Here is a 71,671-nt window from a genome sequence, read left to right as displayed (position 1 = left end):
AATTCATGGACTTGTTGTGCTAGAAATTTACATTATAATAGAATAAATATCTAATTTGATCCATAGAAGTGATGGATAGGTTTTTACATTTTTTTTAATATTTGAATTCTTAAATTTTAATTTTGTTATACAAGTTAATTTTTTTGTTATACTCAATTACTAATTATGTTAGTTTTTTGAATAATCAACAGTTAAGTATCAAGTTGACACTTATTATCTCTCCAGTTGGTTGCTCTCTCTTCTAATCATTTAATATGGACCATAATATAATATTTTGGATATTGTCATGTTTAAATATTATGACCATGGTTGCTTTGGTTAAAATGAAAAGTTGTTTGATTTCATAGAGTTTCATGTAATTGTATTTTTCTGTTTCGACTATCCTTAGTTTTCTCGCTTTTTCTAACAATAAGTTTAAGATCGTAAATCCTAAATTATATAATTTGGATTTAACAAAATAAGTGATTGTTTTAAAAGATTTCAAGCAAGGAAGTATCAATCAAATATAGGTGTTTCTATTATGTTTAATAAATTGAAAAACTCTTTTTATAAAAATGGGGGAAGAACTTAGTCGTTATGATCTTATCTGTCGTAATGAAATATGAGAATGGGAGTAGGTAGAACAAAATAAATTATTTAAATATCATTTTAGTTATTTTTAAATTAAATTAAAAATTCAATCTTACTTTGTCACATGTCCAAATATACTTAACTTGTCATTATTGCATGCCAACTAGGAGAGAATAATGAATTTGGATCCTCTCCTGCAATATTCTCTCTCCAGTCTCTCTCCTGCAACATTAATAGCCATAAGATATATTTAATAGTTCAAATTTAATCTTATAATTAATATAACTTCTTAAATGATTAAATTTGAGCCGTTAGATATATCTAATGACTATTAATGTTGCAGGAGAGAGACTGAAGAGAGAATATTGCAGGAGAGGATCCAAATTCGAGAAGAATACATGTCAATTAGGGGAGAAAATACATGTCAATATGACAATTAACTATTAGATAGTCATGAGACTAACAAAGTTAATAATTGAGTATAACAAAATGACTAATTAATATAACTGAATTAAAATTTAAGAATTTAAATATCATAAAAAATCATTTAGAAATCTATCAGTCATTTTTACGATCTTTCAAAGACTAAATTGGATGTTTATTCAAATAATTATGTAAAATTTTGAGGTTGTGTAATAGGTATTTAGCGTGTGAGGATTTCTTAAAAATTTATATCAATCGATAATTAATGACTTTTAGTTTCATCATTTATTCTTGATTGATTGTAGATTGATTTAGAAGGATGTTTGGAGGAGCCATGGTTCGGGCAAATCATTTTATTGCCACAATTGAGAGAATGGTGGTTGGTAGCAATCCAACGAACTTGTTTGTGTGGCACAAAATATCTTGTTGAAACATGAAGAGACGAAGAAATATACATTTTGGTCAACTTGTTTGGACTTGTGATCATTTAATGTGACCACGTGAGATCATATCTTTTAAGAGATATACATTGTGTGGGTACGCAAATAATTTATGTGATGATGATAATAATTTAAAAAATACTATACATACTTAAACTAACTTGGGACTTCTACTTTCATTTTCTAAACTCAATCTTATTTTAAATTTTCTCAATATGCAAAGTTTAAAATTTGAGAAATCAAGATTGCTTAACATATATTGATTTGGTCATGGAAGAATGAATTCCATTCTGATTCTTTTATCTAATTCGATTTTATTTTCCATAACTATATAATTTTTTCTATGATAAATATTTCTCTTGGAGTGGCTACTTGGAGTTAAATTAAAACTCAACTTTGCAATTGAAAAATTAAAAGTAAATTACGTTAGTCATAAAGATTGATGAGACTATGTAATTAAAATATCCTTTAAATTTTTTTGCTAAATACTTGTTTAATTTATGGTCACTTAAGGAAATAGGGTCCTTGAATTAAAAGTATGAAACAGTGACTTGTTATTGTTTTTTTTTATAAAAAAAAAAAAGAGAATGTGGTACAATTACAATAACAAAAGGAACAATGAAGTTGAGAGAAATTGAAATTCATTATAAGAAATAACTATAATGAATGTAGAGTTCATGATCAGTCATCACGATCATATCAGCAAGCACATGCATAATCTCTATGATCTTGAAAGCCTTTCAACAAAACATTTCTCTTCCTTAGTCTAATGCTTCTTCTCTTGTCCCTTCCTTAGCGTAGCACTTCTTCTCGTTTCTCTTTCTTCCGAATTAATTAACACGTGTCTCTTTGGCACAACAAACTTTTTCATTTTTTCTCACGTCATTTGGCCGCTCACTTTCCTTTTCTCTCATGTCATTTTGGCTCCATGTTACAAAGTAATGACATAGAATTGAATTAAACTTGTTCCGATAAAGGGATGACAACCAGAAAATCTTTAGTAATACGAACTCTAAAAGGACCTAATCATCATCCTAACCAAAAACATTTGATTAGTGCAAGTTGGCCTATTCTAAAACCATGTCCCCTCTATATATGTTGGTGTCATATTAAAGGTGTGAATCCATTACTTATGATCATGATTCTATGAAACAGGTGTTGTATTTATCCTATATAATGAATCCATAAATCGTATTTATGATCATAATCAAATATATGTGAGAATCACGAGATTGGTTGGCCAACTAGAATGACCCAATTCAGTCGACAACCTATTAGTGACTATAAGCTCAACCTGGTCGATGGGAAGAAGAGTTGTGCGATACATAACCCTTAATTAGGCTCAAGCACCAAAGTGCAAAGAGTCTCAAGTAAACTTATTCATTCAGTTGGATAGTCGAATGGTACACAGTCTTCCAGGCTTAAGCACCTGAGAGTCTACTCAATCAGTTAGAGTGACAAAAGATACACAACCTTTTAGGCTCAAACACCAAAGTGCGAAGAGCCTTAGATTTACCAGCTTGATCGATTAGAGAGTTGTACAATATACAACCCTTTAAGCTTGAGCACCGAACTATAAAGAACCTCAAGTTGATCTGCTAAATTAATTGGTTGAAGAGATAAATGATATAAAACCTAATTATTTACATTCAATCTTCGATTCAAAGATAACAAACATAGATCGAGAAGAAAATCATATAACATAAAAAGATAAATGAAATCATTTTAAGCATTAAACCCTAATGCTTGCTGGCCAATACTTTTTAACGTGATAATCTTGAATCCTTTGTACTGTATATAATAATTTTGTGATACTTAAATTGAATCCTAGGTATATATAATGACTGAATTCTTGGTCGATAAGTTGCCTATTACTGAAAAAAAAATGAAATTTATTCATTCCTTAAAAACTATAACCCAAATAACCCTAAACCCTAGCTGCTTTAAATGTCTTTTTAAAACCTATACCCAAAAAATAGTATTTTTAAAACATGAAAAGTAAACCGACCAAAATGAATTCCGTACAAAATTTTGAATTAATTCTACCGCCGGCAACCGCATTTTTATAATTTCATCACTCATGGATTCTATGATCCAAACCTTTTTTGGTGAATCGATTCTTTGATCCAATCTGAAACAAACAAAAAGGAATATTTGACCAAAAAGGAAGTGGTACGCTACTAAATATTTGACATTTTCATAATTAATTCTGCTATAATATACTAAATATTGAACAAAAATAATTATCTTATAGACAAAATAATTCAATAAAGGCTCACATTTATATTTACATTAAAAAAGTAATTTTACTTCTCCATTCAAACAAATTGATTTTTCTAAATTTACTTTTAAAATATCATTTTTCAAAACACATTGAGAAGTCAATTGTTTTTTAACTGTGTGCAGGTTGAGATTTTATGTGCAGGCTATGCTGAAGTTTTCGTCCTTAAGAATTTTTACACAACTATAAAACTTAACATTCTTACATAATTATATTTAATATAATTAAAATATATTTAGAACAATATAATTTTTTGCTAAGCAAAACTGAATTAAATAAGAGAAATACAAGGGGTACTCCGTACTCCAACCCATATACACATAACCAAAGTAAGTAGTGGAACTCTGACATCAAGAGGTGTTTAATGAAAATAACACAATAACTACATACCTCCTAAAATCAATTTGCAAACATCATACAATAAAAAACCTAACACCAATAGGTGGAACAACCAAACTAGCAATCCAAAAAAAGACTATCAACTACAAAGCGAAACCAATCACCATTGTCAAAAGCATTGCCGCAACTAAGTCAGAATCACACATCCAGATAGCAATAATCACCAACAAAATCACTTAATAAAAATTAAGACATACGAAAGGTGACTCAGCCTAAGAAGAAAATGAGTATGAAAAATAATTATCTCTCGCTTTTAACCATTTTCAAGTGCGCAGTTTTACCATTTCAAGCACATCTAAAATAGGTAGCACCTTGTCAAAAAAAATAAGAGCATTTCTTATTAGCTAAATACTCCAGATTATTTCAGATCACAGCCCATCTATATCTCATTTTGGAAGGACAGAGAGACAGCCCAAGAAATTAATCAAAATGAGCAATGAAGCTATGACAACACAGAAGTGAAATCACACCATTCCAAAAAAATCGTACACAGGAACTATCCGAATCAATAAGAACATGTCGCTTAAGAAATAATAAGATTAAAATTAAAATCTCTATCATTCAATCAGAATAAAAAATTAACTTTGTCTAAAATAATAATATTTACTTTTTAAGCAAACCGTAATAATGTTTACTATTTATGCGTAACAATCCATACCGCAAGCAAACACGAGATAAATAATAAATTAAAACATTGTTTCAACTCATGATTTTTAATGTAGAACATAATTTAAAAAGCCTAATTAAAACACATCAATTTTACAAACCATGTCTAATTAATACTTATAAAAGACATCCAGATGATTAAGAAATAGAAAACGAAAAACATCTGAGTTTTGATTTCATCACCCTTACAAATTCGTATCAATGAAGATAGTGTTATTACTTCATTACCTATTCTAGCATTGTCCTTAAGAATGCATTCTTACATTTGTTTTTCAACATCTTGTAAAAAAATATTTTTAATTTACTAAAACATTTTTCATTTAATTTTAATTTCCAATACTTTCTATCTTCACACCTTATTTATCTTTTCACCAACTATTTCTTTATTCACATGTTCTTTATTTATCTACTCTTCACAACTTATTTTTCTCTTCACCAACTATTTCTCTATTCACATGTTCTTTATTTATCTTCTCTTTCTCTTCAAGACTCTTCACACATCTCTAATATTTTTTTCCTTCTTCATTTTTTCTCTACATTTATATTATTCTCTAACACATTTTATCTTCACTAACACTACTATCTATCCATGTCCTTCCATATGCTTATTACTTTGAAGTTTAATTATCCTCTTTAATTTATATAGACTCATTAACTTTACCTTTTAATTCTTAACATTAAAATTATCTCATTTAACTCTTATATATATCATTTTTGTTCTCTTTTAGGCCTTGTCTTCCATTTTTATAAGGATTAAATCAAAATGGTTATGCAATTATAAAGACTAAAAAATACTTGTGAAACCATGGAGGTTAAAAGGAAAATTATGTGCAACTACTAAGACTAAAAGAAAAAAAAACATGTATAATGATTAAGCTGAAACTTTTTTGATTATTTAAACTAAAAAGTAAATTTTATGAAACTATAGACTAATAAAATATAATTAAATCTTGTTTTGAAACTTTGTTTCTCTTTATTTGTTGTTAAAAACATTTCTTTTATATAAAAGAATATTTAAACTTCATTAGGTAAAAACAAATCTTCAATAATATAGTAAAGTAAAAATATAATAGTTGTCAAGAAATTAATTTTAAATATTAAATTAAGTAAAAGAAAAGTCTATATTTGATATCTCATTTTAGTCATTGAAATTATGTAAATTTTATATGATGATCACAGTTACATTTGTATTTGTAGAAGAACTCTTCTATCTATTAAAATTGAATTTGAGATTTTTACGAAACTTTGGTCCGCTCCATCTTACACAATTAATCAATGTTTTGAAATTTCTAAAAAGATGTCTAAATTATTACATAACAATAAATTTAGTTTCTATAAAATAAAGGAGTATACTTTAGAAAATAACAATCAATTAATAATCATGATAAAATCAAATACATATATAATAAAATCTAAATTTAATTATAATATTTGTCATTAATTTTTAATTTATGACTATTATTACACTTTATTTTTAAAAATAATATTTTTCACTTTAGAGGAGTTCGACCCTAAATGTCACCCTAATAAAGTATCATACAATCAAATGACAATTCATTTGCAAGATACAATAGTAATATTTACTTTTCAATAGTTTTCAAAAAATGCAAGATTTTTGCATGCATAAAACATATCTTATCTTGAAATTGAAGGAAAATCATATAACAATAAGTGAGTGTGGAACCATAGTGAAACAATTCTACATTTGACAGAAATTCCTGTATTTCAACTTTTCAAGTTATTTCTGGCCTCATTCCTAGCAGCAATAACACTCATTAGTGGCCTCATTCCTAGCAGCAATAACACTCATTAGGCATGCACGAGTAATTCACCTCGGTCACAATAAAAATTTTAAATTTTTAACCCAAAGTTCATTCCAATGCAAACATTAGAAAAATAGGTCAAATCCAATTGTGGTTACATTCCTTATTATGGCATACAACTTTTATAAATTTATAGTCTCAAATTCAAGATTGTCAAAATTAAGATCATGCCTGATAACAAAATAAGCAGGAAAAAAGGGGCAAATTACGTGATTGTAGCCAAAGTTCTTAAAGAGTTTAACTGTACACTCCTTAAATACTAAACTTCTTAAAAATAACATAATAATTAAAATATTTCAACCTCATAAATTTTTATGAATTGGCATGATAACCATTATGGTAGCATAGATAGTAAAATTCTAACTAAAATATACAATACTATTCACATAGAAATAGGATGAAAATTGTGTAGTGTGAAAATGTGATAATGAAAATTGTGTAGTGTGAAAATGTGATAATGATAAAAATTGGTGTTTAATATAAAAGTTAAAATTTGATGGGTCCCATTATTTTATTTCCATGCTAATATGTGGAGAAATAGACTTGAGATCCGTACGGTGCTTATTTTCTTAAACTAGTTCTACCATAATCGATTATGGTCATCCTGATAAAAGAACTTAAATTTCCAACTCCCTTTCTATTTATTTCTCTCTATCTTATTTATGTTGTCCCTATTTCTTTCCCCACTAACAAATGGAGAAGTTAGATTTCCACTTCAGATTTAGTTGAAGTATCTATCAACTCCCAATCCTCCGTGATTGAGATTGTAAATCTCAATGAGAACTGTAAGATAACATGATACTAAAAGTAAAATCTCAATTTTGACAATGTTACCCCCAGTTTTAAATAATAAAATGCACCGCAAATAAAATAATAAAATTAAAAGTTTGGTTGAAAAAAAGAAAAAAGGTCACCTCATTATACATCACACCTTGTATGCTCAGAGAAAACTGAAAAAAAAAAAAAAAAACAACAACAACAACAACTCAAAATGTTCCTTTTGATTAGCATCCCAATGATTTGGGTATATTAAACAAACAAAAAAAATCATAGTTACAGTAACACAACTTCTAGCATGTATGACACATTTCACAAGAAATATAATGATATCAGTATAAAAACATCAAAAGAATTTGTTAGCAACATCAGCACCATCTTGACCCAATTTAATATTAATCAATAGTGTAAATAATTTTAAACCATTAAGCATCAAAGTGAACATCACAATAGTTTTGGACAAAGAAATATGAATTAGCCTTACATCAGAACATCTTAGTAATACCAATAGCAAATTACTAGGAATAAAATCAAGGAACTTCCACAATGATATCAACAGGTAATATGAATGAAACATATGCTTGAAAGCAGAAAATATTATCGAACAAAATATCTAAGAAATTATTGTCTTCATATACAGCAAAGAAATGTTTAAAAAATTATAATGGCAAACTATTACAGTCCAGCACAAACAAACAAGTTAGTGACTCAACAATTTTATATTAGTCATTGAACCTAGAAATTGTACTCACTTTTGATAAAAAAGGAATGAAATATACCAGCACCTACTAATGTTCTCAGTGAAGTGCACCAATTGTCAAACAGTTACTAAAATATAAGAAATAGAAACAACAGCTGTTGAAGAAAAACATAAGAAACTTTTCATACAAAAATGTGGGAGTTATTATTTATCCATTAGAGATCCCTCTCTCCAAAAATATGAATGTAATGGACTTGAGATTATCATTTCAGTGTAAACAGAAAGACAGAAAATTATACTTTTGCACTTATTATTATTTAACATATTTAGAATTACTTTTTTTTTTTTTTAGTCACTGTGTTTTTACTCTTTTTTTCCTTTCTAACATATTCAACATCCAACATGAACAACAGAGACTCTAATGCAAACAAAGTTACATACCAGCAATCACCAAAAATAAATGGATAACAAAAACCCATCTAGACAACAGCCATCCCATTTAGGAGCTGAAACAGCTATACAAATCATTGAAAAAATTTAAAACAGTTACTTATCTTTGGAAATTACAAGTAGTGAAGGTTCACTTTTTACACCTTTCTGCAAGCAAAATATCCAATAGTATTCTCAACAATTGGAAACATGCTCAAGCATTCCACCTTCTTCCTCTCCCTTCCAAAATAATTTGACAGCATCAAGTAATGAAATTGCAGATTGGACAGAGTAGAACTATATAAATTCGGAAGGCGAATTGGCATCCGGTTTAACATCACCCAAGCCAGCAGCATGATGCAAAACCTGAGGAGGCAATGTTCCTAAGGCGGCACCCAATCCATCGGTTCCGGAGCCAAAGAACTGGCAAAGCAGCCTAGCCATGATGCCCAGAACCTGCATTTGATTCTGGCAAGCCTCAACATGCATCTGCATCATCTGCTTCTCGTGCTCAACCTGCATACCCACCATCCTCTGCCTCCACTCCATCTCCTCCTCCTCCATCTTCTCCTCCACCCGCTTCCGCCACCGCCGCTCCGCCTCCAGCTCCCGCTCCAGCCTCACCCTCTTCTCCAGCTCCCTCCGCGCCCACCGCAGCTGCCTCTCCTCCCACTCCACCACCCGATCCTCCGACCACTCCCGCCGCCTCTCCCTCCTGAACTCCGCCTCCCGCCGCTTCCGCTCCCGCTCCGCCTCCCCCTTCTCCCGCCGGAACTCCCTCTCCCGCCGCCTCTCCTCGCGCTTCACGACCGCCTCCCTCAGCTCCACAACGGAGCCCACTCTCCTCACCTTCGACACCTCCTCCTCCTCCTCCTCGTCGCCATCACCATCGTCGTTATCGTTGTCATTATCATTGTCCTCATCGTCTTCCTCCTCTTCTTCGTCATCGGAATCAATCTCAAACCCTAATTTGGCGGGTTTGGGGGACTCGAGCAATTGGACGTCGCCGAAGACTTCTTTATACTTGAGGAAATTCTCCCAGTGGTTGGGACCGTCCTTCCAGTTGAAGTGGTGAGGGGAGAGGCGGATCTTCTGCTTGACGCCGAGGTACTGGTGGCGCATGTTCTGCACCTTGATGGAGACGTCGCGCCATGACCACTTGAAGGGGAAGGAGGCAGGGTCGCGGAGGTGGTGCACCGCGTTGACGTGCTCCGCCACCGGCTTGAACTTCTTCTCCCGTGTCTTGAGCTTGGCCAGCGTCCCCGAACGGAGGAGCTCCGAGTATTTGGAGAGTAGGGTTTGCTCTTCCACTTCCGACCACTTCTTACGCTTCATTTGGGGGTTGAAATTGAAATCAACGGCAACAACACTTGGTTTCGACCCTCGCCACTCGCCACTCGCCACACTCTTCCTACTTCCTACTTCCTACTTCCTACTTCCCACTTCCCACTTCCCACTTCCTACCCACCCGGAAACAAGTCTTTATTAGAAGAATGCTTTTTAGAATTAAAGATGAAGAGATATTTATTTTTGTTTCTTATCGATAAAGAGTTATTTATTTAAAATAATGAAATAAAATTAAATCATAATAATTTATTAATGTCTCTCATACCTCTCTTTAGTGATTTATAGGATCGCATAAAATGTTTGAGTTTTTTACAATCAATGTATTTTTTATTTTATTTTCTTTTAAAAAAAACTTTTTGAATGTTTTTAGATTATTAAGGTAATTATCAAATCATGCTTCGTAATTAAATTTTCACATGAAAATTATAGTTCTCAATACTTGTGTAAACCTTTTTCTTTTAAATTTCTTTAATAAAATAAACAATTTAATTTCTACTTTTTATAATGTATTTGTTTATTTAATTACTTTTCAAGTTAAATATCTAAATAGTAAAAAAAATTTAATTTGTCTTGAAAGAGTGTATTAATCATAACTTTGTTCACAATTTTGAAAAAAAAATATTTTAAAAAAAATTAAATAAATTTAGTTCTTAAAACCAATTTAAAATTAATTTAATTCTATAATTAGTTCTAAACTAATTATGAATCCATTTATAAAAGTAATTTGATTTTGAACCGATTTATTAACATGATTCAAATGATTCATAATTTGATTCAACTTGATAAAATGGTGTTGTGCAGTTTAATATAACTTTTTTAATAAATTAAATCACACACACCCGTAACATCAAATCCCATACATCAGTGCCTTAAGCAAAATGGAGAGAATATGCCAACTTCAAAGACATATTCGTGAGCTAGAACATTCACACACATTGGAGCTTTAGTGAATTATTGTTATGATAAAAGATTATTGACTAAAAACCTATTTTTGTCCTTTATAATAATTGTTTGTTTCAATTTAGTCTTATTTTTATTTTTGGTTTTAATTTGATCCTAAATTAATTAATTGGTTTCAATTTGGTCCCAAATAAATTAATTGGTTTCAATTTGAGACTTCCGTCTAAATTATTTAAACGGAGTTAACTATTGGCCACGTGGATGTCACGTAGATGCATAGGTGGATGCCACGTGGATGCCAATTTTTTTTTAAAACATCTAGAACCAGAACGGGTCATTCTGAAACCAGGGCCGTTCTGGTTTCAGACTGCTAAACATAAACAATCAATGATTATAGTTCACAATTGTGAATCATGGAAGGAAAAAGACCCAAGGTACAAAGCATTTCAAACATTACCCCCACTAACCATATGCAGGGACAGATCTAAGTTAATTATAGTGGGAGCACTTGCCCCCACTAAAAATTTTTTCATTCTTTTTTTTTATATATATAAAATATTAATAATTTTATAAAATATATATTATTAATTATATTTTATTTATGTTGTTATATCTAATATAATAAATATAATATTTTTTATATATTTTATTTTATTATTTAATTATTTTTTATTTTGTGGCAAAATTATCTTCATTTTTAATGAAGAAAAAATTTATTTACTTCAAGAGTAAGTCTTGATAGATTTATTTTATTTAATAATTAATGTTCTATATCAAAATTTTAAGAATTTAATTGTTAAATTAAAAAGTTTTTCATGTATAGATCAAATTTATAAAAAAATTTAAAAAAATTAAAAATCATATGATATTTCGTTAAATTAATTCAAATTAATATATAAAATATTTTTGTTTTAAATGAATGTAAAAATTTAGAAGACACTAAAAGAAAATAAATTAATAATTTTATTATGTTTATCCTATTAATTTTTATCATTTTATTTCTCTAATTTTAAATAAGTTGCAAAAAATTATAAAGTAACACTTAAATATTTCTTCAAACAGAAAGAGAAAAAAAAAGTTATTACTTTATTTATAAGACAATTGTATTTTATAAAAATAAGTAATTTTAAAATTTTTACCATAAAAAAATATTTTTCAAAATTATTATATTTTTTAATAAAATTAATAAAGAATATTTTATTCTCAATTTTGGAACGGCCCGTTTCAGATGCAAAATTAACACACCAAAAGTGCATCCATAACGGCCCGTTCTAGTTTCAGAACGGGCCGTTCTGGTTTCAGGTGTTTTCGCAAAGTTTGGCGTCCACGTGGTATCTACGTATGCATCTACGTGGCATCTACGTGACCAACAGTTAACTCCGTTTAAATAATTTGGACGGAAGTCCCAAATTAAAACCAATTAATTTATTTGGGACTAAATTGAAACCAAAAATAAAAATGGGACTAAATTAAAACAATCAATTATTATAAGGGACCAAAATAGGTTTTTAGCCAAGATTATTTTATGTTGGTACATGGTGATAATAAAAGAAAAAACAAACGACCAAAGCAACACTAAAAATGTAAGAACTTGACACTCATTACATTAGCTAGAAGACGTGCCTTAAGATCTTCTAGGACATGATGTATTTCTTGGAGCTTCACCCGAGTTGTTACCAAGCTTAGAGAAAAAGTTTGTACATTGATTTTTTTTTTCCTACAGGCAATGACATAGATGCACCTTCCAATTACGAGTGAACAAATCTTATATAGAAGTTATAGTGGTACTATACCTTTAATAGAAATTCACATCTTGATATGATAAATGAGATATTGAGTTTTTTTTTTTTTTTTTTTGATATAAACTAGAAATACTTTTAAGAGTTTCTTTATTAAAAATAATTTTTTTTTTTTGGATATTATATGCAAAGAGTCTAACAGACAAATGACATCCTTATAACCTTTCTCTCAAGTCAAGCAGAGACCATGATAAGAATTAAATTTGACTCCAATCAAATGTTAACTTCATAAAAATATAGATGTTTGTTTTTTGTCAAATTAAATTGATTTCGTCTCCGAAAACTAAATGGTTTAAATCAACTTTTACATTAAGATGAAAATTGTTTACAACGTTTTACCTTAATCATACCTGCTTTTAAGGTGAAAAATCACATTCAAACATGAATAACCTTACCCTATATGTGTTCGGAATGACATTTTAAACATGCATTAGAGCATAAATAACATCAAAACTGACAATAGACGCATAAACTATAATCATTTACCTCTCTAGAACATGGATTAAATTGAACATAGATTAAATTTGACATGACAAAATTCATGACCAAAACAGTTTTATAAAATCAATTTCATTAAAAAAAATTAAAAAGCCTGAAACACAGAATTGGTCGGTTAAGCTGGTTATTGCTAATTTCATTAATTTGATTCTCTTTTCTTAAGAAATGTGTACCTTGCATGAAAATTTAACCATGGCGTATTTGCAATGCCAGTTCACTACCAATTTCTGGCGATTTGAGTCCCAAATTACCAGCCGATTGTCTTCACAAAATCCAAATCCACGAAAATTACCGTAAAACATGAAAATCCATAACTTTTCGTAGTGACAGTACTTCTAACTTGAAATTTAGATAAATACATCAAAATGGTCATGGATAAATTTAATAGAGATGTCACCTATTATAATGCAATTTATCTTTTTTTTTTCAGTTTTCGGGGAATTAAAAAAGGCAGGCCTGATAGGTTGCCCAAAAAATACGGGCTGATCCACAAGCCCGTAGCACGGATGCGGGCCGGAAGGTTTCAGGCCGAAAACTACACAGACTGTTGTTTCATAGCGGACCGTGCATTGCAAAAGCCGAAAAGAGGGAAATCATGAAGACAACAGAATTAAAGTAATTTATATATCTATCAAATATTAATCAAAAGTAACGTAGGTAACCACAACTAGGGGAAAAATAATACATTATAAATCTTCGGCTCAATACGTGCTTCGACAACAACTCAATCATATCATATCATATCTCAATATCGCACTGTATTTACAGAAGAAAATGATAAGCAAACCAGGAAATCATGAAGTCCGCTAACTGAAGTTAATGTGCGTGTCATGAAACAAGACCCTCCCGAGCGATACTGGTCACACGAAGAACAGCTTGAGCACTTAAAGGAGAAAGTTTTGACTGACAAAAGCTTTCCCAAGTACTCGTCTCTGGTTGCTCATTGACAGGATGCTCGTTGACAGAGTGCTCATTCACAGAATGCTCGTTGACAGGGTGCTCGTTGACAGGGTGCTCATTGACAGTAGCTGGCATGAGATCATGAAATTTCTCGTACACATTTTGAAGCTCAAGAAGTAGAGCTCGGGCTGCTTCCCTGGACTCAGGGAGCCGGTCACTCAACTGTGATGCAGCTACTTGGATCAATTTGTCAATACCATATGTCTTTATGCCTTCTGCACCCTATATAAATAAGGTTCAAGGATACAAAACAGCTAATGTTAATGCTCCACATCCAAGTTGCAAAAATAAACTGGCCATATTCATGATCCTTTCTTCTTGTTGAAGCCATGGATCTATTACCATAATTAATAAAATAAAAAAAAAGTAGCAATAATATACAAGTTGAGCTCTTTATGCAATATGCATAACTATCGAAGCAAAAAACCTAAAATAATTTTTAACAACATTATAGATAGATACATGAATACATGTTTTTACATCCATTCCTCAAATCATAGACATAGGAAGCATTGTTGAATAAATGTAGGACCAAAACAGAACCAATTCAATCAGATGTCCAAAATCAAGGGAGAGATTTTGGAATTTCGAAGTCAACAGTGAGGAAGGTTCTTTCCCTGCATCATTTATCTGCTTCCTAGAGATTTTTTTTCGTTTCTTTTCATTTTTCTGAAGAGAAAATGACTTTATAGCAAAAGTAATCAATGTCTTAAATGTCATCAATATTGGAAAAAATCATAAATGTACCCATACCAGTTGTGGAACACTTCTAGAAAAACACATTGATGCCTTTGCACGGATACGAGGATTCTTGTTCTTAAGGTACGGTTGCAATTTTGGCAATAACGAAATAGGGGAAATCCACGTAGTCATTGATATCAAGGCTCTTTCAGCTGCCTCACATACAAAACGTTTGTCCTGTGAAGCCTTGAGAAGAAGCTGTACTAGCTGCATTCACCATATATGTTTCACATAGAACATGTTAATTTACAAACAATATTATTAAGTGTATCATGAGATTCCATATTGCTTAAGTGAGGAAATTTATTTATAACTTGGTACAAATAACGCATGTTGACTTACCAGAGGGTCCAGTGAATCTATTATAAGATCATTATATGCACTGAAAATGTCAGCAGATGTCATAATGGCAGTTTTGCAAACAGCACTTCTTGGACTTTTCAGGGACTTTGCAATAGATGTGATCACATCTTCCCTGTTTACCAAATAATGTAGGATAATTTAATAAATCCAAATAAAAAAGCATAACATACTAATCAATGATTCAATGATATTTTTTATTTAAAAAACATTTCAATCAGAAAACAAGAAGTTTGATACTTACAACATATCAAGCATTGCTTCCTTATGAAATATAGATAACCGGCGTACATTATTTAGGGCTTCACAAACCAGGACCCAATCCTTTGAGTCAAGTCCATCTAAGAGGGTCTGTAACAAAAACAAATAATTATTTTCACATAATACAAGTGTAACAAAAAAAAATGAAAGTATGAAACACACAGTATTAAGCATTTAAGCTAGATCAATTTCAATGGTTGTCAACTCCAAACCCCAATCATCCCTCTACCCAAAAAGTGGATAAAATAATACCTTGAGACAAGTATCAATATCTTCTAGATCACTCAAGTTCTCAGATTCAATGTATTCTACTTCTGCATTTCCAATCTCCACACCAGAATTAGCAGTCACAGCCTGATTTCCATTAACAACTGGAGTAACCAAGGAGGAACAATTCTTTTTCTGATGCCGTTCTTCAATATTTTCATCAGCATTGTCAACAGAAGGCTTGGTTAAACACGCCTTACTGGAATCCTCATTCTTCTTTTCAGTTCCAGGGATCGTATTGAGATCCCTAAGAGCTTTCTCTGACATCCCTGTCAGCTATAGTCTGAGATCAAAAGGAGTACATTCAATCAAACTCAACAATAATAACTGTTTGAAACACCATTTAATTTCTGAAAATGAGTTCAATGTAAATAATGTATTTAATAACCAAAAACAAACTCTTAAGATCTGAACTTAACAACAAAGACATAGTCAGGTGCACTGCCATAACAACCCCTGGCCCTTAAAAAATCACACTCTATTACTCCATGGAACAGAAATGATTCTCTCTCTGTGTCACCCCTAATTTTCCATCCCTCCCCAAGCTCTGGCATTTGAACACTGTTTCTCTCCTTTCTTGTTCTCAATTCATTTATCCAAAAAAGAAAGAAAGAATTTCCGAAAAATCCGTTCTTGCAACACAACCAATTCCATTCTCAGGACTGAATTTCCGCTTCAAACGCGACACCAAGATACACTGCAAATCACCACACACAACTCTCTAGACACAAAATAAGAAAGCACCATTCCAAAAGTATACGCATGATTCATAGCAGTCAAGGCAGATAAACACCGCAAACTAAGGAGATCAAAACGGAACCAAAATCAGAATACAGCGCAGATAAAAGGTATAAACCAACAGATTCAATGCAAAATTGAAGCCGCGCAGCCAAATCCCCCAAAAAAAAATCCAAGAAACAACGAAACATAAAGCTAAACAGCAAGATCTCGTTACATGGTGCACTACACTCCCCGAATCTCCGCGAGCAAGCACTCGCATTACAATCCTGAACCCTAAGGTGACAGCATTCGATTCGAACAGAACGAAACAGTAATCGCAATTGCGCGTACGGATCACTTGAATTGCAGTGGCGAGCAGTGAGAGAGAGAGAGAGAGAGAGAGAGAGAGGTTACCAGATGAAGAGAGAGAATGTGTGTGATCGGAGGAAAAATGCAGAGAATGCGATGCGACGAGTAGCTGAGTGTAGAGAGCGAGTTAGGAAGACTGGGTCAACTCAGTGTGAAGAACACGGAGAAGAAGAAAGAGAGAGATAATTTGTGTTTTTAGTAACCGACGAAGGAAGGGAAGAGACAATAGTCGCACACCCAAACGACGCCGTATAAGGGGAACTGGACCGGGGCCGGCAAAATAGGGGCCTCCAATAATAAATATACATTTGCATGTGACTGTGATAGCCACCGGAATCAGGTGAACCAAATTAATTCCACTTTTCTTTTTCTTTTTACTCATATTACCAATCACTCCCTTCTCTTTCGTAATTACATTATTGCTTTTTAACATTTTTTAATTTTTATTTTGATGCTAATTACTGATTTAATTACTACTAATATTCCTCTTTCGAATTTTGAATTTTGAATTTTGAATTTTGTTTTAATTATCGTTGTTTTTAAAGTTAGGTCGCCTGTTTCTCCAGCTTTCAATGACGCTCCAACACGAGAAAGGTGTAAGTTTTGAGTTTTGAATTGATGCTTTATCGTTTTAGAAAAGGATTAATTAATTGTGTTAAAATTTGTTAGGATTCGCCTTGCTGGTAGCCCTTGATTCGCAGCTTAATGGATATTCAAGTATTCATATTATGATTGATGAATATTCAAAACGCCTCATTAATTAGCTTTTCTAGAATATACAACTTCCCCATTTTTTGATATTCGACCTACATGCTTAATTGGTTGAGTCAAATAGTAACAAGAGCTAAAATAGTATATAGAAAATTTTTTGTTTTAATTTTGTTTTGTTGTGGTTCTAATTTTTATTAATAAAACATTTTATAGTTATTTTGGTTTTCTACTTGTGGTTTTTTATTATTTATGTTTTTTCTTATACTTTTATATTTTCTTCTCACATTTCTATTTTCTATAAATCAGTTTTCAAAAGTTGTTTAAGTAATTTTTTTTAAACCAATTAAAAAGGCAAAAACACAATCAAACCAACATACCTTATAATAAGCCTTTTCTTTTCTTTTAATCATTACATTTCGGCTTTAATTCCTATAGCCATTTAATTAACACGTTGCTTGCAAGGTAGTATGAAGTTTATTGGCCGTTGTCCGTATAATTAAAAAAAAAAATGAAATCCGATTGAAAAATTTAAATTAAACAAATTGACTTATAAATTTTTCAATTAAGTTCTTTATTCCTACTCTGCTTAGATTTGCCTTCAAACAGTCAAAGTATAGGATTAGTTTAAATTCATATTGTTATGCATGTGGGGAACAGTAGATCTCGATCATGGCTGCCCTTATTCTTGGTTGAAGTAATGAAATTAGTTAAAATTTGTTTGGATAAATTTTTCACAATATAAAAAAGTTAAATTAGTACTTTTATAAAATAAAACAAATTTATATTAATTCTAAGTTATGAAAGTTTCTTTTATTTTTTCATTTTTATAAATATTTGTAACATTTTAAAAATATATAATATTAAACTAAAATATTTTTTATAATGATATTATTAATATAAAGTATATAATGGGTTACTTTTAGTAAAATATTTTATAATTACATTATTTTTATTTATATAATTTTAATAAAAATCTTATTTGATACAATGATTTATTAAAAAAAGTACATGTCATTGATTATACTTGAAAAAAACAGCAGGACAAGCATGAGAAGGGTCGAGAACTTGCAAAATCAAGCTCGCAGGTGAATTATTTTTTTCTTTTTATCATGTGTCAGTGTGTTGTCAATCTTGTCCATTTCTTCGTCCCTCAGTGTTGTGGAAGTATTTGGTTATAACTCATACGATGTATGGAAACAAACTGGAAAACCTTTCTGTCAGTTCACATCTTTGGATTCATTCTTAAATCTAAACGTCTTCCTAGCAATGATTTTTAGATTTTAAAATTTTGACATTCATTTTGAAGAATCAACCCATGTTTCCAATAATGGATAATTAATAGCAAATTCATAATATGTGCAGACACTTATGCAAAGGAAAGGACACTTAATGACTACAAAAACGCCAGATATGATCTAATGATCCCCAACCAGTTACCAGTGTAGAGATTAGATTAATTTAAAGCCATGATATTCGTAGCACACTATCAAAGTTAAGAGCTCAAATATATAAGAAAGTGTAGATGCCAGTTTAAAATTATATTTAAAAAATATTTTTTTAATATAAAAATATTTTTTTAATATAAAAAAATAAAAATTTATGAGTATAATTTTTTTTCAATCCAACTTCTAAATTTGTAATATGGTTTTAACTGTAGGGGATGGGTTGGTGTCAGAATATATTATTGATCAAATATAGAAAATGGGGTTTATGATGTTGAAATAGTAATATAGCACCACAGGTTAAAAGCCATATTGAAAGTTAACTTTTTATCACCATTATAGTGTTCGGGTAGAAAATAAAGTGAATCGTTTTATGTTGAAATTTGATATGGAGTGTAAAATTTTTATTTTTTGTCCCTAGATAGACATTAACGGCATGTTTGTTTGGGGTGATTTTAATGAGAAAGAAGTAAAAATTCTAGAAGAAAGAAAATTAATTTTTTAGTTGTTTAGAAAAAAAATAAATAAATAAGTGAGACTAACGTTAAAAGTACATCTCTATGCAGTTGGGGAGATTTAGGGGAGAAAAGAACATCTTTTTTAAAACCCCTTAAATATTTGAATGATATATTTATCTTTCTATTGTGGACTATATAATATATTAATGAGGAATAATATATATTTTTAATACATTTATTTTTTCTTATCTTTTATTTATTTCATTTAAATAACTTTTTTTTTATGTATTCTCTCTTCTTTAAATTTTTCATCATCCAAACAAACCATAAATAAAGAGAAGTGTTAGTGATACTCTTTCTAACACTTATTTTTACCTATTAACACTCTATTGGTTATTAATTAAAATTTATTAAAATTATAAAAAATTATAGGTCTTGTATGTCATTTAATAAATTTTTCTCTTAATTTAATAGTAGAATTAAATAAAATTTATAATTTTAAACTAATAATAAAAAAATTAATAGCAAGAAAGTATTAAAATTATATTAATATTTCTATTAAATAAATAATGAAGTTTTTAGTTTAGAAAAAAAAAATTGATGAGTGGGACTAACATTCAAAATAAATCTATTTGTAATTGAAAAGATTTGGGGGAGAAAAGGATTTTTTACAACTCCTTAAATATTTAAATAATATATTTATCTATCTACTTTGAGCTACATAATATATTATTCAATGAGAAAAAAGAAAAAAAATAAAAAAAATATTAGTTCTTTTATATATTTATATATATATATATATATATATATATATATATATATAAAAGATGAATCAAACTAACATTCAAATACGATCTCAAACAGTAAACCAATAAAACTCTTGCTTTAGACTTCTTCAAAAAAAGTTATTTCACATTAATATTTATATAATTTTTTAAGATCTATAATTTAAAATTTACTTTTTATATTTTTAAAAATTTACTCAAAAAAACTTATCTTTAAAAGATATAAAAAAATAAACATTTTTTCAAGGTCCATATCTAAAATATTTTTTATTTTTATTAAAAAATATTATTATTAATTTTTAAAAAGTTCCACTTTAAATTTTACTTTAGGCTTAATAATATGTTGGATTGACTTTGCATTCAAAATAAATTTTCATCTATTAGGTCAAAATACGGTCTTAGACCTTTTTAAGTTTTAATGATAATAAACATAAACATTTTAAATTTTTTTTTTCAAATTATCCAATAAGATGAATGCATTAAGACAGTAAATTATCTCGACACTAAAAGTTTAACAAACAAAATACTTCATTTGTAAGATATTTATTTTGAATTCATATAATTTAAAATGTCTGATAACTAAATGAATATCTAGATATATGATTCCTTAACAAATTGAAGTAAAATAACTTTCCTGGTACTCACAATGACAAGACAAAAGAAATTCATGTTTTGTGTTAGAAAAATACATGTGAATCCCTTGAATCACGTAAATCTTTTTAAAAAGTTGTTTTTAGTTCCTTAAAGGTGATAAGTAGTTTTCTAATCATATAAGAAGTAAAAATTTGGTAAAATGCATTTAATACAAGCAATTCATGCACCAATGGACAATTCTTTCCACGAGAAACGAAAATTAAAGACAAATGAAAAAGACTATGAGAGATGCTCAAGAATTTGCAACGAACATCTTCACTAAAACACTTATATAAGGAAGTTTGAAGAGTCAGAAAGAAGTAGAGAATCACATGTTGTAAAATTACATTCATTATTTTTGTGTATAAGTCTTGTACTTAATATAGTTGTATCACATCTTGAAAGTAGAACAAACAACACACTTACCTTAGTTTTAACTTTGTGTTATCGCTTTGAGCTTGGAGAGGTTTGAAAAAAAAAATACTTGGGTGTTTGAAGTTTGGAAAGACTTTATGTTAAAAAATATTGGGTAGTTGTTTGAAAAAGCAAGTAAAAAAATATTTAGATTGGATTAGTAATGATTTTTGAAAGAATACATGTATCTTTGTAAAAAAATAGTGAAACTTGATCAAGTTTAATTAAAAATTATACATAGTCTTAATAGTTGAGACGAATTAGTATAAAAATACTTTGTGTTATTCTGACTTGCTCTTTTGTTTGCACTCCTATAATTTCTCTACTACTTTATTGTTTTAAAAAAGTGAATTTTTTATTGATACTATTTAACTCCCCTTCCAGTGTCTTTTTTTTCTTTTTCCACACTATGCAATTGAGAAGATTTGTAGGACAAAATAAGACATCTTTTTATAATTTTTTACATATTTAATAATATATTTATCTTTGTATTTTGGACTATATGATATATTATTGAAGATTATACTTGCTAGAAAAAAATACTTATTCAAAGTTTTCAATCCAAAGTCCTCAATCCTTTGTCCTCAAGATTGAAAATGGTGACTATACGTACAAAAAAAATTCAAATGACAAAGTGCGCAAGTATTCAAAGTAATATCAAATTTGAAGATGAAATGCATGCATGTATATATATAAAAAAAAATGTTATCATTAGTTGATAAGACATTTAAATGTATTTAAGATATTTTATTATCATGTAACTGTCAAGTGTTACAATTATACTACTTGTATGGGAACATACTTGGTAGACCCAATACTACTAAACCTTGAGAAATATTATTGTTCAATTGGTCAAGCTATCGAAATCCTTGCCATGTAATCACACTAGCCTTATTTTGGTATAGAGCCGATGACTAATAGGTTTTTGATATTGGAGTTTGGGGCCTACCTAGTATAAGAATAAATATGTTTTTTTTAACATATCTACTTTTTTTCTCTTTTACTTTTTTCATCTAAATAACTTAAAAAACAATTTATTGTCTATCCATTAATTACATTTTCTTTAAATATTTCATCATCCAAACAAATCATAAATAAAGAAGAGTGTTGGTGACATTCTCTCAATATTTACTCGTGCTTACTAACACTTATTTGTTATTAATTAAAATTTACAAATTTGTAGGTTTGCCATTTAACAAGTCTTTCTCTTAATTTAGTAGTAGAACTTATCAAAATTTATGATTTTTAATTAATAATATAAAAATCAATAAAAAAAAGGGTGTTAAAATGAACATAAATTTTTCATAAAACAAATAATATTTTATACCAAAATCATTAATATTAAATATATATGTTCTTCAATCAAAATTTGAGATTTGACTGATAACTTGAGCATAAAATTGCAACTAAAAATACTAAATACTTTTATAAAAATTATATGTCAAAAATTAATTACATCTCCTTATTAATATATATATATATATATATATATATATATATATATATATATATATATATATATATATATATAAGATCTTATAAAAATTAATTAAGAATAATGTATATATCATCCGCTCTAAAATAACTTATAAACAATTTATTTAAACTTATATTATATTATAAGTACATATAAAAGACATTTGAAAAATTTACAATAATATTTTATCATTCATCTATAAGATGCTTTTAATTGGCATGTACGATTGCTTGACAGTGTAACTTAAAAGTGTTGAATTGTTATTTTATTTTATTTTTTAATTATAATTTTTTTTGTTAATTTTATAATTTTTATTTAGGAATATACTTTAATCAATTATTTATTATAAAAAAAATTCAAGTTATATATATTAAAAAATTAATTAATTATATTAAATTTTATTAATTTTTAATCATTTTTTAAAATTAATTCTTTTATAAATATTAAAAGAAGTAGTGTCAAAGCTCTAGAAGATTGTTCTCATTTCGCAATTGTTCTTTACTTCAGTTGCGACAGGCTCAAGTTTGGATTTCTACCTCACTCGTGTTCTACTATCACTACAAAGTACAAACCCCGCCATACTGAGATTGATAGTGTAACCTTTTTCCATTTTCCTCTATTCCATGGATCCTCAAACAGCATTAGAACTCGTCAAGCACGGTCTCACTCTTCTCTTCCTCGATGTTCCTCAGTACACCCTCATCGCCATCGATACTCAGGTCAAAATTTCCCCCCTTTAACCTTTGTCCTTTTATTATTCTCCTGAATTACCAATTTACCATGATGTTGCCTATGCTTTTTTTTTTTTTTTTTTTTTTTGAAATGTTGTTATCACGGTGTCTGAAAATAAAATTTGAAGCTTGTGGGATAAAAAAAATCCAATCATGAATTCAACTTTGTTTCACACTGACAATCCAACATTATTTTTCTTCTGCGTTTGGTTTTGTAGATGTTCTCTGTGGGGCCTGTTTTCAAGGGTATTAAGATGATTCCTCCTGGCACTCATTTTGTGTATTACAGTTCATCAAGCAGGTTTGGTTATGTTTCCTAGCTATCCCTTTTTCTTGCGTAGTTCTTCTTATTCCTGCAAATCCTATCTTCCCTATGGATATATGTGGGTGCCTACTATTAGATTATGAGGCAAGCAGGAAGATAAGAGTGGTTGTGTGCCTGGGTGTGATGAACGAATGCTTTTCCTACAGGTTGTTGTCCTTTCTGTGTTTATTGGTACCGGTGACTTTTCAATCTTGTATGCTGTGGCAACCGTGAATTTTGTATTTTTTGGGAAATAACCTTGGAACATGGTATTGGCAATGATGTATCTCTTGCTTATGGTCTCTATTGTTATGCTTTTTTGCCATAGAATGTTAAGCATAATACATCACTGTTTCTGTCAGTTTCTAGGATTAGTGATGTTTCTTTCTTGTTGTGTAATTTTTCAAATTGTTTGGTGACTTGATTTGATTCTTCTTAAAATTTTTTTTTTTCTGGATTCATGCAGAGATGGAAAGGAGTTCTCACCAATTGTTGGATTCTTTATTGATGCTGGCCCTTCGGAGGTCAGCAAATTATAAAATTCAGTGCCCCAAATGATTCATTAAATTTATATTAATTTTTGTTCACCAAGCTTTGTTTAAATCTATTTTGTAGTTTAGAAATCACAACAGGTACTATATCTTAACGTTATAGTTAATGTTTTCACTTATTTTTTGAAAATGGAATCACAATTGAGATGGGGTGTAACCTTTATGCTTTGCTTTTAATTTTTGGTTGTTGGAATCTTTGGTGATATTGATAGGTTGCTATGGTTTCTTGATAGATTCTCAAGTGAATCAATTCATGCAATTTTGTTTCAGTACTGGCCTAATGAAAAATGTCCATGATATGTGAAACCTTAAAGATTTAAGAAAATAGTTAGTTTTGTCTGTTTTGAATATCAATATTGACTGGTTTTTATGATGTAACTCAGATCGAATGATAGCAATATAACCCAATTGGCTTGGCCCATGAGACTGACCCAAAGAACCAATTACTTGCATGAATATGTGTGACCACAGAGAGTGAGAAATTGCGGGTTCAGATATGCAAGTTTTTTAGGACTGCCATATTTTCATTATTGTTACTTTTATTTATGTTTTTTGTAGGAAGATTCCTTTTCTGTTTCCTGAATTTGCAGATTGCCAATGATTGGCATGTAAAATAGATGTTGTTGAATGAAATAAGGCAGCAGAAGTTATCCACAAATTCTATCACTTTCTCTATATTTCTGGAGGTTCCCTTGACTTGACCTCGAATCCAAGGAAAGGCCCTAACTCTATCATAGAAGGCAAAGTAACTAAAACATTTCCTGTTAATTGAGCCAAAAGTTGTCCTGTGACTCTATTTTCTTGCCAAAAAATGGTGAAATTAAAATTTTTACTTGTTTTTGCCTTGTACGTGTGCACAAATTTTCTTACTCTTATCACAATCCTGTCTTTCAATTTTGGGGTGAGTACACTTTAACCATCATAATTATAACTGGAAATCTAAAATGGAATGATTACTTTTTTTCTCTTCTTTTTTTTCTTTTTCTGATTAACAATTAATTTATTAGAGGTGGAGAGAAAGTTACAACCGAGAGAGCTGGGAGGGTAAAGTCCTTAATAACTAAAGAAATCAAGACCATGAGGAAAAGTGAAAAAAATAAAATGAAAATTAAGAACAAGATACATGCACACAACATACTAATTTCTTTGTAAATCTAACAAAGACATTTCTTTAAAATAAATATTAGCACAATATTGCAGAGAATCTAGGAAACCCACTTGATCTGTTGGTCAATGTTCATTTGTTTTGATCCTTTTTGTGGTGAATCTGTATACCAAAAAATATAAGAAAAATGCAACACAGTGATTATGTGGTTCACTGGTTTGGTCTCATGGCCATGCAGGTAATTGTTCGTAAATGGGATCAACAAGAGGAAAGGTTAGTCAAAGTACCCGAGGAAGAGGTATGTGTTCTCTTAAATTTTTAATACAGATGAAATACAAGTAACATGTCTATAATGCAGCAAAGTTTCATGTTTGATATGGTTTACATCGTTTTAGTCTAATTAGGTCACTGTGAGAAAGTATTTGAGAAACTATAATTTTAGTGGATTTACTTTCACAGGTTTTGGGCATTTTGAAGAAAATGTGGGGAAGCTCCTAATATTCCATGAAATCAATGCTAATTAGTGTTTGGGTTCATATATCTGCCGCAACTTACCAACAAAACAATTTTTCTGCTTTTCCTTTAGGAAGAAAGATACAGTCAAGCTGTTAAAAATTTGGAATTTGACAGACAACTTGGGCCTTATAATCTTAGCCATTATGAAGATTGGAAACGATTATCTAATTTTATCACAAAGAGCGTCATTGAAAGGCTTGGTATGCTATTATTTTGACAAAAGTGTTCTTTGTATTGAATAATTCTTTGATAATTTGATTTGTATTAAATTGTTAATTAATGAGCAGAGCCCATTGGAGGTGAAATCACTGTTGAATGTGAAAATGAGATAGTTCAAAACACTACTAAAATGCCAATGGAGGAAGCACTAAACAAGCAACTTAAGGTTGGTAATTCTGCAACATCTGTTGGCAAGTCTAAGAGGAAAGGGTGCTATTATACCTCAATTCCACGTGTTGTAAAATGCAAGGGGATTAGTGGGCAGGAACTTACTGCTTTGAATCTTGACAAGGTAGGTATACATATACTATTGAATATTTGGTTCTTGAAAAGTAATTGTGAGAAATGCTTCTGTAGTAAAAGAATTCCTGTCATTGTTTGCTGATTTGTGCACTTTTTTGTGGGCCTTCCCAGACACAATTATTAGAAACTCTACTAGCAAAAGAGTATGGAGGTTCTGAAGACGTGCTTCTTGGAGAACTGCAGTTTGCATTTATTGCCTTTTTGGTATTGTGGACAAAACATAATTTCTTTACAAGTTTTGTTGATTTTGTTCAATCCAATATGACATTTTGCAATGGTGCAGATGGGGCAATCGCTAGAAGCATTTCTCCAATGGAAGTCATTAGTTAGCCTATTGTTTGGGTGCACTGAAGCAGTAAGCATTCCCTTTTATCCAGACTAAATCATGCATGCATGCATGGACTTTAGAGTTTCTGGTTTCTTTTTATATGCTTGTCTGTGTTGTGACTCATGAACCAACTATCCCAAAAGCATAAAGCAGTTATGTGATTTTCTATTACATCACTAACATGCCCCTTCACTCAAGAGCCCTTTGGGCTTGATGGTGGATCACATTCCTGCCCACCTAGTGCTGTGAAATTCATCTTTTTATTAGAAGAAGCAGATTGGCAATGATTGAACTTTAGACCACTTGATCATAGAGACTTTGATGCCATGTTGTGAACCATCCCAAAATGTTTTAGTTGTTGGATGGAAGACATATGAATGGTTTTATTTTACATCTCAAGCAGTCTGCTTCACCCCACAAAAATAAACATATTGATTTGCTGCTTGTTGCCAATTGTTGCTTTATATTCAATGAGTACTTGTGTTTTGTTATATGCTTGGTTGATCTTTCAACTTGGTGGTTCAGTTTGTTAAGTTCTTCCTTCTAATTTTGATTCTGTTGGCTTTACCATTTTGCCTTTGCATCATTTCCTGGAGTGTTCCTCATCTTTTGAGTTCTGTGCTTCAGGCCAGAAAGTAGATATAGACATGATAAGAAGAGTCATAATTTTCTATTTTTTTTAATCGAGATTTCTGCATTGTTTAGTATGTTTGCATGACTTTTTATGCTCTTTTGTGCAGCCTTTCCGAACACGAACTCAACTATTCACAAAGGTAAACTTTATTAATGTATTTTTTTTTTGTTTCCTTTAGGTACGAAACATTGGCATTAATACCTGTAATGCTATTAACTTCATCCCTGATTATAGTAGCTCACACTTCCTAATGTAGTCTAGGAGCGGCAAGCAACTAATTCTTGATTAAGAAAATGAGTTATGATCTTAACATATATTATATTATTCCTCAAACACAAACTCCTTTCAATGATGGAAAATCAGAACTTTAACATTCACACTTTTGTGGATTGCAATGTGGAAGACAGGGAAAATAAAATAAGTTCTGTTTAACAATGTGCAGTCCTGGAAATAAGAGACTTATTCAGCACTCAGCAGACAGCTTTTGTGTTGGTATTTGAATGAATAGACAGCACATATTGGAAGAAAAAAATCTACAAAATAATTCAAGAGGGCAGCAAACAATCTGAAATATTATTGTGCAAAAGTTTAGTGTGGTAGTTACTTGCGATGATTTTATGTTTTCTAGTTTTTCTTCCTTGACTATTTGTATTATACAAGTATTTATTTAATATATTGTACATATCCTCAATATATATTATACATTAATTTGATTGGCTTTTTTATTTGAGATTTTATTTTGTTTAATTGTCTAAAATTCTTGTGTCTGCCCTCTTGTTTCTTTCTCATCTTTCCTCACTAAAGTTTAATATTTTTATGGATTCTTGTAGTTCATAAAAGTCATCTATAATCAACTAAAATACGGACTACAAAAAGATCGCATGAATGAATCAGGATCAGCATTGTTGGATGATTCTTGGCTTTCTGCTGATAGCTTTTTGCACCATCTTTGCAAGGTATTTCACTGATTTTAACTTGATATTCGTGTGCACAAATTTGATGTGGGAGACTATGACCTACCTTTCTTAATTTTAAGAAGCTAGATTGGCATCTATTTTGGTCTGTTATGGATTTTAAGATCTTGAAATTCCAAAACTTGTCATTTTAGCACCAAAAGAAATTCACGGGTCAATCTTCAATGTGGAGGTCAGTAGTTCATTTCTTCATATATGTGGCTGTCCTTAATTGATAATGTTAGCATATTAGATTGTGCATTGTTTTTCTCTTGATATTTTCTTCCACTTTCTTTATTATCCTTGTTTATCTTTTTGTGTTTTCTAACTAGTTATTGCGTCCATAGGCCCAAAACGGTTAAATAAGCAACTCATTTCGGGAGGCAAATCAGAAAAAGCTGACAATTTTCATAAGAATAATGTAGGGCTTTAAGAACACATTTTCCTCTCCTAACTGAACATCAAATTCCCTTGACATAAGCATACGTGCCCTACTGGCATCTGTATTCCTATTTCCAGAATAACACAATTATTGCATGCCTATAACAAACAGACATGTTTTGTAAGTCTACCGTGGGATGTCAAAATTGGTAAAATATAAAGGTGTTTTTGTGGGACTATAGCTTCCTAAATTTTTTTTCAAGGGAGGCTTGGTCAAATTAAATGGGGCTAGAAGAAAAATCCCCATTCTTGTTCGATGATTCAGTTATCCTCCTTACAAGACAGGTTGCATTTTGAGGCCATTGATTCTTGTGAACTATTTGCCCAAACTCCAGAGTATTGTCTGTTTCAGTTAATACTAATTGAATATTGTTTTCATTGTAGAAATAAATTATATGCTTTGCAGAGCAACTTATTCCTTTCAGTTGTTTTGGATTGCAGGACTTCTTTTCATCATTGCTAGATGGATCGGTGGTTGATGGAGATCTTTTAAAATGGGTATGGGCATGGAATCTCTGTCTTCATATAATGTGATATTATTATTGATATCTACCCTCCCTAACCTCAACTTGCCTCATAAAGACAAAACAAGGCATGGATTTAAAATAGTTAAAAAAAAAATTGAAAGTGAAAGGTATAAAAAGTATTAGAATAAAGTAACTTCAACCTGGGTTTGGTGTGCTTGAAATGCATTATGCAATATTTCGCAGGGATAGATTTTGTGAACTGTAAAAAAGAAATACCTGGATTTGTTGGTCCTCCAAATTAGTTATGAATTTTTGGGCTGAAAACTTGTTGATGTGATATGTATAATTGACTTTATAAGCAATCTTACGTCATTATGTAGGGAGTTTTAATTCTAATCTTGCACCTTAAACACACATGCATGCACTATCATGTGATTATTATGCAATAGAGTTTAGACTTTAGTGTTATGCCAAGTCTAAATGCAGTGTGTATGAAATTAGTTGCTAACTTGCTGGTTGCTGCTAGCTACAATGTATTTGATTATTAACGAAGAGGAATTTGTAATCTTCCTTTCTTTGCAGACAAGGAAATTTAAGGAGCTGTTGGAGAGCAACCTAGGGTGGGAGTTTCAGCAGAGCAGTGCTGTTGATGGGATATATTTTGAGGAGAATGATGAGGTCAGTATATGAATTTATCCGAGACTCTGAGTTGCTTTGCTCTATGCTTATGTGTTCATGGACCTTATTGGATCACTTTGCAGTTTGCTCCTGTAGTTGAGATATTGGATGATGAAACTACAATGGTTTAGAAATGTGGATTATATCATCATCACTTGGCTATAACAGTTGTTTCTGGGGAACTAAATCATGACTATCACCCACTTTGCATGGCCTTTGGCCAACTTACTCTAAATGGCATATCTTGGCTCATGTTGTACAGTAAATCATTCGTAAAGTTCACCTCGGCAAAGCAAACTATAGGAAGATCATTTTACAGTATCTCAAATTTCAGTTGTTTTGAAGCCAGATATTGGATCTACAGTAGAAATTCAGTAACCTTTTCTTTTTGTGGGATAGACTTTCGATAACTTTGATGTAGATTGATATTTATTTTCTACATATCTTCTCAAATTATGGAACATTTCTAGCTGCTCAAATTTTGATGTAGATTGACATGTTTGAGGAGCTTCTGAGAGTTGAGTCAATAAGATAAACAGAAGCCGAGAGGGCCGAGCATGATGTACTCAATTTAAAAAGCGGAAATTCAGCTATAAATTTATATTAAAATATTAAATTGTATAAATAAATTTATAATTTTGTTTGGAGAAATGAATTCTTTAAATAGTTTTTAGTACTTCGAGTAATCAATGCCTGCTTAGCTTCTATAAGGGATATCTTGGTTCACAATTTTTTTAATAAAATATTTTATTTAAATATTAAAAATTAATTAAATTAAAAAATATTTGTATAAAGACTCGTCAGAGAAGTAGTAAATGAGAACTTCCTAAACTAAATGTGAGCCAAAAGAGCTAGCTAATGTTTCCCATTCTTGTAATCATTACTATCGTTACGTTAGTGCCGGCCCTTTTAGGGTGTGTTTGTATAAATGTTTATCTAAATGTGAGTTTACGTTTGTCTAAAAAAATATCTCACACTTGCTTTTTCATTTTGTGTTTCGGAAATCAGGATTGCCTGTTTGAAGTTTCTCAAACGAAAATTCAAACATACACTTAATATCTAATTAATTTACTTTGTAATTTTTTAAACATAAAACTGATAATTCAACTCCATTAAATTGTTTAAGTATTTATTTTGTCGAGATTAACCAAAATTAATGCTGTCCATAATTTATCTACATGGTGGCTCAACCATATGTGACTAACAACTTAAAAAGTCGTGATAATGAGATGATTCAAGGCTATCTATTGTAGATTTAGGCCATCCCAAATTAGTTGCACTAGTTTAACACAAAGATTTAAATAGATTCACCCAAAGTCAATGTCTGGCATTGAAATGTCGGCACTGAAAATGAATTAATTCTAGGGATACCCTTTATCAGTGAAAATGAAAGTTTGGTCCTTCCTCCTTACTGCCCAAGGAAGTGGAATTAATTTGTCATGGTTTATCATCATTGGCCCCCAGCAAGGTCCTCTCATTTCATGCCAAATAAGGTTTCTTAATTCTCACACTCAACATCAAGTACATCAACTTTTCTCAATATAAATGAATGATGGTAGTACTCCGTGACGGCTTGAAATGTCAACTCTATCATTACTTTGGTTCTTTTAAAAACAAAAAGAAAAAAAAAAAGATGTATTTTTGTTTAAATAAAAGAGAAAAATGAAAAGTAATTTTAACTAATATATTTCCCTCAAAAAAGGAAAGAAAACTAAAAAAATTTCCCTCATGCGTTTGTTTGTTTATATTTATATTTTTTTTTGAACTCATCACACGCATTAATTTTAATTAAGCACAACGTCGTCCGACAAAATCTATATATGGCTGTATTCCCTAAATAATGAGGAATCTTTTCTTTCGAAGTCCCTCTATTAATAATTATTTTATGGACAGTCTTCCTCTTAACGTTACCTTCCTTCAGTTGTACTAATATATAATAATATTAATCTGCCCAATATTAAATTGTGGTCACATTTAGCGACTTTCGTCGATATTATTAGAAAATGAAGTAAATCGTTTTAATCGTTTACATAAATGTGGTGTTAGTCTAACAGTTTATTATAGATCATTTACAAGTATAAATATTCATATTTCATTTATAAAACTTGTACGGGTAGGGGCGTTCAGCCACCCTCTTATCGGCTGCCGAATGGCCGAATCAGGTGGCCGATTGCCAATCGGTCACCTGGATCGGCTTATCTTTATTAATTATCTTTAATAAATGATTAAGGGTTAATTAGCTGATTAAGAAGTATTACCTAATACGGTAAGTATGTTACAGGGCCCATAAGGTCCAGGGCCCACGATTGTCAGTATAAATAGCTCAGGTCAAAAGGTAACGTCACTGTTCATTAATTACTCTAGATTTCCGTGCTTGTGCTGACTTGAGCATCAGAGTGCCTTTTGCAGGTACAAACCCATCTACTCACGTTGGATCGGAATACTCGTTCAGAACACTCGTTCGGCCTTCAGAATACAAGAAGATCATTGGTGTATCCTTATACAGGTACATTTGGCGCCCACCGTGGGGCCGAACGAAGCTAATTGGAAGTTTAACTAAGAAGAACAATGCCGGTAACTCGGAGAACAAACACTCAGGATCGTCCCAATGAAGAGCATGTTGAAGTCGTTGATGAAACCGATCTTTCTGAAACAGTGCGATTGTTGAAGCAAGAAATGGAGTTGATGAAGCAGCAAAGAGAGAGAGATGCAAGGGAGCTTTTGGCCTTGAGAGCTAAGAATGAGGTGTTGAAAAGTCAAGATACTTCTTGGAAACCTACTCATGCCACCAACACACAAACTCAAGGGTCGTATCAATCTTACGCGATACATACTTCGGTTCCCCATGCTTCGGCAGCAGTCCCTGAGAAGTTCCCCTCGGCTTTAGCAACTGTGGGTCGTCCTGCAGATATGATGACTGTTGGATCGCATCGACACCCTTTTACCCCCTCCATTATGCAACTCCCCTTAATGGATAATTGGAAAGCTTTACCTATTGATAAATACGATGGTACGACAGATCCTGATGAGCATTTGGATGTTTTTCTGACGCAGGTAACTCTGAGCACAACGGATGATGCTGCGTTGTGTAGGATCTTTCCTACGTCTCTCAAAGGCAGAGCCCTCAGTTGGTTCACTTGTCTTCCACCCAATTCAATCGACTCGTTCAACACATTGTCTTCACAATTCGCTATTCAATTTGCAACAAGTCGTCCTCATAATCTAACGTCTTTATCTTTGGTTGGTATTAGGCAGGACAAGAAGGAATCTTTGCGGGCATTTATGGATCGGTTTAATAAGGCTACTATGGAAATTCGAGATCTTAACCCCACTGTAGCATTGCATCACCTCACAACAGCCTTAAAATCGGGGCCGTTTGTCAATAGTATTTGTAAAAAGCCTCCTTTGGACATGAGTGATTTAAGGAGAAGGGCTGATAAGTATATGCAGATGGAAGAGTTGGCGGAATATCGTAATCAGGCCCGAGCTGAGTCGTCGAGCAAGGTAGAAAAGCAAGCAGAACAGTCATACAGGGGGAGAGGAAAAGAGATATCTCTTCGGGATCGGCCTAGTCGGGGTCCGAAGTACAATCAATATACTCCCCTCAACACTAGCCGTTCGGCGGTACTTGAACAAGCTTTAGCTTCAGAAGTGTTGACAATTCCAAAAAGAGCAGCTACACCACCACGTGCGGATACTAGTAAATCTTGTCGGTATCATCCAATTGTGGACATTCTACTGATGAATGTGCAGCCCTTAGAGACAGAATTGAAGATTTGATTAAGCAAGGCAAGTTGCATAATTTTGAGGATCGGACAGGGTCGTCGCAAACTCGCTCATATCAACCCAGGTATCAAGATCGGCGCAGACAAGATCGTTCCGATAGAGCCCCTCGTGAAAGAAGCGGGTCACGAGAAAGAAGTAGGTCGCGAGAAAGAAAGGACACCTCGGCACCATCACATAGGAGGGTGATCAATACTATTGCAGGAGGGTTTGCTGGTGGAGGCTCAACTTCATCGGCTCAAAAGAGGCATCTTAGAGCAATTCGATCGGTTAACGTTGTTCATAGACAGTCTTCACGGAGGTTACCAGCAATAACCTTCACCGATGCTGATTTCAAGGGTATTGATCCAGAGCAAGATGACCCGATGGTTATTAGCGTGGAAATTCACAATTGCATTGTCAAGAAAACATTGGTTGATCAGGGTAGTTCAGCAGACATATTATATTGGAATACTTTCAAGCAGTTGGCATTTCGGAAAAAGAATTGCTCCCTTATGATGACCCGTTGGTCAGTTTTGCAGGAGAAAGGGTCAGTACCCGAGGTTATATTAAACTCTTTACACGTTTTTGTTTTGACGAACAACAGAGTAGAGAGGTTCAAGTGAAGTATATCGTGGTGGAAGCTAGCACTTCATATAATATCCTCCTTGGCAGGCCGTCCTTGAATGCATTAGGGGCTATCGTTTCAACACCACATTTAGCGATGAAGTTTCCATCTGATCAACATGATAAGCCCTCAGAACCTTAAACAAGTTCAACAACTAGCAGGTCGGCTTACAGCATTGTCACGATTCCTTCCGTGTTTGGCTGAAATAACGAAACCTATGGTGAGATTGTTGAGAAAAGCAAAAAAATTCGAATGGTCTGTTGAATGTGAAGAGGCTTTTCGGACTTTAAAGGAGCGTCTCGGTTCGCCGCCTATACTTTCTAAGCCTGATCCAGAAGTACCAATTGTGGTCTATTTGTGTGTATCAAACGATACAATAAGTACAGTTTTAATTCAAGAAAAGGAAGGACAACAACCTATTTACTTCATCAGTCGCATGCTACAAGAGGCTGAGACAAGGTACCAGCTCTTGGAAAAAGTGGCACTGGGGCTAGTCCACACCGCTCGGCGCCTCCGGTAGTAATTTCAGAGTCACCAAATCGTCGTTCGAACTGATTGCCCGATAGCTAAAGTGTTGCGTAAACCTGAGTTGGCAGGAAGAATGATGGCTTGGTCTATTGAGTTATCGAAGTTCGACATTGGTTTTCAGCCTAGAGGGCCGATCAGGTCCCAGTACTTGGTGGATTTTATCAATGAGTTGCAGCCGAGGGGTTGTTTTGTCAATGATTCGTGGACGATACACGTGGATGGTTCCTCAAACAATCAGGGTAGTGGAGCTGGTATAATTTTGGAAGGACCAACAAGATTGATTCTAGAGCAATCATTACGGTTTGCGTTTAAAGCTTCAAATAATCAGGCCAAGTATGAAGCGTTGTTGGCAGGTTTAAGGCTTGCACGAGAGATCGGAGTTAGCCGATTGGAATGCTGGACCGATTCAAAGGTTGTAGCCGAGCAGGTGAATGATAATTTTCAAGTAAAAGATGCAAACTTGTTAAAGTATTATCATTTGTTTCAAAAAATGCGTGATATGTTTGAAGAAGTTCAAGTAAAGCACACACCAAGAGAACACAATGCGAGGGCGGATCAATTGGCTCGGTTGGCAAGCAGTACCAGAAACCTGGACAGTTGAGAACCATGCTTCACTTGGATCTTGAAGCACCAAGTGTGGTAGCTGCCGAATGTTTGGTAGTGGAGGAGTCTACTCGAACATGGATCACTAAGATAGTGGAGCATCTTGAACATGGTAAATTGCCGTCTGATCCAACAGCTGCTAAAAAGCTCCGAACGCAGGCTGCCAGATATATTGTGGTTGGAGGAGAGCTATATAGAAGAGGATTCTCGGTTCCGTTGCTGAAATGCGTTGATAAAGAGCAAGCTAATTATATATTGCGAGAAATGCATGAAGGGATATGCGGTTTCCACTCGGGAGGACGAACTTTAGCCACTAAGGTGCTTCGGGCAGGATACTATTGGCCTACTCTCAGGGAAGATTGTGTAAAGTTCGTAAAGCATTGTGTATCATGCCAACGGCACGGTAACCTTATTCACGCTTCAGCTGAAGAACTTCATGGTATTAGTTCACCCTGGCCGTTTGCAATGTGGGGTATGGATATTCTTGGACCCTTCCTGATTGCCAAGGGTCAGTGCAAATTTTTGCTAGTTGCTATAGATTATTTCACGAAATGGGTCGAGGCCGAGCCACTTGCCAATATCACAGCTGCCAAAGTTCAAAAGTTTTTATGGAAAAACATCATTACTCGCTTCGGCATTCCATATGCACTTGTAACTGATAATGGTTTGCAATTCACCGATCAAAAACTTATTTGGTTCATTCAGGATCTCGGCATCAGGTACAGGTTTACATCGGTAGAACACCCACAAGCTAATGGGCAGGCCGAAGCAGCAAACAAAGTAATACTTGGTGAATTGAAGAAAAGATTGGGAGACGCTAAGGGAGCTTGGGCGGAAGAGTTATTAGAGGTTTTATGGGCTTATCGGTGCACGCCTCAGTACACGACTAAAGAAACACCTTTTCGGCTAACATATGGCACTGATGCCATGATACCTGTTGAGGTAGGAGAACCATCTTTTCGGCGACAATATTTTGATAAAAATACCAATGATATATCTCTCCGAGCTGAGGTTGACATGGTCGATGAAGTACGTGTCAGAACAGAGATTATAGCTGAAGCTTGCAAACAGAGGATGGCTCGTAGGTTTAATTCCAACCTTATTAAAAGAAGTTTCAAGGAGGGCGACTTAGTGTGGAGAGTGCAAGGATCGGCAAGGCGTAATTCGAAAGAAGGCAAGTTGGCTGCTAATTGGGATGGCCCATTTCGGGTCCGACATAGTTTGGAAAACGGTGCATACAAATTGGAAGAACTCTCAGGCAAGGTCATTCCCAGAACTTGGAACGCTTCTCATTTGAAGACATATTATAGCTAGTATACATTGTAAAAAGACCTTGTGTAAACAGAGAGTGTACTCTTTTCCTTGATCGGTCTTTTCTCCCCTTGTAAAAAAGTGAAAAGGGATTTTGGCCGACAAGGTTTTTAACGAGGCACCCATTAATGAAATTACTTCAGTTCTTCCATTCTATTGTGTTAGTTTGTCAATTCTTAACAGCTGCTCAAATCTCGCAACAGGCTTCCCTCCCGAGTTGTTCAACTCGGCTAAGGACGTGCCTTAAAAATCTCGCAACAGACTTCCCTCCCGAGTTGTTCAAACTCGGCTAAGGACGTGCCTTAAAAATCTCGCAACAGGCTTCCCTCCCGAGTTGTTCAAACTCGGCTAAGGACGTGCCTTAAAAATCTCGCAACAGGCTTCCCTCCCGAGTTGATCAACTCGGCTAAGGATGTGCCTTAAAAATCTCGCAACAGGCTTCCCTCCCGAGTTGTTCAACTAGGCTAAGGACGTGCCTTAAAAAATCTTACAAAAAAGTACAAATCCGAAGCAAACCTGTTCGGATTTGTCACAAAAGAGTACAAATCCGAAGCAAACCTGTTCGGTCTTGTCAAAAAAGAGTACAAATCCGAAACAAGTCTGTTCGGTTTTGTCAAAAAAGAGTACAAATCCGAAGCAAACTTGTTCGGATTTGTCAAAAAAGAGTACAAATCCGAAGCAAACCTGTTCGGATTTGTCAAAGAAGAGCACAAATCCGAAACAAGTCTGTTCAGTTTTGTCAAACCAGGGTACAAATCCGAAGCAAACCTGTTCGGTCTTATCAAAAAAGGATACAAACCCGAAACAAGTCTGTTCGGTTTTTTCAAAAAAGAGCACAAATCTGAAACAAGTCTGTTCGGTTTTGTCAAACCAGGGTACAAATCCGAAGCAAACTTGTTCGGTCTTATCAAAAAAGAATACAAACCCGAAACAAGTCTGTTCAGTTTTTTCAAAAAAGAGTACAAATCCGAAGCAAACCTGTTCGGTTTTATCAAAAGAGTACAAATCCGAAGCAAACCTATTCGGATTTGTCACAAAAGAGTACATATCTGAAGCAAACCTGTTCGGATTTGTCAAAAAAGAGTACAAATCCGATGCAAATCTCTTCGGTTTTACCAACAAAATATAAATTTGAGGCAAAGTCGTTCAGTTTTGTTTAAAAAGGAGTACATTCGAGGCAAAGTCGTTCGGCTTTGTTTAAAAAGTGTAACTTTGAGATAAAAATTTGAAGTACGAATGGTTTATTGTAAATTATAGACAAATACTTGAAAATTAATCGAGTAAGGAAAATTTTTGAAGAGCAATATCATTTCATTCAAAAGAAGGAGGCTCTATTGGCCTCCAAATTACAGAAGTTCAAAAATTGCATTAAAGAAAAACCTAAGCGCTACTCTTCAGGAGTGTGGGTTGAGTCAGCCTGGATGACGGTTTCGGAATTTCCCTCGGTCTCATTATCGGGCCCAGGGTTCTCTTCGTCCATCGTGTTCTCTTCAGAGGTTTCAGCATCATCCTCTGCTCGGGGGGCAACACCTGGGTCGGCATAGTCAGGCTCACCTTCCTCAGGCATATCAGCAAAAGACATGAGGGACCCTTGATAGAAATCTTGAGTCATGTCAAACTCAAAACCTTCTTCAAATTGGCCAAAGTGCTTAGCCTGCCGAACGGCCTGTTTGAACCCCGCTTCATGTTGAGAAATTATCTTCTCTTTAGCTTGCTCTTTGAGGGCATTATACGCAGCCTCAACTTCTTCCACTTGGCGACGTCCTTCAGTAGTCATTTTTTGAAGATCCAAGCGCAGAGTATCATTGTCTCGCCGAACGGCATCTAACTCGGCAGCTAGATCCTTATTTTTAGCAGTCACCTCTTCATTGACCGAAATTGCTTCGGCTGCAGTCTTCTCGGCTTCCTCGAGACTTTGCTTCAAATTCATGACCTCGCCGAGAGGCTCCATGGCAAGGTGATGAGCTAAAGCCAATGAGCGAGTTTGCACCTCGCAGAATAACCTCTATTTAGCTCTCACATCTAAGCTGGCCAAAAATTCTTGCCCGAATGGAGAAACAATATCAGGCCGAATCACCGATTCTGCCGGAGCATCTTCACTGAGAAAGGCCCGAGACATCAGTTGAGGAGGCACCACAATAATGGTACGATTGGGGGATGACTCAGGCATTGACTTGGCTTTCTTTGATTGCTCTGGTTGATCATCAGAGCTCTTCCTTTTGGTGTGCTCTCGGTTGGTTTCTTTCCCTTTTTTTCCTTTCTTCTTTTTGCGTTCTGGAGGAGGGGGCAGACGACTATCAGTGTTGGGACGAGAGGAGGATGCAACAGCCAAAGTGCCCATTTCCCCTGATTGCCGAGCCTCCTTCACTCTTGCAACAAGAAGATGGCGAATATTCAAGTCATCAGCACCACTCTTAACCATGATTCCTGCAAAAAAGGTTAAGTAAACATCAATAGGAATTAAGATGGTAAAGGAGATAGGATAGACAGCATACCTATCAGGTCGGCCCACCAACGAGGAGACACTATCAAATTGATAAGAGATCTAGTTGGCAAACGCCGAGGAAGGCGCATTAATAATTTTAAATCTGTTCGTTCTTCGGCTGTCAACATCTTTTTCGGTACTACGTCGTAGGGCCGAGGGGTACGGGTCCAGTATAAAGGGAATAGACTCTTCCCATCCTTATCAAAGAAGAAGCGTCGCCCGTTCGGCCGTATGGTCACTCGGAAGAATCCAGCCTGGAAATTCTTGTATGATGAAGTAAAACTATCCAACAATAGCCGATCACTTACTCGGCTTAGGGAGTGCCATTTTGCCAAAATAGTCGGCCGGGACGAATAGAAGTATAGAAAGAGAAGTGGAGAAGGCTTAATATGGAGACATTTACACAAGTGTTTAAAGCCCTGTAATTGCGCCCAGCTGTTAGGATGCAATTGAGTAGGGGCCACGTTCAACACTCTCAGCACTCCTATAGTAAACTCATCAAATGGCAATTTGACTTTGAGATCCCGAAGAAGACAGTCATACATGTAAAATGATTCCATCTTCCCACCACTTTGATCAAGGCAGACCATGTCAGGATTTGGAAAGGCATTATTTCGGCATATGACCGAATCCCAATCGGGTAGGGATTTTCGTGGGTGTTAAAGTTCAGACAGTTAGTGTAGTCCAGAAGATTAGTGATCATTTGTGTATCCTGATACCGAGAATAATAGGAAGTGACTTCCCCGTTCACCCACTCGTATCCAGGCACATCAGAAGGACCGTATCGTTGACGAGTTGCTACCCGTTTTGTTTTTTCTTCGACTTCTTGACTTCCACTAGTAGAGGTTTCTTCTAAAAAATCGTCACCTTCATCTGGCCTTTCGGCATCAATAGGGGACTGAGATAATTTGGAGTGACTTGATGTACTGGACGAGGACCCCTCGGAGGATGATGACCGAGAGCTGTCAGCCGAAGAACTTGAAGAAGTATCAACCATGGCAATAGAAACTTACCAATTTCTTCACAAAAGCACAATGGATAATCGGATCGGCCTCTAAGCGCTCGGACTAGCACAAGTCGGATTAGAATAATACATGTGAATGGCCCTACCATCTAACCTATTTATAGAATCGAAGAGAAGCGGGAAAATTTAAAGTGTTGAAAAATTGTAACCGTTGGATTTCCGAGATCCAACGGTTATAAACGCGCGCCTCTTCATCTTACCCTAACCGCCATCTCCAATTTACCCTTAAAGAAAGTTTCGCCTTTCTTCAAGGCTGGGGGGCAGTGTACGGGTAGGGGCATTCAGCCACCCTCTTATCGGCCGCCGAATGGCCGAACCAGGTGGCCGATTGCCAATCGGTCACCTGGATCGGCTTATCTTTATTAATTATCTTTAATAAATGATTAAGGGTTAATTAGCTGATTAAGAAGTATTACCTAATACGGTAAGTATGTTACAGGGCCCATAAGGTCCAGGGTCTACGATTGTCAGTATAAATAGCTCAGGTCAAAAGGTAACGTCACTGTTCATTAATTACTCTAGATTTTCGTGTTTGTGCTGACTTGAGCATCGGAGTGCCTTTTGCAGGTACAAACCCATCTACTCACGTTGGATCGGAATACTCGTTCAGAACACTCGTTCGGCCTTCAGAATACAAGAAGATCATTGGTGTATCCTTATACAGGTACAAAACTTTTATAACATATTCACCGTATATTAATGACCATTGACCAACAGGATTGGGTTTTAAGAAGAAAAAAATTAAAATTAAAATATCATAAAAGACAAGTGCTATGGTGTTTTTTGAAATATTTATAGTCAGCAGGAATTTTCTTTTCTTTGCTTAAGCCAAACATATATCTGATTCCAACTTTTTAGATGAAAAATTTGGGTTGCCTAGCGCCTATTACTATTCCACACAAAAAATTGTCATGCACTTTAATCATACCATATTTATCTTCAAAACTCTACGTATTCACACCATCCATTGTGTGTTCCCAACTTATTATTATCAGTGATATTAGTCAACAATAGCATCCAAAAGACGTTGAATTGTCTTTTGGGCATAAAAAAGGCATCAAACTTTCACAATCACAAGCAATGTTCTCTCTCTCTTTCTCTTTCTCTCTTTCTAAATTGTCTCCTAACTTAATCTAACGGTTGAGAAAGGCTGTGGCCATGCAAAGTTGTCGTGTGACCAAGAGAGACAGCGAGCAAGACAACAAAGGGAAAGGATAAGGTCGAAGCTAATGGCTCCCACAAAGGCAAAAAAAAAATGGAATCAATAAAATCATATATGACAGGCGATAATTTATTAATGAGACAATTCAAGAGAAAAAAAAATTCACTGACTTTATAAACTCAACAAGTACATTTAATGAGAGTATTTTGTACAAAGAAAAAATTAATGCTCGAAACAAAATAAAATAAATCGAGTCTTATAAAAAAGTTAAATTAATTTGAAAATTTAGTTCTTATAATAAAAATTAAAGGCAGTATTTTTCTGTGAGAGAAAAAAAAAGTTACTATAAACGATTTAAAAACGATAGTGGGTAAACTGTGAAAGACAATCAGAAAAGTTTGTATAAACCGAGATTAAAATTGTATAAAAAAATGGATACCGGAAAAGGTATACTTTTATTACTGGTATAAGTATATAATTATTTTATGTGAAGAACATATATTACCTATAGTTTGAAAGAAAAAAAAAATTGCATTGATAACATTTCTGATGACATCATTGTACCACTTGTTATAATATAATGTAACCAAATTGCGGTATGAGGTCAACCCCATTGTGGTTTTGTTTTGTACCTCTTGAGGGTCAAAAGTCAAAGGCATGAAGTTTCCAAGATGAGCATTCACACACAGGAAAGAGAAGAAGCAAACTAGTCCTTGGGACTGGAAAACCATTTGCATTGAATAGGGCAGTTAAATCCGCGGTTGACAGCTAACCTTCATGTGGATACAGCGTTCCTTTCACACTTGCATTCTTGTTTTTCTCCTTTTCACGGGTTTTCTTTTTCTTTTCCTTTGCCTTCACCATCTCATCTGCACCACTTATCACTCACTCCCCTCTCTCTCTAGCTACCAACTTCTGTGTTCTTCACTTCTCTCTTCATGGGGTGCTGCTTCAGTGCCAGGATCAAAGCTGAGAGCCCTCCACGCAATGGTACTCAACATTCTTGCATGTCTTCATTTTTATCTTTGCTTCAAATTTTTATTTTTATCAGCTTGTTTGGGTTTCTCTGGAGTTTGAATGCCATAACTAAGTGGTGTGTTTGTGTTTTTGTTGTTTTATTAAATAAAACATGGGTTGTGGATATTATGGAAGATGGTTGCTAATGCTAGCTTTGGCAGCTTCGGGTATGGAAAGGAAATAAAAAAAAAATTATGGAATTTTTTTTCTGTTTGTCTTTGAAGTTTGATTCGTACCATAAGGGGACTTGCTGTAATTGATTATCACGTGCTTGTAGTTTTGCTGATTAGTTATGTCATGTAGGATTTGGTGAAGGTTGGCAGAGTAAAACAAAATAGACAAAAAAATGGAACCGTAGTGTTGGTTTATAGCTAAGGATTATGGAAATAGTCCATATATTTGGAACATGTAATTTATTTGTTTTGGAACTTTGCATGAGCCACTGCCTGTATCAGGATTTTCTCACCGTCTCTTCAATTTGATCTTGTTTTGTTTCAATTGTTAAGTTTATGCAATGCTTGGTGTACTAAGTTTATGTAATTTCTGAAGTGTTTGATGTTTTCATGATCTTCTTACAACCAGACGGTGTAGTGTGTAATTGGTAGAATGATTTTTTTTTCTTCTCTATGTATTCTTACCCTGATCGTTCTATTCAAGAGTAATCTGAGTTTGTAATTAGATGAGAATGCTTATATATGGACTGAAAAATGGGTCTGTTTCTCTTTTGACATGTGCAGGTTTGAGTTCAAAGGATGGTAACAAAGATGAGGATGGCTTGAGCGGCTTAAGCAGCAAGGTCTCCACTCCCTCTGTGCCTCTAACGCCGCGGACGGAGGGTGAGATCTTGAAGTTCTCAAACATGAAGAGCTTCACCTTCGGTGAGCTAAAAATTGCAACAAGGAACTTTCGTCCGGATAGTGTGGTGGGTGAAGGTGGATTTGGTTGTGTTTTTAAGGGGTGGATTGATGAGCAGTCCCTTGTACCAGTTAGACCAGGGACTGGAATGGTCATTGCTGTGAAGAGGCTTAACCAAGAGGGTCTGCAGGGACACAGTGAATGGTTGGTGAGTGTCACTTAGTAGGGCTTATTTACAATTTCGAACTTTGCTTGAAGCCTCAGAATTTAAGATACAGTTCCATTTTGAAGATTAGGAAAATGTCAATTTAGTTTAATGTGATATTTTTTCTTTTGGTGGGGGGGGGGGGGGGACTCTTCCTTTGGTGATATATGCAGCAAATACTTAATATCTTAGTTAGATGATTTCTTCTGTTGATGTAATTAATTATCCTTGTGCTATAGACAGAAATCAATTACCTGGGGCAGCTGCATCATCCTAATCTTGTGAGACTGATTGGTTACTGCTTAGAGGATGATCAACGGCTTTTGGTGTATGAGTTTTTGACCAAGGGAAGTTTAGATAATCATTTATTTAGGAGTAAGTTATTGATTTCCCTCTTTGCTTATTCAGCGTGACATTGTTTAGTTCCTTAAACACCTCAAAATCTCAATAATGTATTCTTTTTGGAACAGGAGCTCCTTACTTTCAACCACTTTCTTGGAACATCCGAATGAAGGTTGCTCTTGATGCTGCTAAGGGTCTTGCATATCTTCATAGCGATGAAGCAAAAGTGATATATCGAGACTTCAAAGCTTCTAATATCTTGCTTGACTCAGTAAGATAAATTAAATCTCTTTGATCTTATATTTTATCAGACATACAAGCTTTTCTAACATTCCTTTTTGTTGGTGACAGAATTACAATGCAAAACTTTCTGATTTTGGCTTGGCAAAGGATGGACCTGCAGGTGATAAGAGTCATGTCTCTACAAGGGTAATGGGAACATATGGCTATGCTGCTCCTGAATATATGGCCACAGGTACCTATGTTTGCTGAGTACTCAGTTTATGAACACTTTAATTGCTCGTACCAAACATCTTTAGTTCTTTTACATATAATATAATTCTGTCATCTTAATTATCGTGCCCCAACCATATCATAACAAAGCACAAATCTTAAATCGAAAGAGAGAATTGATGTTATAAAGATAAACACAATAAAATATAATTTATCTATTGATATTCTCATCTCTAGATTAATATATAGCTGTTCATAACTTGAAGTAAAAAAGAAATTATATAATGCAGTTTTCAGTTAGAAGCATTCAAAGTGTTTATAAAGTGTGTAACGAATATGGGTATGACATGAACATGATTATTTTTTACCCAGTGTTTTGAAATATCAGAGTTGACCCCCAATTCTTGTCATTTTGAAAAACTCAATGCATTTAGAAGCATTGGAAGTGTCCATAAAGTGTCTGACATGAGTATGCCATGAACACAATTATTATTTCGAAGTATTCAAAGTGTTTTGAAGTATCAGAGTTGACTCCTAGTTCCTGTCATTTTGAAGTATTCAAAATGCTGCTAGAATTATTTTCAGTGTCCATAAAGTGTCTGACAAATATGTCTCTTACATCAGTGTGACATGAACATGGTTTTTGAACTTTGAAATCTCTATGCTACATGTGTGCAGTCATTTGCATGGGAATGATTTGGATAATTTTTTCAATAAATACTAATAAAAATAGAAAATAAGATAGTAAAATGAATTATGTTTCTCTTGTAGGTAAAATTAGCGTTCGCACAAGTTAATTTATAAGAAAATTCTCATTTACTTTTTCCAAAAGCTGATTTAACTACACATAAGCTAATTTTAATTTATGAAAAAACTCTTATTCATGTTAACTTACTACTTTCTTCTCCTATAAGTGCTTATTAAGAAATTTATTCAAACAGGATCAATTTGTGTGCTGTGTTGCCAATCTTCATTTCATAAGGTCTTTAAGTCACCTGAATAAAACAGCTGCTAAATCAAGCAATATATTTGAAGTCTGTTTAAGTGATAGCTTTGACTCCTATTTGTTGTTTTGTTTTGTGAAGGCCACTTGACCAAGAAGAGTGATGTATACAGTTTTGGGGTTGTTCTGCTTGAAATCATGTCTGGCAAACGTGCACTTGACAACAACAGGCCAAGTGGGGAGCACAACTTGATTGAATGGGCCAAACCTTACATCAGCAGCAAACGCAGGATCTTCCAAGTCATGGATGCTCGCATTGAAGGCCAATACACATTGCGCCAAGCTATGAAAGTAGCCAACCTTGCCATTCAATGCCTCTCTGTGGAGCCAAGATTTAGACCAAAAATGGATGAAGTGGTGAGAGCATTGGAAGGACTTCAGGATTCTGATGACAAAGCTGGAGGGGTGGAAAGCTCTCGAGATCAAACTGTCAAAAGGAATGGCCATAGCTCTAGCAGCAATGGCCCTAGACAACAACATAGAGGTAAACAACATGAAACAAGATTTCACAAGTGAAACTTAAGAAGTGAATGTTGATTTCGTGTTGTGGCCTTCTGATTTTGCTCGAGTTGCTACATTGTATGTATGTATATCATGATGAACTTAAGAAATGTCTTAAGATGTCTGATTGCTGTACAGATGTTGATTCAGTGTTAATATTGAAATTTTCATTTCTTCCAATTTTCTCTTCCTCCTCCACATATCAATATCATTAAGAGTTTAAAATTTATATACATTACATATAGGATGATTTCGTGTCAACTCATATTTAATATCAGCTTAAGTTTTCATTTGAAGTAAAATAATAATTAATTTAAGCAATATTATACTGTATCTTAATTCTTTAAGATGTCTTTATGCTTGGAAGGTAATGTTTTATCTAGTAAAAAAATGGAATTAGCAACATACAATTAATTTGAGAAGCCAAGGCTAGTTCTCACGTAATCAACAATATGATCAAATTTTGAAAGTAGTGCCTGATCCTTTCCTTTCTCTTCTCTAAATACCCTCTGATCTAACCAAGTTCCATCCCCTCAATCAGCACCCTGTACCCCTGCATTAGACACTAAACCCGAAATAGCAAAGACATAAGTTAAAATGTAACATCTGTCCGAAGATTCGAAAGTTTCCGATTAATCATATTCTGTTGAAAATTTTAAATTAAAATTTCCGTTGCAATTCTATAGGTAATATTTATCGAAAAATTTAGAATAATTGAAATATATATATATATATATATATATTATTATTTTTTGACTGCAAAACCAAGAATTCCATTTATTAATTAAGGGTGGCCTGGTAGTAATCCAGACTCACTTGAGTAGCAATACATTCTGGGGTCTCTTCCACCCAAATACAATCTGGGTTTTCGAGAGCAAATTTAGCTAGGTGATGGGCTGCAAAATTACCAGCTCTTATTACATGACAGAATGTAAGGGAAAGGAATTCTTGTGCAAAGGATAAACAACCAGCTACTAACAAATTAAAATATGATGCCCATATCCAAGGCAAATTGGAGACCAAGGCACAGACCCAAAGCTTCAGCAACTCTCACTTCGGCTCCACATTGTTTCTGCCACGAAGCAGCTCCAAGAACAAAACCTTCATGATCCCTCACTACCACTCCTACTCCCCAATTTGCACCATCTTTGAAAGCTAAGTCAGTATTTAATTTGAAAACACCGTCAGGGGGGGCTATCCAAAAACGTACAGGTGCAACACTAGGCTGAATGTGCAGAGGGTGCAATTTACTATTAGCTTGTTGGAATTGAGATAAAACCTTCATGGCTGATTCAATCACTATCTGCATTGGAATGTCCTGGTCTTCAAAAATCAGTTTGTTCCTGCTGTGCCAGAGACTATACACCAAGGAAGCAAATATAATGACATCCCCTTGAGTGTGTTTGTCCAGCATCGTGTCTAAAAGTTCATGGAGTGGAAACTGGTCACGTTGAGGCAACAGTATTGTTTTTAATGGAGATATACTCCAAAATCTCTTAGCCCAGGTGCAAGAGAAAAATGCATGGTCAATGGTTTCCTCAGCTTCCCCACACCTGGGGCAAGTTGGATCAATTTGCAATCCTTTTCTAATCAGCAGAGACCACACCGGGGCACAATCTTTCTTCAATCTCCATAGTAAATGCTTGTGTCTAGGAGGACTTGAAATTTGCCACAACTTTCTCCATATTCGCTTATCATTTTAGAAACACCCGCATGAGAGGAGCCATATGGCTCAAGGTTGTTATTTATAAAATGATAGCTTGTTCGGACTAGGGGTGGACAAAAAAAACTGAACTGAAATGAACTGGTGGTGAACTGAACTTAACTGTACTATAAAAAATTGAACTATTTGTAAAAAAACTGAACTGAACTGAACTGAACTGTTGAAAAGTTAATTGTACTGAACTATAAAACTGAACTGAATTATAAAAATTGAACTATTTTTATAAAAGGATAAAAATTAAATGTGTCTAACATGTTATGTCTTAATAGAATAACTTGATAGTCTAATAACCAAAACTTTAGAAAAAAAAAGTGATAAAAAAAATTATATCAATTTTATCGAACCTAACGGATCAATTGAGCTATGTTGGACTACTTATTTTTAGGCTTCAAATTCACTGAGTTTGTTTGACTTAATTATATATTTTTCTTTGAAAAATTTAAATAAAATGGAAAATAAAGTAAAGTTGGCAAATGTGTCTGATGGGTTATGTTATGATAGTTGCTTGAGAGGATATTTTATGAGTGTTATTTTTATAATTTTATTACACAAACATACTCCACAATGATGAGATATTGTCCGCTTTGGGCCTTAGCCCTCACGGTTTTGCTTTTGGTCATCACCCAAAAGGCCTCTCAATCATTGAATGTTTGTATTATATAAGTTATTATTATTTGTCATATTTTATCGATGTGGGACTTGTTTGTATCTCAACAATCCTCCTCTCAAACAAGGGACCTAACCTTTCATGCAGCGGAATCTGTCTTTATATAGCACATTATATTTTATGAGTTATTTATGGGGGTTATTGGTTGTCACCGAATTCAACCTGCGGCTCTGATACCACTGGTGGGGGTTATTTTATGGTATTTGTCTGAGAGGATATTTTATGAGTTATTTTTATAAGGTTATTACACAAACATACTCCACAATGATGAGATATTGTCCGCTTTGGGCCTTAGCCCTCACGGTTTTGCTTTTGGTCATCACCCAAAAGGCCTCTCAATCATTGAAGTATGTTTGTATTATATAAGTTATTATTATTTGTCATATTTTATCGATGTTGGACTTGTTTGTATCCCAACAGTGTCCTATTTTGATAAATCAATGAGTCAAAATTGTTCAATTCAAAATATCATAACAGTTCAGTGCATTTTAAATTGCAGTTCAGTTTAAGTTTTTATAGTATAGTTAAGTTTAGTTCAATGACACAAAAAAATAGTTCAGTTCAGTTCTTCTGAACTAATATTTAAGTTCAGTTAAGTTCATGAGAACTACTTTTAAGTTCAGTATAGTTTTTATAAGTTCAGTTCAGTTCATTTTGCCCACCTCTAGTTCAGACCGAATACTCCCCATGTTTTGTACCTTCCCAGCATAACCTATCCGGCCTGGATCTCCTGGATAGAGGGATTGCTAGAATCTGGTCAGTTTCACAGTCAAGAAACAAACTCCTTAAAGTGTCCAAATCCCATCTTCTTGTAACCGGGTCTATCAATGAGGACAAAACAAAAGGAAATACTCTGGGCGGTTAGGTGCTGGAGACCAGATATGAAGTCCTGGTTGGTGACGAAGCCAACCATTCCTCCAAACATTAACATTGTGATCATTTCCAATATATATTTGTTGGGAATAATTTGTCGATAACATTTTTTTATCTACAAATTTTATATTTGTCAATACTTCGAAACTTTTCATTAGAATTGAATCTGTCGACAAGTATTTGTCATAATTTGCATTTTTCTCATAACTAGATATTCAATTTGAAATTGAGTTGACAAAGTTGGTTTCATCAAATTAGCATTAAAAGAATGTGTGCTAAGCAAACTATTGAAATACAACTATCAAGTCCTATACAGATTTTTTTTATTTGTCAATAATAGAGATTTTGAACTTTATAATTAAAATTAAAATCCTAAACCTAAACACTAAAAACCCTAAAATCCATAAACCATACACCATAAACCCTAAATCCTAAACCATAAACCCTAAATCCTAAACCATAAACCGTAAACCCTAAAAATCCTAAACCCTAAACCCCTAAAAACCATAAATCATAAATCCTAAACCCTAAACCATAACCATAAACCCTAAGCCCTAAAAACCATAAACCCTAAACTCTAAATCCTAAACCTGTCCCCACCTCCATCTCTGATTTTACCAATCGAAGAAAACCTGAACCCGAACCCAACCCGATCAACATAGATTTTTCTCGTCCAAATCGGGGCGGGTTCGGACGGATACCCACGAAGCCAGATTAGAATGCCATGCCTATTTCACATTAGCCTCGTGTAAAAAACTAACATTTTTGGTGAACCTAACCAAAAAAGATAATAGGGTAACCTTATTATTGATCATGGTAATAGCAAAAATATTAGGGACAAACAATCTCAGCATTATTCCAATGACATCCATTTTGGCCCCTCTACTTGCATATACAACTCGTTCCAAAAGTACAATCCAAAAATTGGGATCATGGATGGGCAACATATTGTTATGAAATAATTGAATAAGATGCTAACAATTGTAGTTAATTGAGGGTCTGTTAAGTTGTCAATTTAGAAGTTAGTTTCAACTGTTAGAATATTATAAATAGGAAGTTGTTGTTAGAATTCTCGACAGAAAAAAGAAAACTTGTAAACTCTCTGTATTCTTCTCTCTATCATCAATAAGGAATTCAAACTCTTCTTTTCTCAAGATTCCACGTTCTAATTGGTTCTTCGTGTTCTGGTAGCACCTAGAACTATTTCTATACATATCAATTGGTATCAGACTTTCGATCTTTCTCGGAGCACGTTTCCATGGCAAACTCTACACGTCATGCGACGACAATGAAAGATTTGGAAGAACGCATTTCTACAAGATTGGAAGCGCGGTTGGTAGAATTAGCGGGTGCAATGCAACGCACTCTGAGTGAGTCATTAAAGGATACGATACAAGAGATAGTGAAACAATCTGCCCTTGGGGAATTGAATTCAACCCCTAACCGCGGTGAGCATCGTAATTCTGCGTATTCTTGTGGTACAAGATTGGCAAGAATTGACTTTCCTCGGTTTAATGGTGAGAATGTGGACCAATGGATTTATCAGTGTGATAATTTCTTTTTAATTGACCGAACACCTGATGAAAGTCGTGTACAATTAGCAATAATTCACTTAGAAGGACGTGCTTTACAATGGCACACAGCTCTTGCAAAAACTACGAATTTTTCTTTACTGTCTTGGAATGCTTATAGTAGGTTGGTGAGAGACAAGTTTGGAGATGTGTGTGTTGATCCTATGGCAGAGTTGATGAAACTTCGACAGACTAAGTCGATGGGAGAGTATCATGAAGAGTTCGATGCCATTATTAATAAACTGAATTTGTCAGAACAATATACTTTGAGTTGTTTTTTAGGTGGATTAAAGAAAGATGTCCAGATGTTGGTGCGCATGTTCCAACCCACTACGGTACAAAAGGCATTCACGTTAGCTCGGATGTATGAAGCTGCTAATGCACCAAGTTTCGTGGTGTCGTCGTTATCATTGAACAAACAGAAAGGGCTATTGGGATCAAAACCAGGATTGACAGAGAAAGCTGTTATTCCTTTCGGGAAGAATTCTGAGGCAAATAAATCTGGCATTCGATCAGTTGCATACATATCAGGTGCCTTTAATCATGGTCGTGTCTTCATCCATTTCTGGTATGTTAACTTCAAATTCATCCCTGAACTAGTATTTGTGTCCAAGGGATTTGCAATCTTTTTGTTGGCTGCCCACCTCCTATCACTTGCTGCATTTGCGCATTATAGTTGGTGCAAACATGAAGGAGGGCTATGCAACTTTCTGCATTCTAGATATGTCTTTATGAGACTGAGGTTTGCGCTTTTCTTCTCTTCCACTTTTTCTAAGAAGGTTGGCAAGAGCAGTTCATCATCCCTCAAGGTCCTTACTAAAGAACATATTGTGACAACTATGTTTGTCGGGAACTTCATTGGCATTTTATTTGCTCGGTCATTGCATTACCAGTTCTATTCATGGTACTTCTATAGCTTACCTTACTTATTGTGGAGAACGCATTACCCAACATTGCTGCGTTTGATTTTGTTCGTGGGAGTGGAGCTGTGCTGGAATATCTATCCTTCTAACAACCTTTCTTCTACGCTACTTCTCTGCCTTCACTTAATTATTCTATGGGGTTTGTGGTCTGCTCCGCTAGAGTATCCTTATGAGATTGTATACGGGCAACCTGCTCCAGCATATCTTCCATATTTTCCAGGAGAGTCCGGGATTGAATTAGTAGACAGAAGCTTGGCAAAAAGAGAAGAGATGCTGAAGTTACTTAAGTTTCATTTAAGAAGAGCCCAAGGAAGGACAGACAATATCAGATAGGAGATCTAATTTATGTCAAACTACATCCTTATAGACAGATTTCAGTGGCCCAAAGGGGAAATATGAAACTCAGTCCTAAGTTCTTTGGTCCCTACAAAATTCTGGATCGTGTGGGTGCAGTAGCTTACAAAATTGAACTTCCAGTTCAGTCTAAAGTGCATAATGTTTTCCATATTTCCCAGCTTAAAAAACATGTGGGAAATGCAATAATTCCAATAAACTTCCATATGAAGCTGATGCTGCTTTTGCTGAAAGGGAGCCTGAAACAATACTAGATCGGATGATAGTGAAAAGAAATGGTATTGCAGTGACTAAGATACTTGTTAAATGGAAGCATCAACTTCCAGAAGATGCCACGTGGGAATTTTATGATTTGAAGAAGAAGTTTCCATTATTTCATCCTTGAGGACAAGAATGTTTCCAAGGGAAGGGCATTGTTATGAAATAATTGAATAAGATGTTAACAGCTGTAGTTAATTGAGGGTCTGTTAAGTTGTCAATTTAGAAGTTAGTTTCAACTGTTAGAATATTATAAATAGGAAGTTGTTGTTAGAATTCTCGACAGAAAAAAGAAAACTTGTGAACTCTCTGTATTCTTCTCTCTATCATCAATAAGGAATTCAAACTTTTCTTTTCTCAAGATTCCACGTTCTAATTGGTTCTTCGTGTTCTGGTAGCACCTAGAACTATTTCTATACATATCACATATACACAACAATGCATGACTTTTTAAGGAATAATCTCACATGACTTTAAACCCATAAGCTCATTAAAAGACACGATGAACAAGGACTACAAAGTAAAATGTAATAACCAAATCATATGAAACAAAAAATCTAACCCACGAGTAAGTGATATATTGAAGTATACACACAAATAGTAAAAGCAAGAACTAGAGAAATAATTTTTTTTAGCAAATTGGCCCTTATAAAAATAAAGCACTTGTGCGGATAGAAAGCATGAGGAATAAAGTTTTGTAGGGGCTATTCACAAAGAAAAGTGTATAATTTCTTTGTATCTCAATCACATAATATATAAAAGATCAGAACAGTAATGACTTGATTATGGTAGAAACATGGCACACGTGGCTTGATGAGGGTGGAAATTATTGATCTGAAAAAGCTTAAATTTTAGTCAAGGAGTCAAACTAGCAAGAGCAAATACATGGATGCAAGTTCAACACCTCTTGCTTGACTTTTTTTGAGTGTGAAACACATTTTAGTATATAAATACTTAGACTTTACTAGGTGCAAGTAATGTGAGACTTCATTCTTTTGAAATACTCACATATATGCAACAGTTCCTATGCACAAATATTTAAAACATTATATCTATATGATGACACAAATGTAGTTATGGATAACTATAGCACCTCCATAGAGTTTGAATGTAAGAGGATTAAATATGAATGTGAAAGTGTTTAATACTATTATTGATGTTGATACAAGCATAGTTTGGTAGCCATAGCAATTGAAACAAGGGTAAGTGATTTAGAGCCATGGCCGGTTGTAGTTCCGGTTCTAAACGGACTAGAGTTGCATCAAAATTACAATCATTCCAATTATGAATCCTATTTCTGATAAAGCTGCTACTCCTATTACCGAAAGAGGATTTCATATAGAGTGAGTAGCATGCCCCTCTTGTGTATTAGGTGCTGAAGCTGGAGAATTGTGAGAGGCATGTGCAGCTTGCAGGATATTGCTAACGATGATAACAAGCATAGGGAGAAAAATGCGCTTGCCATTTGTAATGAAAATTATCTGATTAGAGATAAGAGAATGAGAATGAGAATTGATAATTAAAAAATGAATAAACAAGGCAAGTCAGCAATGACTTTTGTTGACTTCCTTGTTTATCAATTTTTTAATTATCAGTTTTCATTTTCATTGTTTGTTATCTTACCAAAAAAATTTCCATTACAAATGACACTATACAGTTTCCTCCTTATGCTTGTTATCATAACAAGCAATATCATGCAAGCGGGCACAGCTGACATTTCCTCTCATAATTCTCCAGCTTCAGCACCTGACACACAAGAAGGGCATGCTACTCACTCTATAGGAAATCCTCTTTCGATAACTTCATCAGTAATAGGATTCATAATCGGAATAATTGTAATTTTGATGCAACTCTGGTTTGTTCAGAACCGGAACCCCAACCAGCCATGACTCTAAACCACTTACCTTGTTTTCAATTGCTATTGTTACCAAACTATGCTCGTATTCAACATCAATAATATTATTAAACACTTCCACATTCATATTCAATCCTCTTACATTCAACTCTATGGAAGTGTTATAGTTATCCATAACTACATCCATGCCATCATATAGGTACGTATAAAATTTTAAATATATGTGCGTAGGAAGCAAGAGAAAATTCTTAAAAACAGATAGCAACTACACAAAATTTAAGCTTTTATGTTAGAATAGTGGATTAAACCTAACTCAACCCTACAAAACCGGCTTGTAAGGTAAGGGTTGCTTTCCACTTATATACTATTCAATTGCCTAATCTCTAGTCGATGTGGGACTTGGGTTTTTCCCAATACACCCCCTCACGTCCAGCACTATTGGGCTTGGTACGTGGATAAATGGTGGGTGGCCCTTTTTAATGATCTAGGATTGGCGGGACTTGGGTTTTTCCCAATACACCCCCTCATGCCTGTGAGGCATGCATCAATGGTGGGTGGCCCATTTTTAAAGTGGATCTAAATGGCTCTGATACCATGTTAGAATAGTGGATTAAGCCTAACTCAACCCTACAAAACCGGCTTGTAAGGTAAGGGTTGCTTTCCACTTATATACTATTCAATTGCCTAATCTCTAGTCGATGTGGGACTTGGGTTTTTCCCAATATTCAGATCATTAATTTCCCCCCTCCGACCACTTGTGCCATGTTTCTACCATAATCAAGCCATCACTATTCTGATCTTTTATATATTATGTGATCGAGATACAAAGAAATTACACATTTTTCACAGTAAATGGCCCCTATATATACTTTTTACCAGATACTTTCTATCCTCACAAGCGCTAACTTTTATAAGGACCAATCGGTAAAACAAGGCAATTAAGCAACGGGAGATATCACACATTGACAGGAAGCTCAACACAAAGTGGACTCTTCATATAGAAACAAATTAATAAAACACACAGTACTTAACACATATACACTAATTAAAAATAAAAGATATAAAATTAAGAGGTTATCTTAAACCCCTGGACAAACTTACTTAATGCACAATGAAGTTGGCTTCTCTGATAGTTTGTTACTGACGTGAGTCGTGGTTGCTGTATTTATATGATCTTGTGTGTGATGAGCTAAGAGAACGTGTATGAATGCTTGCGTTGAGATTGTTACGTGAACAAAAGAAGAAAAAAAAAGGTGAGCTCGGTGTACGTGTTTAGCTATCAATGAATCCAAAAACATAGGAAGAGTGTGTTGTATGTTTAAATAGTGAGAAAGGAGAGCTGGGAAGTAATGAATGTGTTTGTGTTTTGGTTTTTGGAGAGGAGAAAAATAGCGGTTTGATGGATGAGCCTCTTTCACGGTAATGACCTTCTAAAGATTAAATCTAAATATTTGAAATATAAATAAAATTTTCTTATAAAAAACTAACTTAATCTTCTAAAGATATTTAGGCATATTCTCAACATATAATTTTATTACAAACAAGTCCCACATCGATAAAATAATACAACAAATAACAACTTATATAATACAAACATACTTCAATGATTGAGAGGCCTTTTGAGTGATGACCAAAAGCAAAACTGTGAGGGTTTAGTCCCAAAGCGGACATATATAAATATTTATGTAAATATTTATGGTTGAGTTCATATAACTTAAATTTTAATGTTAACAAACGGATGTAGAGGAAAACTGATTTGCAAACTTGATTCAAAATTAGCAATTAAGCTTATTATATTAGAAATTTAGAATGGGACCTTACTTTCCAACGCTGAAAGGTGTAACTGAATTGCTAAGAAGGGATCGCGATCATCCAATCACCAAGATTTAACAGGGTGACCTTAGAGGGTATTTAAGGGAGGGATATGATTAGAGGTTAGTATAGCAGAAGTAACTGTGTTTGGTCGGGTGAATTTGTGTGTATTTGTAGGGAAATTGAGGAAGAATTTGGATTTTATTCTACATGCAGGTCAGTCTCACAGGTTAAAATTTACTCTTTATAATGAGAGAATTACCATAAGTAATTTATAGTTTTTTGAATTAATTACTCTATTTTAATTATATAAATTAAGTGAGTATGGTGCAGATTCTGTTTATTTTACTATTTGTGATTTTGATATATTTATCAAAACACTAACAATACAATCTCATCAAATCTAAACAAATATCAGTATAATTTACTCATTTTTTATTTATTAATTATAGTATTTTTTATGATATTTAATCTCTATATTTGTAACGCCCAAATTCTAATACCCAATTTATATAATAAAAATTATAAAATTTTAAAATATTTCTGCAATTATATCATTAACAATATCTATATATTTATTTAATAAAAATGAAAGTAAAGAAAAGATTATTTTGTGAATTTAATACATGACATATCGTTCTAAAATATTTAGAATAACGTATTAATTTACACATTATTCCTCTTCCTTACCCTTTCAATACAATATTTATATTCATAATGGAAAGAAAATTTCAATTAAAATAATATGATTGACAAGTAAAGTTATAACAAATCCATCAAATAGCCTCCATATTCCGATTTCCTTCCAAGTAGGACAGCAATAACAACAACAGCAAAATGATCTGGAATCTCAAGTTGATCCATCTATTTTATAATATATTTAATTTAAAAAAAAACAAAGAAAAGAAAGGAGTAAGAACGATATCCAATAAATAAAATAATTCAAAAGAATAAACAGAATTATTTATAAACAAAATTAAATATAAATATATATACCGATCAAATATTAGTTTTTGGTGATACAATAAAATTTGAATTATACTTGTAGTGACTAGTCAGGATAAATGAGCATCATTATAACAGCAACCAACAAAAGGATATTTCACCTTCATTTCTTACTCATTTAAATCCCCAAGGTTAAACCTCCAGCTACAAATAATTCAAATTTTATCGTCTATGGCCATAGAGTATTATTTATCTTTAAAATGAGTCAAAAACATTTTAACAAATTATATTAATCATAAAAAATTACTCAAAATAGATTTAAGAATTTATCATTATTTAAGCTTTAATTAAATAACACAAATTTAAATAAAATATATTAAGAGCACTAATTAATTAAATGACAATGACAATTATTATAAAATAATTAAACAATATAAAATGTGAATATATTAATAATTATCATGGATAAGAATAATCATAGAATAAGTAATAGTAATTAAAGGTTAAACAAATATATGAGGTTAGAAACACCCCACTAAATAATAAAAATAACATAAATAAATAAACATAATAATTAAAAGTTAAGTAGTTAGATGAGGCTAGGAACACCTCACTGAATAAATATAACAATAACATAAATAAACATTGTAATTAAAAGTTAAGTAGTTAAATGAGGTTAAGAACACCTCACTGAATAAATATATAAATATAGTGAAGTTAGAAGCACCTCACTGAATAAATATATAAATATAGTGAAGTTAGAAGCACCTCACTGAATAAATATATAAATATAGTGAGGTTAGGGACACCCCACTAAAATAACATAAATAAATAAACATAGTAGTATATAAAATTTTAAAGAGATAAAGTTCTCCTCCCCTTACCTAGAAATACACACTTATAAGATTTTTATTATCATACGTTCTCTTCAATTTTTCCCGTTGCTGCATGTCTTAATGGGAGCCTATTTATAGGAAATGAAATCTCACTTACTACACAATTGTATCTTATCCCCTTACGTAATTGCTTACGCTAAAGCTATATGATTGCTATATAATTGCTTTGCCACGTATCACATTTCCTACGCACATAATTGCCAATTGCTATACATTCACAATTATTGCTTTGCCAATTGCATTCACATTGCTACTGCACTTAGAAGAGGCCATGTTAGGATTTGATTTGAATTCTGATTGAAGATTATTATTCATCAAAATAATATTATAAAATATTTTTCACATTTTTTTTTTTAACTTTTAATAATCCCATACATAAAAAAATAACCCTTTTAATATTAATATTGAATAAAATTTGGGATGTTACAATATTCATTTCAATGTCGTTTTTATTTGAATTAAAAAGAAATATTTAATATAATTTTTAAATGATAATAAAAACTTGTTAATAATCAATAACGTACAATATCTATTTATATACATAATTTTTAAATAATTACATAAATCTTACTAAATAATTAAGAGCTTGGGCTTGGAACATAAGCCAAATGTTGCCTTAACTCCAACAGTTGAATTATCCCCATGTGGAGAATGGAATGTTGAGGGGCTAATTAAGTGAGTTAAAATAAATTTTACTCTTTTATATATATATATATATATATATATATATATATATATATATATATATTTCAACATTTACCTAGAAATAATGAAAAATAAAAAATAAAACCTATTTTTATTTATTAAAAATCCCTTATATAGTAGAAACATGTTGAAAACTATGTTATACCGTGATATTAGGAAATCTTGAATCACATAATTTTCACGTTGTCTGGCAGAGTGACATCCTTCTCATCAAATGTCAACCATAATTCCATTCTCCAACACCAATGATATTTGAAGTCGGAGGAATCATGATTGAAGTGGATGAGACGATGCACTAAGCCGTAGTTGACATTTCTGAGAATCTCCAAATAAATCTAGAGAACCAAAACTTGAGCATGCAACTACTATACGTATCTTTTATATATGGTGGGTAATCGTATAGAGGTTGGAGAAGAAAAAAGAAAGAAAAAGTTGGGAGAAGTAGTTTGGATAGAGAGAGAGAATGGTGTGTGTGAGCGGTGATGAGAGAACCTGTGAGTGATGATTTATTTATATAGAGATTCAGAGAGTGAGCATAGTACATAAAACTAAGAGTTTCATAGTCACGGGATTCCTTGGCCACACAACAACAGAGTCACGGGATGCGTGTTTCACACAACTCCTTGTTACTAAGAATTTTGCATTTGGTAAACTCTTTATGAGTCACTTTTTTTTAGATTTTCAACCACCTTTAAATATATTACTTGTTGCTTTTCACATCCATACCATATTCATCCATTTACCTACTAGTACTTTTGATTTCTTTTCTGTGCTAAGCTATTTATTGATTATCAATGATCGCTCTCTCAAAGCTTACTATGTGTTCACTTCAGAAGAGAACAACCAAAGTTTTGTTCTGATACATGAATACTCAAAAAGCAATTCCACCAAATTAAAAATCGAAAAAAGGACAGCAAAAGGAAAGAAGAAATTATTTACAAAGCAATAAAGAGCGAAAGTAAGGCATTTTTATTAAGACCGAAATACCCTATGCTCAAGCAACATTGTCACAAAAGAAACTCAACAAACTCAATACTTTTAGTACTACGTACAACAAAGTAATAAATGAATGATGCAAGCAAGAATCAGAGCCCACACAACCTGATAACGAAGTAACTCATCCATGTGTATGTAACAAGTCCCACATCGGGGAGGTCTCCTTACCAAGGAGGCCTTATAAGGCGGGAGGTTCTCCAATTTCTTGGGACGGCTTTTGAGGGATGATTCCCCTCCTTAGCCTTATTCTTGTTACAATTGGTGCTTTCATTGAGAGCTAGCCAAATCGAGAAGGGCTACCTACGAAGGGTTCTGACCATCGGAGTCTTCTGACCGGCAAAAGGCCGAGTGAAGTGCCGGTGAGTGAAGTACCCTCCTTGGTAAGGAGACCTCCCCGGTGTGGGACTTGTTTCAGTGTACTTCAGATACATTAGTTTCTAAGCATGCATCTAAAACTTAAAACCAAAAAAATCATTTTTACATCCCAGGACATTTTAATTTTGAATAAATTTTTTTTTTTACATATACCGAGGGAAATTCTAATGAAGATTATATTTTTTGAATTTGACAAAATATCTCTATAGGCCCAAGACTAAATGACTCATCTTTAGTTATTCAATATTGTGATCAACTTTTTTCTTTGTTTAGTGATTATTCATCATGAAAAGACTATTCATAAGTACTTTAATTTTTCTACACCAGAAATTTTGATCTCTCCCTTTGTAATCCCCCCTTCCCCCCTCACACACACATATACGCACACTATATAATTCATATTTAAAAAAATTAAAAGTTATATGATACTTCGATATAGAAATTCAAATCAATATAAAAAAATATTTTTATGATTATCTATTAATTTATATTTATAAAAAGAAGAATCATATAATTTTCAATTTTTTTTATAATCTTGTAAAATTAATTTATGTATTAAAAACTTGTAATTAAACAATTGAATTGTTAAAATTCAATATAAAATGTGAGTTATTTAATAAAATAAGTCTACTAAAAGTTACTCATAGGGAGTACGCAAAATATTTTTACATTCATGAGAACCTTAAAGTGGGAATCTTAGTTTCTTATGTTTCATAAAAAAAAAACCACAGGAATGTAATTTTTTTAATTATTTTTATCTCACTTTCTCACAAAAATATTCTCGAGTTAACGGAAAAATTTAATTCATATAAAAAGACCCTAATATGCTTTTTTAAAACATAAATTCTTTCTTTCTCTCTCTCCCCTTCTATTTCTTTTTCTCCCTTTCTTTCTCTCTTTCACACTCACTCCCCCTCTCTTCCTCTCTCCCTCTCTCTCTCCCCTTCTATTTCTCTTTCTCCCTCTCTCTCACTCTCACTCCCCTCTCTTCCTCTCTCCCTTTCCCTCTCTCTCTTTCTCCATTTATTTCTCTTTCTCTCTCTGTCTCTCTCACTCCCCCTTTCTCCCTGTCCCTCTCTTTTCCCCTCTCTCTTATATCTTTATCTTTCTCTCTCTCTCTTTCTTATATTTCATTATTTCTTGACCTTGTCAATTTTAATAATATTATTAAAGTCTATTTTATTTCTATAGTTTAATAGTATTTGTTAACATCTTTTAATTAATTTATTTATTCATTTGAATGAAATGAAATATATTCTTTTATCCTTCTTAATTATTATGTAGTTATTTTTTTTGTTGAATTCTATATTTAAATAATTTTAACTATAAATTTTCAACTTTTTAAAAATAGTTTAATGTTATATTTGTAATAAGATTTGACTAAATAAATATATCTAATAAATTTATTTTAATAAAAGATATTTTTTGTAAAAAAAATTATATTCCTAAGAATATAGTAGCCTAACCAAACATGACATGAATCTTATATGAATATTCCTAGGAACCTTTATGAGTAATCAAACATATTTTAATTATTCTAAAAAATCATAATTCCCGGGATTTGTAATTTATAGGAATCATGATTTCTAGATATGAAAAAACTTCTTCCTCACCAAACACCCCCTTAAAGTAAGTAAACCCCTCACACACACATATAACTTGATAGGCATTAGATGAAGGATGGGATCTCTAACATGCATTTCAATGACCTTTACGCTCTCCTCAAAGGCTTCCACATTTTAGAGAAACTAGAGATAAGAGAAGCATAAAAGAATTTGTAGTCCTGTCTCCTTTTATAAAATCAACCATATCTTATTTTAATTAAAGCAAATATAAAACACATCTCCAAATAATTTCTATAATATCATATAATTTCACAAAAACCTTTCTTAATTAAATAAAAACACAATTATTTTAAAAGCCGTCATAATATTTATAAAACATATTTAATTAATTAAAAAAATGTTTTATTATATTAAAAAAACTTGAGATGTTACATATAAAATGTAAAATAACCACAATAAAAGATAAATGATAAGCAACTAAAAGTAAAAGGATAAAATGTTAAGATAGAAAAATAACTATTTGAGGTTACAAATGAAGAATCGTGGTTGGTTCATGATGTAACGCCCGATTCTAACGTTCAATTTATATAATAATTATATATTTTCTTATATAATATTTTCACAATTATATCGTTAACAATATTTTTTTTTCATAATAAAGATAAAGGTAAAGAACAATCATATTTTGTGAATTTAATACATGATATATCGTTCTAAAATATTTACAATAATGTATTATTTTACACAATATATTTTTCTTTCACTTTTGTTACAATATTTACATTGATAGTGAAAATAAATTTACAAAAATTGTAATAGATTCATCAAATAGCCTCCTTCCAAGGAATACCACAGCTATATCAACTGCAAAATGATCTGGAATCCAAAGTAGATCCATCTATTTTGTAATATATTTAATTTATAAAAACAAAGAAAAGAGAGGAGTAAGAACAATATCCAATAAATACAATAATTCAAAAGAATAAACAGAATTATTTGTAATCAATATTAAACGTATATATATGTATATATATAAATATAAATATATATACAACTCATATATTAGATTTTCATGATACAATAAAATTTGAATTATACTTGTAGTGACTAGTCAGGATAAATGAGCATCATCATAACATCAACCAATAAAAGGATATTTCACCTTCATTTCTTACTCATTTAAATCCCCAAGGTCAAACCTCCAGCTACAAATAATTCAAACTTTATCTTCTATAGCCATAGAACAATATTTATCTTCATAAATACGTGAAGAAATAACAACAAAACGAGTCCAAGATATCACAACTATAACATAGTTGATTATAAATATATTTACAATAAATATATCCATGTAAAAAGAATATATTAAGAATACCAATGATATAAATAAAAATGACAATCATTATAAAATAATGAGACAATATAAAATATGAACACCTTAATAATTATTATAGACAAAAATAATCAAAGGTTAAGCAAATAAATGAGGTTAGGGACACCCCACTAAATAAATATACATAAAAAATAACATAAAAATAGTAGTAGACAAAATTTTAAAGAGATAAGGTTCTCCTCCCCCTTACCTGGATAAGTAAGAGCTAAAACTTGAGCAGAATCTCCTCCCTCTGGATTCCCTCTTTCTTTCCCTCTCTTTCCCTCTTTCTTTCTCTTTCTCTTTCTCTCTCTCTCTCTCTCTCTCTCTCTCTCTCTTTCTGTTTCTCTCTCTAAATTTCCACTTTTGGCTGTATGATTTTTCACAGCCCCCTGCCTCCTATTTATAGGCAATCTGACGCACCCGGAATGGCCCGTACTGATTTCGGAACGACCCGTTCCGGAACGTTCAAATATGCGTAAATTTCTCAACTGGAACGGCCCGTTCTAATATCGGAACGTCCCGTTTTCAAAAAGTAGAACGACCCGTTCTGAAACCAGAACGGCCCATTCTCAATCTCATCAGAACGGCCTGTTCTCCCTTCGGAACGGCCCGTTCTCCTTGTTGGAACGGCCCGTTCTGGACCCGTTCTCAACTTGGAATTTCAGTATATTTTTATTGCTTGGAACGGCCCGTTCCAATTTTGGAACAGTCCGTTCCAAGTTACCCTTTTACCCCTCAAATTTTAATAAAATTACGAAAATGCCATTAATAATAAAATTACAAAAATACCCTTATTCATTTATTAAAATTACAAAATGCCATTAATTACAAAAATACCTTTTTAAAAAAATTGGGGTGTTACACATGATGATAAGATGATAAGGTACTAGTGAGTAGAAACTAAAATTTAAGTTAAGATCATTTTGGAGTTAAATAAACAAAATAATCAAAAGAGATAACTATGATATTAAAAAAGTAAAGAAAAGTGAAAAGAAAAACTTTGTATCACATATATATTGTTATAGAAAAAATGTAAAACAACCAAAATTAGAAGATAAATGATAAATAATTAAAAGTAAAAATGTAGAAAGTTAAGATGGAAAAAGTAACTGCTTGCCATTACAAATGAAGAATTGTGATTGGTTTATGATGATATAATATAATGCCAACGAGTAAAAACTAAAATTTAAGTTAGAGGTTATTTTTGGAGTTAAATGAACATAGTAATGAAAAGAGATGACTATGATATTAAAAGGTAAAGAAAAGTGAAAACTAAAATTTTGTATCACGTACATATATTGTTACAAATAAAATGTAAAATAACCAAAATTGAAGATAAATGATAAAAATGATAAATAATCTGTGACACGTATTTACCACCAAGAATGATACCAATTTAAACTCATAAAAATTCAAATACATCCTCATAGAAATTATAAATAGAATAAATCAGTTCATTGAAAAATAAATAAACAGAGTAGTATTAAACGAATTGTAATTTAAAAATATTGAAATAACAAATAAGTAATATAATTCCTAAACTACTTCAAATCCCCATTGTTACATTGGCATCAGAGTTTCACACACACCTAGACCTTTTTCTGCTCCTCCTCTAGGATTGAGGATCCTCGTCTGCAAAACATACAAAAAATACACCAATAATAAACAGGAGGTGAGAACAATCTCACTCTACAGGGAATGGGCCGCAACCCTCGGCATCCCATCTCTTCACAATAAACAATATATTAATAACAATTAATACTTCGAAATATAATAACAACAATTCATACTCTAACTATAATACCAACAATTTCATTCACAAGCACATACACAAAAATGCAACACAATGTGCACCTACATCTTAATGAATGGGGTACTCAACCATCATCATCAAGAATATATAGTTGATAGCTAAGTCCCGAGTTAACTTTAGGCTATCAACATAGAGGTGTTCCCACTAAAACACCAACAGGTTCCCACTAAAACCATAGAAACAAGTTCCCACCAGAACCACAGAATCATCCAAGTATGATGCATGTCACAACCATATCGATGCTTCTATATTAATACATCATGATCATCGTCTAATTCATCGTTCACTGACATCTATATCCATCCATATCAAAGTCATTTATCACGATAATAATCATTATTCATAAAGTATGTATATACATTCATCATCATGTAAACAATCATAAACATCATTTAAAACATCATAATAAGCCTCCTAACAATCCACGCCAAGCTTGGAAACCCATGCTCGACTTTATAATAGAGAGCAGGCACGGATCCACGTAGGAGAGAGTGGGGGCATGTGCCCCCACTACCATTTTCCAACACATATTTTTTATCCAAAAATAATATATTTTAAAAATAAAAATAATATTTTAATTAAAGAACATATGTATTTAAATTATCATATTATAAAATACAAGTTTAAAAGAGTTGTTCATTTATTTGATATTTATCAAATTTTCGAAAAAGATTACTTCTCATATGTGATAAAAAATATTTTTTTAATAACGAATTCATTTTTTTAAAAGTTTAATTTTTGATAAAATAAAATTTGTAACATATATATTTACCTTTTGTGCTTTTTATTTATGTATACATTGATTAAAAAAATTAAAATAATAAAAATTCTATACGTTGATTAAAAAATTCAAAATGGAAAAGATTGGAATATAATATATGTTTGAAATAAATTATTATCTAAAATATTATATTAGATATTAAAAACATGTTTATATTATAAATAAATTAAACTTAATTTTTATACAATTTAAAATATTTATTTTTATGTTTTTATTAGTATTAAATTATTATAAAGTATATTTTTAGAATTGTAGTTCTAACCAAATATTTAAAAAATGTCTAAGATAAATAAGTCATATTTAAGACATGTATTTTAAAAAAAGTTAAGTTCAAACCTACTAAATTATAATATAACATAGTTTGACTTAACTTATTTTCATCTTTAATCGTAAGCATAGTTATAAAAGTTTGTAAAAAATAATTATGATATATATTTATACTTTTAAAAGTTATATGTAAAATTTTTAACATTATAAATATATAAATAATTATTGCCCCCACTATCTAAAATTTCTGCATCCGTCACTGATAGAGAGCACCTACTCTCTCTTGCGCTTGGCCTCCTTAAGCTGCGCTTGACATTAAACCACCATAAAGAGCACTTGGATCCTTTTATGCTCGACGTCACACCCCACGCCCAACTTTAAATCACAATACAGAGCACCCAATTTCTTATGCTCATCTTGTTAAAAAACCTCATTTAATTATTTTTTTAATATTAATTCTAACTATAATATAGCTTTGCTAAAATATTCTAAGTTCATCTTGTTGTTATTTCTTCATTTATAATAAAGATAAATGTTATTCTATGACCATAAGGAATAAAGTTTGAATTAATTTGTAGTTGGAGGTTTGACCTTGGGGATTTAAATGAGTAAGGAATTAAGGTGAAATATCCTTTTGTTGGTTGATATTATGATAATGCTCATTTATCTTGACTAGTCACTACTAAAATAATTCAAATTTTATTATAACAAGACAATCTTATATATATATATATATATACTTAATATTGATTCTAAATAATTTTGTACATTCTATTGAATTATTTGTATTTATTGGATATTTGTTCTTACTCCTTATTTTTTTTGTTTTAAAATTAAATATATTATAAAATAGATGAATCTACCCACGATTTAGGTCCCTTTATAGTTGTTATTACTGTTGTCTTCCCTGGAGGGAATTAGAATGTGGATGTTGTTTCCAACTCTGTTACGTTTCAAGGCATATGATTATCTTCCAATTGTAAATTTATTTTCACTATTAATGTAAATATTGTAGTAGAAGTGGGAGAAATAAATAGTGTGTAGAGTAGTATGATGATGTAAATATTTTTAGAATGGTATGTAATGTAAATATGATCTAACTATATGTAAATAAGTTCACAAAATCTTCTTTATTTTATGTACAATATTATTAATGATATACTCGTGTTAATAACATATAAGAAATATATATATTTAATATTATGTTTAATATTATATAAATTGGGCATTACAGTTATTTTATAAAGTTTATAAAATTTAACAACATTATTAAAATGTTGCAAAATACCATTTTAGTAACATTTTTAAAAATATTGTTATTAATATATAAAATATTACTAAAAATATTTAATAATAGAAATTTTATCTTACATTTGATAAAATATCACAAAAATATATTAATAACATTTAGAAATAATTTAGTAATATTTTTCTAATATTATTAAAAACACATTTTATTGTAATAATATCCGACATTAAAGAGTATATAATAAATGATTTATAATAAATATTTTGTAATAAATTCTATATAATAAAGAGTATATATGATGCCAAAAAAAATAAAGTCTGTATTATAAATGCTATATAATAAATGATTTATAATAAATACTTTATATTAAATTCTGGATCATAATTATAGTATTAATTGTTATTTGATAGTCAATTTTAAATACTACCTCTTATTTTTATTATAATATTTAGAAATGTTTAAATTGGCTTGATGCTTTTTATAATAGTATATCCTAAATATAGACTATATATATTAAAGACTACCTCTCAAAAAAAATATTAAAGATTATATATGGTGAAAAAAAAGCAATTTAGATCCTCTCCTGCAATTTTCTCTCTCCAGCCTCTCTCCTGCAACATTAATAGTCATTAGATATATCTAGTGACTCAAATTTAATCATTTAAGAAGTTACATTAATTATAAGATTAAATTTGAACAATTAGATATATCTAACGATTATTAATGCTGTAGGAGAGAGGTTAGAGAGTGAAAATGATATAATAAAGGCTATATAATAAATATTTTATATTAAATATTATATCATATATATAGTATTAATTGTCATTAGATAGTGAATTTTAAATATCATCTCCTATTCTTATTATATGACAGAAATTTTTAAATTGATTTGATCTTTTTTATAAGATTTAATTTATTATAAAAAATCTTTTTATATATAAATACTTTTATTAAATGTATTTTTTAAGTTCAACAAGTGAAATTTATTTATTTTATTTTTTAAAATATATATAGTCTCATATTTTTATTCTTGTAAAGCAAAAAAAAAAAAATTGAAACATATATTAAGTGAGTCACTAATTTAAGGAATGATGTAAAGAAGTAAAAAATTTAAGATATATTTATTGATCTTAACCAAAAAAAAATTAATTTATCTTAGTTTTGGTAAATTAGTTATTTAAATCTTATAATAAGAGCTAAAAGTAGTATAATATATCATAACTTAAATATATTTTTAATCTTTATAAATTAAATTCAATGAATTTCGATATTAACCTTTATAGAAATATTTTTTGTTTTTCAATTCTCTAATATCTAGAATTTGATGTTTTTCTTTGTAAAATGATTAGTAAATTTTGGTTTTATTCTTATAAAATATTTTTTTTTAATTTTTATCTCTTTAAAATATAAAATCATTATTTTTTAAAATATTTATTTTTAAGATAAATAAATAATATTAATTTTAAGAAATTAAAAAAATCATAGAGATGACATGTGCTTCTATGATAACACAAATACTAATGAGTGTTACTTAAAATCATTACTTGACTATATCATTAAATACATAAATAGTTAGCAAGTATCATATGAATACAGTATCAACAATAATAATTTTATTTTATTAATTAAAACTAACAAAACCTTTTTACAAAGATCAAACTCAAATAGTCAAATTTAGCACATTTTATACGTAATAAAAGCATATTTAAAACATATATTAATTATGATACAAGAGACGATTTAAATGAAAATACTTTTTAATATGATATAAGAATAAGTGAAAACAATCTTTAGTTAAAATAAATAGATTAGATTAAAATATTACAAATAAAATTATTATGTACCACTGATATTGTGGTTCTCTATAATTATTATTTTCATCTCTGTTATTGTTATTGTTGTCACTACTATCACCTTCATCACATTGTCACTATATCACTGATATTGGTAGTGGTAATGGTGGAAGAGGTAGTGGCAGAAACAATGACAACAACGATGATAGTGGTGATTGTGACGATGGTTGTGATGATGGCAATGGAGGTTGCAGTGATGTAACGAAGATGCAGTGGAGGTAGATGTGATAAAAATAACGATAATGATAGAAAAAACAATGATGACAATAGTGCATGATAACTTTATTCATAATTTTTTAATTAAAATTATTTATTTTAATCTAAGAGTTGCTATTAGTTATTCTCATATTAACAAATCTACGTTCTCACTTGAGTCGCCTCCATATAATATATATATATATATATATATATATATATATATATATTAAATGTAACATTTAATAAATATACCATATTTATTTAAATTTAATATTAGTTTAACTCTCCACGCTACAAGAAAATTGTCATATAGTGACACACCTTATAATGACATTATATATGTCACTAAAAATTACTTTTACTCATACAATAACTACAATATATGTTGGTATATTATTAAAAAGTGTGGGTATAGGCTCTAGTGACACACAAAATATGTTGTTAAATTTCATGCAAAATTAACACTAAAATTGTATGTAACTATATGTTAAATACACATATACCTACATATATTATACATATAGTAACACTTTTTGTATGTCACTATATGTAACATGTAATATCCCAAAATTTTATTCAAATGAAAAGAGTTATTTATTATGTGAATAAGTATTTTATTCCCGTATATTTACTATTCATGTATACGTATTTTACTATTTATGTATACGTATTTATGAATAGTATTTTACTATTCATATGAATAGTAATTTTGAAAAAACGTAAGCGCTTACGCAAAACTCAAATTATTTGGATGAATAGTATTTTACTATTCATGAATAGTAATTATATTATTATTTTAGTGAATAGTGTTTTACTATGTATGCATAGTGAAAGGCTGCGGGGGGCTGCGGACGTTTGAAGTTTCAAAATTATAATTAATTTGAATATAATAATGAATAGTGAATAGTGCATAGTAACTTATAATATTATTTTAATGAATAGTGCATAGTGCATAGTAACTTCAAAATTTCTATAAATAGGGACCTAAGGATTTTGAAAATTCATAACTAGAGAGAAGAAAAGTTTAGAGAGAAGGAATTCTAGAGAGATAGAAAGAGAAAATAAGAGAGAAGGTTCTGTCTAGGTTGTGAAAAGAGGAGGAGAATAGAGAAGGTTCTGCTCTAGTTCCGGTTCCGGTTTAAGGAGAAAGAGAGGAGATTCTGCCCAAATTCCTATTTATCCAGGTAAGGGGGGAGTGGGAAACCTTGCTTGGGGGTGTAGAAATAATTGTTAAATAGTCTGTTTGTTGGATTGGCTCCCGATCCCTTGTCTGTTGTTTGATTATTTGAATATATATTATTACTGTGTTTTGTTTGTACTACTTGATTTTCTTGTTGCGGTAATTAATAATTATAATTAATGGATAACTTCACTTTTACTATTCTAAAATATTCATTGAATGGAAGACTAAGTCTCCTATTAACTTATAAATTTAGACTTTATTATCTAAATGGAAGGCCGAGCCTCCTTATTTTCATTAAGCTTCCTATTTTACTTAAGGATATAATTATACCAGGAAATATAAATTATATGATCCCTAAAGACCTTTGAACTATTGGACCCTTGACTTAATGACTTTGGACTATGGGACTATTGAATTATTGGACCTTTGGACTATGGGACTATTGAATTATTGGACCTTTGGACTATTGGATTAATAAAATATAGTATAAGTATGAATTATGCTTATGATATGGTATATTATAGGAAATTCTGTAATATGTGAAATGTTAAGTTTATGATTGTATGACATGCATCATATGCATATATACTCCAGGTGTGCCGCTGAGGCCGCATACCCACGACTAACAAGGTGTGCCTTTGGGTCACCAATGATGTAACCAGGTGTTCCTTTGGGTCACCCACGATATGCTAACTAGGTGTGCCTTAGGGTCACCAATGATGATATGTGAACTTCCGTATGGCGCCACATGCATATATTTATGAGTTGAGTCTATGACATCATTGCATGATAAATAATTATTATATATGATAATGATTATGTGTGTGTGCTATTTAACTTTTATTTCTTCATCTACAACTGAGTGAGATGTTTCTCACTCCCTTGTTATTTTTTTTGTATATGTTTAAATTTATGTTGCAGGTGATCATCATCATGAGGATGTTGGTGATGAGGCCTAAAGGCTTCTTGGGGCATGCTCTGATAGGATGTGACATCGGGTTTAGCTAGGATTTCTCTTATGTCTTTATTGTTCTAAAAATATTTTCTTTTCTTGTGTAATTTAACAAATTATAAATTGATTCCTAACTAGGAGGCACTGCCACCTTTACTGGGATTAATTTATAATCTTTGTTTTATAATAACTTCTTGAGTTTAATATTTATGTGTATGAATTATGAATGTGCATCTTCTACCTTATGATACTTATTGTTTTATATCATTCTATGAAAATCTTTTATAAATATAGTTTATGTTTATTAATGATGTTGGGGTAGAGGGTGTCACATAACATTTCTTGTAGTGCCAGCATAAATATAAGTTGTACAATAGTTGATCGATCCATAGACATTTTACTTGTCAAATAGAATCTGAAGAAAAAAATGATCAATACATTGGTTGTTGTCTTGTGTTTGATGATTGGCGGTGTTAGCCATGTAATTTATGGTATTCAAAATACACTCAAAGAAGATATAGAGCTGGAAAAACAATTAAAGCTCATTAACAAACCTCCTATCAAGAGTATTCATGTATTCTATAGCCTTCTTATATATCATCATATATATCCTTTTGTTGGACTCGGTCTCACTAAGTGCTTTAATAATTTTATTTATATTTGTTGTATTTTGGATTCTACAGACAGAATTTGGGTATATTGTTGATTGCATTGATATAAACA

General features: G+C 32.3%; 7 protein-coding genes and 1 long non-coding RNA gene across 21 annotated transcripts in view; 5 read left to right on the top strand and 3 right to left on the bottom strand.

Annotated features, from left to right (window-relative positions):
* Positions 1-13,648: 13,648 nt before the first annotated feature.
* On the bottom strand, positions 13,649-17,016 carry LOC109795501 (uncharacterized). Of its 3 annotated transcripts, none has more exons than XM_083063649.1 (6): positions 16,776-17,016; positions 15,627-15,910; positions 15,358-15,464; positions 15,096-15,228; positions 14,766-14,960; positions 13,649-14,234 (listed from the first exon to the last, which is right to left on the bottom strand). In XM_083063649.1, exons 2-6 carry the CDS (start codon positions 15,906-15,908, stop codon positions 13,881-13,883), a joined length of 1,071 nt encoding a protein of 356 aa, XP_082919775.1. In that variant the 5' UTR covers positions 15,909-15,910; positions 16,776-17,016; the 3' UTR covers positions 13,649-13,880. The 3 variants fall into 3 exon arrangements, with proteins under 3 accessions (XP_082919775.1, XP_020210619.1, XP_029130642.1); XM_020355030.3 differs by having other exon boundaries at positions 15,627-15,924; positions 16,776-17,015; XM_029274809.2 differs by lacking the exon at positions 16,776-17,016 and adding an exon at positions 16,597-16,745 and having other exon boundaries at positions 15,627-15,924.
* Positions 17,017-23,123: 6,107 nt separating this feature from the next.
* Positions 23,124-30,343, top strand: LOC109815031 (AAR2 protein family). 11 transcript variants are annotated; one of them, XM_083063196.1, is made up of 15 exons: positions 23,603-23,682; positions 23,853-23,954; positions 24,152-24,209; positions 24,620-24,976; positions 25,580-25,639; positions 25,801-25,823; positions 25,928-26,057; positions 26,145-26,368; positions 26,491-26,583; positions 26,663-26,734; positions 27,448-27,480; positions 28,172-28,297; positions 29,177-29,233; positions 29,785-29,880; positions 29,964-30,343. In XM_083063196.1, exons 5-15 carry the CDS (start codon positions 25,594-25,596, stop codon positions 30,009-30,011), a joined length of 948 nt encoding a protein of 315 aa, XP_082919322.1. In that variant the 5' UTR covers positions 23,603-23,682; positions 23,853-23,954; positions 24,152-24,209; positions 24,620-24,976; positions 25,580-25,593; the 3' UTR covers positions 30,012-30,343. The 11 variants fall into 11 exon arrangements, 9 of the variants coding, with proteins under 9 accessions (XP_020235202.1, XP_082919321.1, XP_029130640.1 ...); XM_083063195.1 differs by lacking the exon at positions 23,853-23,954 and having other exon boundaries at positions 23,600-23,682; positions 24,620-24,951; positions 25,581-25,639; XM_029274807.2 differs by lacking the exon at positions 23,853-23,954 and having other exon boundaries at positions 23,600-23,682.
* A 4,531-nt stretch (positions 30,344-34,874) lies between these two features.
* Positions 34,875-35,399, top strand: LOC145951913 (uncharacterized). Its single transcript, XM_083064100.1, has one exon. It carries the CDS (start codon positions 34,875-34,877, stop codon positions 35,397-35,399), a length of 525 nt encoding a protein of 174 aa, XP_082920226.1.
* A 6,629-nt stretch (positions 35,400-42,028) lies between these two features.
* Positions 42,029-45,939, top strand: LOC109816961 (receptor-like cytoplasmic kinase 176). Its single transcript, XM_020382141.3, has 6 exons — positions 42,029-42,373; positions 43,138-43,463; positions 43,700-43,835; positions 43,931-44,073; positions 44,154-44,277; positions 45,341-45,939. Exons 1-6 carry the CDS (start codon positions 42,322-42,324, stop codon positions 45,772-45,774), a joined length of 1,215 nt encoding a protein of 404 aa, XP_020237730.1. The 5' UTR covers positions 42,029-42,321; the 3' UTR covers positions 45,775-45,939.
* Positions 45,940-46,273: 334 nt separating this feature from the next.
* LOC109810168 (uncharacterized) lies at positions 46,274-49,080 on the bottom strand. The gene is made up of 5 exons (XM_020373564.3): positions 48,966-49,080; positions 48,812-48,879; positions 46,756-47,449; positions 46,576-46,655; positions 46,274-46,312 (listed from the first exon to the last, which is right to left on the bottom strand). Exons 1-5 carry the CDS (start codon positions 49,078-49,080, stop codon positions 46,274-46,276), a joined length of 996 nt encoding a protein of 331 aa, XP_020229153.3.
* An 886-nt stretch (positions 49,081-49,966) lies between these two features.
* On the top strand, positions 49,967-52,412 carry LOC145951800 (uncharacterized). Its single transcript, XM_083063871.1, has 2 exons — positions 49,967-51,124; positions 51,208-52,412. The coding sequence occupies exons 1-2, from the start codon at positions 50,281-50,283 to the stop codon at positions 51,267-51,269; spliced, it is 906 nt and encodes a 301-aa protein (XP_082919997.1). The 5' UTR covers positions 49,967-50,280; the 3' UTR covers positions 51,270-52,412.
* A 3,972-nt stretch (positions 52,413-56,384) lies between these two features.
* On the bottom strand, positions 56,385-60,003 carry LOC145951801 (uncharacterized). The gene is made up of 2 exons (XR_014429735.1): positions 57,625-60,003; positions 56,385-56,659 (listed from the first exon to the last, which is right to left on the bottom strand). It is a non-coding gene; the product is annotated as an uncharacterized LOC145951801 (long non-coding RNA).
* A 9,501-nt stretch (positions 60,004-69,504) lies between these two features.
* LOC109794503 (protein neprosin) overlaps positions 69,505-71,671 on the top strand; it is a 6,921-nt gene continuing 4,754 nt past the window's right edge. The window contains exons 1-3 of one of the 2 annotated variants that reach the window (XM_083063917.1): positions 69,505-69,997; positions 70,918-71,522; positions 71,632-71,671. The exon at positions 71,632-71,671 is cut by the window's right edge and continues 47 nt beyond it. In XM_083063917.1, the coding sequence (XP_082920043.1) occupies positions 71,376-71,522; positions 71,632-71,671 (187 nt within the window). In that variant the 5' untranslated portion in view covers positions 69,505-69,997; positions 70,918-71,375. The other variant, XM_083063916.1, reaches the window with a different exon arrangement.

Source organism: Cajanus cajan, chromosome 9 (genome assembly GCF_000230855.2).
Source record: "Cajanus cajan strain Asha chromosome 9, NIPB_CcT2T_4, whole genome shotgun sequence".
Lineage (NCBI taxonomy): Eukaryota > Viridiplantae > Streptophyta > Magnoliopsida > Fabales > Fabaceae > Cajanus > Cajanus cajan.
The sequence above is the reverse complement of the archived record's forward strand: the minus strand, read 5'-3'. Positions and strand labels throughout refer to the sequence as shown.

Excerpts from the sequence above, each read along its gene's own strand:
- LOC109810168 (XM_020373564.3), bottom strand. The coding sequence starts at position 49,080 with ATGTTAATGTTTGGAGGAATGGTTGGCTTCGTCACCAACCAGGACTTC. Across the intron at positions 47,450-48,811 it reads GTATTCGGTCTGAACTAGAG|CGAATATGGAGAAAGTTGTG; the intron begins GTGGGCAAAATG and ends TAAAATGATAAG. Across the intron at positions 46,313-46,575 it reads CAGAATGTATTGCTACTCAA|GGGTACAGGGTGCTGATTGA; the intron begins GTGAGTCTGGAT and ends TGTCTAATGCAG.
- LOC109815031 (XM_020379613.3), top strand. The coding sequence starts at position 23,274 with ATGGATCCTCAAACAGCATTAGAACTCGTCAAGCACGGTCTCACTCTT. Across the intron at positions 25,640-25,927 it reads TCAAAGTACCCGAGGAAGAG|GAAGAAAGATACAGTCAAGC; the intron begins GTATGTGTTCTC and ends CTTTTCCTTTAG. Across the intron at positions 26,735-27,447 it reads TGTTTGGGTGCACTGAAGCA|CCTTTCCGAACACGAACTCA; the intron begins GTAAGCATTCCC and ends TCTTTTGTGCAG.
- LOC145951913 (XM_083064100.1), top strand. The coding sequence starts at position 34,875 with ATGGCTTGGTCTATTGAGTTATCGAAGTTCGACATTGGTTTTCAGCCT.
- LOC109795501 (XM_083063649.1), bottom strand. The coding sequence starts at position 15,908 with ATGTCAGAGAAAGCTCTTAGGGATCTCAATACGATCCCTGGAACTGAA. Across the intron at positions 15,465-15,626 it reads ATATTGATACTTGTCTCAAG|ACCCTCTTAGATGGACTTGA; the intron begins GTATTATTTTAT and ends TTTTTGTTACAG. Across the intron at positions 15,229-15,357 it reads GAAGCAATGCTTGATATGTT|GGAAGATGTGATCACATCTA; the intron begins GTAAGTATCAAA and ends TTTGGTAAACAG.
- LOC145951800 (XM_083063871.1), top strand. The coding sequence starts at position 50,281 with ATGGCAAACTCTACACGTCATGCGACGACAATGAAAGATTTGGAAGAA. Across the intron at positions 51,125-51,207 it reads ATCAGTTGCATACATATCAG|GGATTTGCAATCTTTTTGTT; the intron begins GTGCCTTTAATC and ends TTTGTGTCCAAG.
- LOC109816961 (XM_020382141.3), top strand. The coding sequence starts at position 42,322 with ATGGGGTGCTGCTTCAGTGCCAGGATCAAAGCTGAGAGCCCTCCACGC. Across the intron at positions 43,464-43,699 it reads AGGGACACAGTGAATGGTTG|ACAGAAATCAATTACCTGGG; the intron begins GTGAGTGTCACT and ends CTTGTGCTATAG. Across the intron at positions 44,278-45,340 it reads TCCTGAATATATGGCCACAG|GCCACTTGACCAAGAAGAGT; the intron begins GTACCTATGTTT and ends TGTTTTGTGAAG.